We start from the raw sequence: 72,089 nt of genomic DNA, 5'->3' as shown, positions 1-72,089 counted from the left end.
AGGTACATTATAGTATGGAAGAATCACCAGTGTGAAGGTATTTCCAAATTCCATGTGGACCAGTAATGCCTTGTCAAAAGTTAACTCTTAAATTGTTATTGAAGGTTTTGGAATATACTCAAGTATTAAAGTTAAGGTACAATATTCAATCTTTGGTCTCAAAGAAATTATTTCATCTCTTTCTCCATTGTTCTTGAGTTAATGAGAACTTTTGCCAAGTTGAATTTTTTTCTGAGGTACTAATGTGGTCACGTTTCTCATTATTGCATAGTATGTTTTCAGATTAAGTTTAAAAATTCAGTTTCCTTGGTATTAATTGTACATAAATTTATACATTGTGTGATCAACTATTTTTATATAAAATAAAATCTCCTGTTTTCCAAAATCTCATCTGTTGTAATGAGAGAACAAAGTACAAGATTGTGCAGAATTCAAAACTTTGTTTTCCCTTTATCTTCTGAAAAGTTAGAAATGCTTGCAGAAATTATATTTATTGACAATAAATAGTGGATATTGCTCTATTTTAAAATGCAGCTAAGCATATTCAGCTAATAGGAACATTGTTTTGAAGATGTTCCTCAACAGTGACAGTAGCAAATATGGACTTTTATTAAAACTTTCATACTTTTTAAATTACTTCCAGGAAGAGATTAAATGAAGTTTATCAGAAAACAAATAAAAGAAAAATTGATCATAAATCTCAAAAATGTCAGCAGTTTAATGCCTTTTTTGAGAAACTTGTTCTGAATTTTTAAAACTGTGTTAATTAGACTTCAGATTTTTACATTTTGTGAAGAAAATATTTTAATTAGGATAGCATTAAGGCCTGGTAGCAACGTAATTATGCAGATAACTATCAGGCTCCAAAATAATTCAGTTTTGTAAACACAGGACAGCAAACTGAATCTAACACTGTTTTTCAAGTCTTGCATTGGAATTCAGCATGGTTATTTTTTAAACATATTGACAATAGGTAAGGGCTGTTTCTTATGACCACTTGCTCATATAACATAGCCTGGCACAAAACCATGTTTGTGATATGGTTTTGTCATATTTTGCCTGTGGACAACCAATAGACAAATTCAATGTCTTTACATCCTAGCTAATACTGTCCTCTATCCTTATTATTAATTATGGAGTTCTCAGAATAGAAAGAAGCAGCTCAAATGTTTCTCCTTACAAAGTCCAGACATGCCTATTCCTTATGGGGTGTACTCATACTGCTTGTATTGCTGACAGCAGATTGAATAGACATTTTGCATGACATCACTGTTGTGGTGGAAACATTACCTCTGTGTAATCTTATTATAAATCTATGAAATTATAAATTCTCTCCTGAAGGAGTTAAAGTTAGTACATTCCCAGTGTGTCTGAGTTCAGAGACAATGAGGAATTCTTACTAATAGCCGACTTTTTAATGTAGGTGAATGGATGATAAACACACACTCACAAATCTGTTTATCCATCAAAACACAATCATTGTATTTCCACTATCAATGGGGAACTTTTTATCCTCCTGTCTTTTTTGTTTGTTTTGTTTTCTGTTCTTTGGATTCTTACTTAATAGAGATACATCATAAGTCACTAACAGAAATTAAAAGTAATTTGATTGCGAACTGAAGAAAAAAGTATCCAGACTGAATAGAGACAATCATCACTACTTCAAACTTGTGATGACCCACCTCAAATTTTACTGCTCACACTTAATAAGAATTGACACACCCATAAGAATTTCCATTGCTGTAATTTTAAATACTTCTGATATCTCACAGAATATCTTTCAATACATCCACAACAGTTCCAGAATTAGTGATAGATGAATTTATAGTGTATTTACAATGACATAAATTAGGATTCATTAGGAAGGAAATAGGGATACAGATGCAAAGTGTTCTTTAAAAAACAATGTCATTTTAGTAATGTAATGCACACCACGTTAAAAAAAAGTCTATTTAACTGCAAAGTGAAGGGGCAGGAGTAACATTCTTGATATATCCATTAAAAAAAAATTAAAAATTCTATGTCAAAATGAACTGATTATATGCAAGGAAAAGGATTTCCCAGAAGAATTCAAATAAACTTGAATGAATCAAAATGTTTTTTTCCCCTAAAATATTTCCCATAGCAAGCTTAATTTTCTTTGGAAGTCCTTTTGCTCATGCTTAAAGAAAGTCTAAGATGTATATATTAAGCTTCTGAACTACTTGAGAGATCTTTGAGAGATTTCAAAATAAGTTATCAAAGTTTTCATGGCAGTACTTAGTAATCTTACATTTAGTGGAAACAAAAAATGAAATCACTGAGTCCTAACAAGAAATACAATTTTTAGTATGTCAAGCATGATCATTGCATTTTCCAAAACATGAAGGGTGATGGGGATGTTTTATTTCCAGCAAAGCTGGGCAGGTGAGATTAATGAAGCATCCTTTGGGACAGAAGCTGAGTGTCATAACTACAATTGGTTTTTTTTCCATTTTATGAGAGGTACCTGGCTACAGACAATTGTTTATTTCAACTCATATATAAGTATTGGTGTCCAGAAAAGACATATTAAGACATAAAAGCCTTCTTCTCCTCCCCACTTCTACCCCACACCCCGCAGTTATGTGTCTCACTTTTGATTTAACACAGCTCTAGAGAAGAAGCCCTTTCATCCTTGTCAGGACCTTTTTCAGGCCACAGGCTGGTTTGTCTTTGCAGCTCTGACAGCAAAGTTGTAAAGTCTAGGCAAAAGGGAAAAGAATTACATATAAAATATTTCTGTAAAAATTCTGAAAGTATATTTGGCTCAGAACCTCATTCTTAATCCAAGTACAAGTACATTCTTCAATGTTTAAATATATTCACTAAGTGGTAGTGAAAGCTCACTTGAATTCATTAAATATTGTGGAATGTTTATGAATTTGCTTTGCTCCAATATGAGTTTTGTGCTAAGAAATCCACCAAAGACAGTGTATGCTTCTACTTCTTTTTTCTCTATACCTCTCATTTCTTCTTGAATGCCATGATTGTGTTTATAGCCTTTTTTTTTTTTTTTCTGGAGCAAAATTTGTATTACTAGATTTTTTCCCTTGTTACTGTCATTTTGTCCTATTAAAGAAAAAAGATTCTGGTATAAAGATTTCAGACAGTTTAAAATGTATTTTCCATATATAAAGATTTCAGACATTTTAAAATGTGTTTTCCATTCCTTCTTTTGTTCCTCCAGTGTCCAGTCGAACACAGATCTCATCTTTCCTTAGACCATTTCTTCTTCGTTTTCCTTATGTTATAATACCCTAATGAAGAGGTGGTCTGTATGGGGACAAGGCAGGGACAACGATCTGAGGATAGACCTTTAATATTCGCTGCTCTCCAAGGACAGGAGCAGTTCCTTGCCAAGCTTAGGAGACAGAACCCATAATTTTCCTTCTGTATGTAATTGACTATAACAATAACTTTTATTCTAGTTGTTGATTTGTTTGTTGCATTGTTTTCCTATGAGACATTTTTCCCCCTTGTTTTCCTTTAGATATTTAGTTAGCTTCTGCCATAAAGCAATCCCAATGAATGCAACAATTTTTCCCCAGGGAAAAAATTGACCAAAAGTCTGATTTCTAAATTTGAAATCTCTCCCTTGAACCGTTTTTTCACAGACCCTGCTAGAAAGCATATTTTTATTATGAAACATAGAGAAGATTAAAAAACAAAAATTAGGACACTTAGGTGAAATGTATACATGAGAAAAAAAATCAAATTTTTCTTTTAATTTAATTTTTTTAGATTTCCACGTTCATTTCCATGCATGAAAAAGCTCTAATTTCTTTTGATTATCAAATTTAGGTGTGCTAAATTGTACAATTGAAATTTGATTAATCATAAATTGATTACCCTTGCCAAATAACACTTCTTTTATTAGAAAGAAGGAGGTGAATATTTACATTATTTTCTAAGCAATCTTTTTCCATCCATCAAGGGAATTGTATACCTACTGAAGCAATGAGGAGAAGAACAAAGAAGACAGTTGAAGTGTTCTTCACTATCCATATTTAACTCAATCCTTCATACTCATATATACACTATTTTTGCACAGGCTATCTTATGGTGAAATATTTGTTATGTTAATATTTTTCTAATACTTGAGATACTATTTATAAGAATTGAGAAACAGAACACGGAATGAACAACCCCTCCAAAATTTTTTGATGCATCAATATGAAATTCCATTTATTCACTAAGTCAAATATCTTTATAAACTATATTGTATAACTCACTAAGTAAGTTCTGTTTAATCTAAAATACTTCTCTGTCCACTTAAGACCTATCAGGTAGAAGTATGGAATTTGAGTAATATGAAAATAAAATGCTATTTGAAAGCTATTATTTTTTTCTTTGCATTTTCTGGTTCCTTCAGTTTATGTAAGCTTGAGCTAATGGCATCAGGAAAATTATGAGTTTTCTACTAGATATGTATTTGCCATCTTTAGAAATCTAAAGAAATTCCTTGAGGGGATCCATAAAGGTTCTAAAATACAGAATGTTAAAGGATGACAAAAAACAGACTCAGTGAAAGAAGAGTATTTTGAATACTAGGATACTTTCCTGGTTTTGCACAGATATGCTTGTTGCCATGGAGAAAGAGAGTGAGTGCTGAAAAAAAAAATTAAAAAGACTTGAATTTAAAGAATAAGTATACTTGCTTTCAAGAATCCAAATCTCTTTGGATTGAAGAAGACAGAGAGCTGCGGACAGTGAATTAAAACACACTGGGAGTATGTCTATAATCTTCCAAAAGCAAATTCACTCAGCACTCTAAAAATGTGGGGTTTTAAATACTTGTGTAAATGTCTTACTTTAAGAATGTGCCATCTTCTTCTCTCAGATGTCACAGAATTCAGTGAATAGCAGTTTTTGAACTAAAGACCTCCAATTTTCCCCAGTACTTGGCAATCAGAACTTAACTTGGTTTCTTAACATGCTAATGAATTTTTAGAAAAACAAGATCAGGGGTTCTGTATTACTCCCAGATTAAATGAATTCCTAAAGCAACTGCTGTTTTTCAAATAAGAACTGTCAGATCTGGCTATTTCCTTTGATAGTGTCTCAACATCTGCAGATGGGCCCCATTGCCTTCTGTTTAATAAAAATAAAATCAAATCAAACTTTAATGAATTACTTAGCTCTAATGTGAATTTGTAAACAGAAATTAGAGCATCAAAGCTGTTGGAACATAGGTTGCTCCATAGGAGACACTTGTGCTAGGCCTGATATGTGACTACAGGGCAGGAAAGCATGTTTTGGGAGTGTGTAGAAAATACTCCAAGGTTTACTGCTTTGGACTCTGAATGTAGTTGCGTTGAAATATACTTCAAATTATAAAAATTAGATCTTGGTTTAGCATTACAAAGCTCTGAGCAGCTTTGAACAACTATCAATCTATTTTTTTTCCTTTGTATTTCAGGAAACCCTCAGCTTCCAAGTACAGAATTGTTAATAACTTGAAAAAAAAAAAACAACAAACAAAAGACTTATCTATGTTTTATGGTACATTTCTAAAAATAACCAAAACCTGAGAATATAAGACATCAAAACCAGCAAACCAAAAATAATTATTTCTAAAAAAATGTACATTTTTCACCTCTAGCAGTGTAATGCTGGAAGTCAACACTTTTATATCCCAGTATCTTCTACAGGCTACAGAATTTTTGTTCTCATCTATTCCTCCCTTTTATCACTGGACAGTTTTAGAGGTGGAAGGATACAAAACAATAGCCCCTACAAGAAGTTCTGGACCTGTCTTTAGAAGTATCTGTTTTCTTTAGGGTAAGATAAAAAGATCAATTATGTTGATTAAATGTGATATTGAGGATTAGTTTAGATTTTCAAATGAGTTTAAAATACTTAGGAAACCATTTATTTTGAAATTACTTTTGAATTTTCTACCTTTTGTCAGTCTTGAGATTTTTTTTTATGCGCTCAAACCAATATTTTTATTTTTTTCTTAGGTTTGTAAATTTTGGTCTCAGAGCAATCATTGCAATCATATAGTCTGACTTCCTGCACAATATGGGCTATAAAATTTCATTCAGTTATTTCATATCTTTCCATGTATTATTTTGATGGCCGTTTAAAACTGCTCATGCTACAGGTAGACTTAATAACCTTGTCAGATGTACTCATGCCTCTTTGACGACTAAAATCAATTATGCCATTTAGATCTGTAAGCATCAGTTACAAAATGCATACAAACTGGATCCAACATGAAGTATGTAAGCTGTTTTTTACTTGTATTTCTGGTGATTTTCTAGTTGCTGTCTTTTTTGCTTATGGCACCAATGTTGTAATAAAAAGGAGCTATCTTGTTTTGAAGTTATTTACAGTTTTGTATGAGATCTGAAGATTGCATTTTCCATAAATAATGGGCCTCATTTGTTCAGGTCCATTAATACATACAGAAATATAGAAATTTCTCCTTTTTATTTTTGTTTGGTTTTTTTTTTTTTTTCTTTTTTTCTTTTTTTTTTTTTTACCTCTACAGCATGGCATGAAATGATACACAACATCTGTAAGCCATCTGATTACTGCTAAACAGTAAAATTCTCTACATCTCTGCATATGATACCCATTTTCTACCCAGAGTTAAATAATTGCTACTTTATATAACTTTTTATAGATGTTGAAATATCATAAAAATCTCTGTAGAATACATAAGAAATAAAAAAAAAAAAAAAAAAAAAAAAAAAAAATCAGAATTAGAACAGAACTATAGCAGCTGTGGAAATCTACTGTAAAAGTATGGATTGGAATCATGCCAGAAAAAAAGGAAAGCTAGACAGCCCGGACAGGATTAAAGTCATTTGTTGTGGTAGGTAAAATAAGAAGGGAATATATTACTGAGAAAACACCAGATAATTGCCACAGTATATGAAAGTTGTGTTTCTGGTTGGAAATAATAGTATCCCAGGAGGATAATTCAAAAAGGTTGAAATATAAGGAAGACTTCAAAATACAATTTAGTGAGTTTTGTGCAAAATGAAATGAAAATTCCAGAATTGTAGGGTTTTGGGTTTTTTTCCCCAGAGGAAGAAGCGAGAGACTGTAAATGTACTGAAGACTGTATTGTCTTTGATGTTTTATATGAAATGTCTCCCACTGGTAGGTAGAAAATGCTAGAGGTCCTTTCTCCCTGTTTTCCTTTCCTCTTAATAAGGAAGAGAAAACATTTTGCTTTTTGAAGAAACTGTCTCCTTTAAGTTACATCTGCAGACAGTGATCTATCTCGCCTGAAAAAACTTGCACCCAGTGTTCTGTGTGCTGACAATTTTCCTGGTAGCACTTATGGATGTGTATTTTACTGCATCTTTTCAAACAAGGAATTAGCAATTAATATTCTTAGTTTCTTGTGCTCTTTTTTCTTGTGTCAACCTGTAGTAACTTGTGATAAATGCATTTGTTTTAAAAAAATAATTTGCTTTTTACTGAATGGGAAAGTGATATCCACAGAAATCAAGGATTAAATCAACAGGAAGCTAAGAGGCTTAGGAAAGGATGAGAGGTGATTACTTGAAGAAAAAATGCATTTCTAATAAGAAAGAAGGTGCATACAATGAAGTCCAAGTGATTCACTTCAAGTTGTCAGCAAAAGGCTTAAAAGCATCACGAGCTGTTTCATGTTGTGAAAGTTTGCTAAATAAAGTTTGTTAAAGGACACAGAAAATAAAATACTATTATAAAGTGGCTATTTTTGTAACAGTTATAAGACAGGTAGTGAAAGGTAAGCACATTCACACAGCTGGAGAGGAAGCATGCCTTCACCCTCCAGCATCCTTCTGGTCTCTTCCTCACCTTCCTGTACAATCACACTTTCTCCAAAGATAGCCTTTGACCTCTTGTGTGCAGGGAGCTTAGGAGGCTGCCATGAATCTGGAAGAAAAATATGAACATGGGGAGATTGTGAATGAAAAGAGAGTAATTTAGTTGAGCTCCTGGTGATTTTACTTTCAATATTTTACTTTCTTTTTGATAGACCTTCGGCTACTGTAAAGCTCATCCAAGCTCACCCTAGTGAACATGAGATCTTTAAGCAGGAGGTTTATGGATCTCGGGAAGTCTGGAGAAGAAACTGAAGTTTGAGATAGGGCTACCTGATTAAAGGCTTTTAAAGGATCAGACATCCCCATAGAACAGACTGTGTAATTCTAGTATGGTTTCTGCTTTTGATGTTTGGTTATCTACAGATTTATTTTTTTTTTACTCAACTTCTTTGGTGATTTTTCTGTTTTAAAAGCATGATCATTTACCCTGCCATTAAAAATATGTATATTTATTACCTGGTACTTGGTTATATGGAAAAATAAATTTTTTTACACACATGGTATTGTGGATAAATCATCTAATTAAAATTTTGCAGCGAGAAAAAAAGTAGTCATTAGCAGTGAGAATTCCCAAACTAGAAGTGGTTCCCAAGGGATTTGCAGAAATATTATTATTTGGCCCATTTAAAACTCAGTTGAACATCATCTCTCAACCATTCTAAAGGGAAAGTAATTCTCATATGAAAAGGTCTTATATTATGCAGTCTTCTAATACTTTAATAAAGACCAAAGACACTAGATGTTAATGACAATATATAGTACTGAAATGCTTTTGTCTCTTTAGAGAACTGAAAAAGTATGGAAAATATTTTTACCTTCAGCAGAGTTTATTAGTATTTTTATGTCCCAAATGCCGCTGATTTTTTCTTTAATTAAAAATAGTGCTTTATGAGATGGGTAAAAATTGATTTTTAATCTAGCAGTTATATCAGTAGAGGGTTATTTAGGAAGAAATCTGTAAAATTCTGTGCCTCAGGTAAAGAGACACCCATTCCAACTGTCATTTAGTTATTCAATAAAACAAAGTAATAATAATACTACTACTACTAATAATGTGCGAGTTTTTTTCTCATTTTATTATTGCTACTCCTTTGTTTGGGGAAAGGGTTTCACAAATATCTGTTTAATCTTATCTATCATTACATTTGTCTATTTCAGCAGTAATTCTTTCAATATTTATCCTTTTTAAATTAAAAGGAGAGATTCCCATGTTCCCAACAGTAACTGTAAATTTTGCTTTGATTTGGAAGATGCATAGGTAGAATATTCTGGTTTTAATATCTTTATGTAGGATAATATTATAAAAATATTATTTTTCCTTGAAAGAAAGTGGAAACTAAAATATTAGTTGATATGTGTATTTCTACAGGTAATTCTTGAGAAGCTGTTCAGTGTTTGAACAGACTCAGTGCCACTTGGATGTTTTAAAGTTTGATGAAATGCATACTTTTTATTAATGACAGTTGATAGAGAAGAGTAGTTCACAAAGAATATTTCTGACATGATACCTTCTTGATGTTATTGGCTCTGAAATTACTCTCCTTACAAAATTAGTTTTGGAACTAGTCCAAGATTGTAATTAGTAACAAACTGATGCTGAGTAGTTGACTCCATCAAATTTAAAACAAAGTGTCTGAAACGTTGAAATTCCTCTATATCATCAAGCAAATAACCTTTGCAGTGCAGTTTATATTGTTTTTTTGGGGGGGGGGGCGGGGGGGGGGGGGGTTGGTGGTGGATTTTTTTTGTTTTTTTTTTAAACAATGGTAAATTTAAACACTTTTAATACACACTTGTGTTGCTGAAAATGCTTGGGCTCACCACAGACTAGCATGATTTTGTTCCAGAGTATCCCAAATTATTTTCCAAATCAATCAAAACATCATGTCTCCCCACATTTTCCAAGGATTCTGAAAATTTTATGAAATAGTTAATTTAAATCTTTGGGAAATACTTATTTGTTGGAGTATTTATACTTTCTTTTTTCATCTTGAGTACAGTAGCATGTAAGCTCCCACATGTGTTGCAGAAGGATAAATCTAATATTTACTCATTTTCTTTGAATGGAATTGCTACATATCCATTTGATTGAAAGTAAAGATGCCTTAGCAGAGTGCTGCAGTCATGATCTTATTTAGTTGTCAGTGATTCAGGAGCTGCTTGTGATGCTGTAGGTCAGAAAATTAAAAAAAGGGTGACCACATATGACATTAAATAAAAAATAAATTACAGAGTTTGTCAAAATCTTTATTGCATTAGAATGCAATAAAACAAACTGTACCTATGATTCTTTTTTGTATGTGTGAAAAAATTCTAATTTTGTTATAAATTCAGTCTCAAAATTTGTGAAGTTTATTCTGTGTGACAGCAGGTATCCTTGCAAGCACAGAACAAAAATATAATATAGAACTTTTTGCTAATGATAATACATTTTTTTTATCAAGGCAGAATGTCAAATTTGTATGTCACAATGGACAAAAAGATAGTATTATCTCTGTTTATCATATAGCATCTATATAATTTAGTATTGGTTGCAATTCTACGCCTGATTTTTAGACTCTCTTCACCACTTAATTCTCAGCTTTCTGAAATTTGATTCTATCTGATACCTGTACCCATAGACATGGAAAAATTTCAAGACTAGGTCCACATGCCAGCTTTGAAATGTATCATCAAAAGCCATAAACAACATATTAATGTTCATTAAATAAGAAGCAATGTGCTTATTGCTTTATTAATAATCTGAGAGGAGGAATTTTCCCTTGGAAAATGTTGCTCCTGAAGATTATCCCCATAAGAATGCTCACACCAACTTGGGTGTGGGGTTTGGTTTCTAGCCTGGCTTTCTATCTCTACCAAGTTTGTACCTAGTTCTGTTAGCTAACATTTTCCTTGACAAGTAAATAAACAAATTGACTAGTAAACCACTGCAATATAGTTTATGTTACTGGTTTAGTAGGTCAGAAACTGGGAAGAACTTCTATGGAATGAGGACTACAGATATCAGCATGTGTTTCCAAGAATGCTCTACTTTTATTCAAGTTCTCTGACTATAGCAGATTATGTAGCCAGTTAAAATGTCTTTCAGTTCCTGCAGATAAGGATAAAGAGTAGCTTACCTTACTGCCCTAGACATTTATAAAAAAGCTGTTAAAACCATGTTGAAGCTCAGAATAGGTGAGATAATCTTGTCAGCCAAAAATAGGTGTTACTTCTTTTGAGAGGTCGGTGGACAGAGATGTCGTGTTCACTCTCAATTATATTATTTGAACACTTGACAAAAGGATATATAACCTCAGCACAAATTGAGCACTGCATGCTAAGCGGTCTTCATTGTTTATTTTTCTTACTTGGACTAAACTATTTGGTTTAACCATCTGTAGTCAACAGCTCTTCATTTAAAGAAACATCTTAGGATCATCTGTGCGAAATTATTAGTCAGATATGGAGAGCTTTGAGTCAGTGGCTACTCTGGATGCAGCACGTGAGAGCTCTAAATATTACCAATTGTGGCTCAAAATGTTGACTATATCTCAGTTAATCATTGAATAATTAACTGACATCCCTATCAAGCTAAGATCATTATGATGCAATTTATAAAGTAACTAAAAAGCTGTTCTGATCATTGGAATGGGCCTTGTAATAGCAGAGCACTATTATTTCTGCACTTTTTGTGGAAAGTGATGATCACAAAAGCTACATACATAAATTTACATCTTCTTTGTCAATTTTCTTATTCCACTTATTTCCTGTAATTGTGCAGCTGTCCCATCTTCACAAATTAATATTTCAGGATCTGCTACCTACCATGAGATCTGTTAGGATAGACTGAAGATTTCTGTCTTTCTTCATCTGAGAGACAAAAAATTGTATAATGCTTCAATATTATACAGGTAGCCCATGTCTGGAAGTTCCTAATTTGATGGATATCCTATACATCTCCTTTTTCTAACAGAAGTTTGCTTCTGATTTCCAGGTAGTATTCTTGGACCATCTCATTCAGTAAGCTCTCAGTTTCACTAGTTTTACTAGGAGTATCTTAACAAGGATATAGGTTTTTTAAGAAAGACCTGTACAATGATAGGTGTCAATCCCAAAATTAGACAGCTTTAACAGTTTGCCAGGTTGTTATTCTTATTTCCAAAACATGCTAGTCTGTGGTGAGCACAAGCATTTTCTGCAACACAAGTGCCTATTAAAAATGTTTTAAATTACTAGTAAAAAAAGCTCACACATGAAACACACATTTAAAATAAAATTTCAATAACAAATTCTGGAGAAGTATAGTTGACATAGTGGCATAACCACATGTGATAATTTTCAGTGCAAATTAGAGCACAGTTTTTGGCCTGGCTTTGGCAAGTATAACTGCACTCCAAGATGCCAAACCATCAATATCCATCAGCCCTATTAATGCTATCCTGTGTGGTAGGTTGACCACCACAGCTGCTCACTAACTTGCCCTTCAGAAGGATGGTGGAGAGAATTGGAATAGCAAAACCTGAAAACTTTTGGTATAGATAAATGTCGGGACCCAGGACATCTCTGGATGCCCTGGATGTCTCAAAGCCCTGGCAGGGGCTCGGAGACCCTGGCAGGAAGCCAAAGACACCTGGAAATTTGACCTTAATTCATAGAGCAAATTGCCAACCTTATATAAAGAATTACAGGTCACAAAAGTTTAAGTAGCATAGTAGTAGCAATCACAGAGTGAAGGAAAAAATTTTAGAGCACTGTACAGGGGGGTTTTGTATGTTGTACAGGGGGGTTTGAAATTCTGTACATGGGGGTCAAGGATTCTAAGATGGAGGAATTTGGGCGTGCCCTGTCCTTCTTCTTTCTTCTCCTTGGCATCCATGTTCAGGATGATGTTGGCATGTGTGGATTGGTTCATAGAGAAAGTGCACTTGCCAACAAGGGCAGAAAGTATTGGAAATTAAAGGTAAATATCTAATACGTAGTTTTCACTATAAAAGAGACAACCGCTCCGTGGGTGGGAGAGAGTGCCCTTGGCTGTCTTGCTGATCAGACCTTGGCTGGACAGACAGAAAAACTTTGTAGATAAGAAACAATAAACGCAACTGAAGACCGAAAAGCAAGAGTCCAGACTCCTTCTTCGAGAGCGCGGCCTGCCCAGAACCACCTTTTCCCGTGCTGGGGCAGAGACAAGTAACAGCCGACCCCGACAGATAAAGACAGTGAAAAAAATAAGTGAAATAAAGCTGCACACGGAAGCAAAACAAGGAATTAATCGATTATTTTTCATTACCAGGCAATTTTATCCCCATACGCATAGACTTTAGACAAGTTTTAGCCAAGGTCCAGATGCAGTCTTAGAAATATATTATTAAGAGTCAAAATACACATGGCTGACAAATTTCTGAAGAAATTATACTTCCACAGAAGCTTGTATAAAAGTTACTTGGGAAGACAAACACCATAACCACAAATATCTCTCCTTTCTGATCTTTTTCTTGAGATCTTTTGCTGAGCCCAGCATCATATGGTATATGATGTCAAGATGTCCCTTTAGCCATTCATATAAGCTGTCCTGGTTGTGAGCTTTCCCAAAACCTTGTGTTCTCCCAGCTTCCTGTTAGAGTGGGTGGTAAAAAGAGAAAATGCTGACGCTAAGTAAGCACTGCTCAGCAGTGGCTGAAGTATTGGTGCTTTATCAACACCGGTTTAGTCACAAATCCAGAACACAGCACCATATGGGCTAATATGAGAACAATTAACTCCATCCCAAGCAGATCCAATGCATTCAGTTCTGGGTCTTTGGTTTTTTAATTTTTTTTTTTTTTTGCTTTAAACTTTTTTTTTTAGTAGGACACTCCACAGAAAGGAACAGCACAGATTACTCAGGGGTGTATGAATGTAGTTCATGTACTACCACCTTATGTATTTAGCAAAGGGTCAGAAATGGGTGCAAGAACCTATGGAATAGTAGGAATAGCAACTAGAGGTCAAATGAGGAATCAATGTTTAGCTAAAAGGGTGAAGCAGATCTTCCTTAAATACAGTTAGAGCAAAATAGGTTAGTGTTTTCATGTTTATCTGTCTTTGCTGTGTGCTATATGCTGGAAATATTGTAGATTATATATTATTTATATGTAGATAATGAAATGGATATTATATATTCATATATTTATTGAAATAAAAGTTTATTGTATTGTATTACTGTGCACTTCTAATCAGTGCAAAAGATACAGCATGGTAAAAGAATAAATATATTCTTGCATAAGAAAAGAAACGTTAGTCAGGAAAACCAAATGAAATGAACTTTTTTTTTTTTTCCCTTTTATTTTCCTTAACAAGGACTTATGGCAATACAGAGAAATTAAAACTTCTCTAAACTTATTTAACATTGAAGTCCTTCTGAAATTGTTAATGTGATTTCCAAGTATTCAGGAACATTAGGCATTAAAAATTGGGTTTTATGTCCTTGGGGAAGGAAATTAATAGACATAAAAGATTCTCTATCTTAATCTATATATTTATAATATGTACATAGTTCTTGTCATTGCTTTAAGCATTAATGAATATTAAACAGCAGTGGAATTACAATTTGCAGAACCAACCTTCTGGGACTTAAGTAGTCATGAATAAAGCCTAGACCTTCCTTCTCAGAAGCTCTAAGCTGCATCTTTGACTGCTGATGTACAGCTATAGGTCATGTGCTGCTGCAGCTGAGCACTGGCTTAGTGCCTTAATTTCCTCTTCTCAGTCACCCATCCTTGGTCTCTGATTCCAAACCCCCTGACAGCAGCACCAGCAACCTCAGCATTCTGTCCATTTTCTCCCTTCCATATCCCTGCTACACTTTCACCCTTTCTTAAAGGTTAAGTTTCAGAAGCAAAGAAAAAAAGAAAAAGGAAAAAGAAAAGGAAAAAGGAAGAGGCAAAAGGAAGAGAAAGAGAAAGAGAAAGAGAAAGAGAAAGAGAAAGAGAAAGAGAAAGAGAAAGAGAAAGAGAGAAAGAGAAAGAGAAAAAGAGAAAGAGAGAAAGAGAAAGAGAAAAAAAGAAAAAGAAAAAGAGAAAGAAAAAGAAGAAAAAGAAAAAGAAAAAGAAAAAGAAAAAGAAAAAGAAAAAGAAAAAGAAAAAGAAAAAGAAAAAGAAAAAGAAAAAGAAAAAGAAAAAGAAAAAGAAAAAGAAAAAGAAAAAGAAAAAAGGCAAGTAGCTCTTTGGATAAGCTTTTTACTTTATTGTTTTGGGGTTTTTATGTCTCATTTGGATTCTGCTATTTCCCTTATCTCAGTACAGATAATTTGAAAGCCAAGTACTAGAAAACATGGCATTTTCATAACAGACAGAAAACTATAGCAAGCTGCCTTCCCCCTGTCTTGGACAAATGACTGCCAGTCACTGTAGTAGATTCAGTGTATACAGTGAGTGCTGACCTGCGTAACATCACACAAGTATCATCAACCTTATGTGACCCTGACTACTTCTGGTAATTGAAGCTGAAAAATGAATTTGCTCCCTTCTCTGGTCTAGTGGCAGATGTCCCTGCCCAGAATAGGGTGGGGTTGAGACTAGATGATGCTTAAGGTCCATTCCATTCCCTCAAGATTCCAAGCCCTTAACACTCCATGATTTTATGATTAATTTTACTTCCTGTTTTTTATCACTTTGGGAAGTGCAGTTCACCAATACTGCCAATATATTATTCCCTTTGTAAAGGTATATCTATTTTCTTATCGGTTATATTGATAACTATGCTAGAGAAACCATTTGATCTTTAATTAGTCCACCTATTTGTGAATCTGTCAAAAAGCCAGGACTTTACAAATTCAAAGACCTCACTAGCTCTAGACTTTGAAAAAAAATCAGTGTTTTAATCACCTCCTCCACTACTCTACCAATTTTATTTCAGAATAAGGAATATTCTTGTTCAGTTTTATGACATTTAAATTATTTTTTTTTTTACCTTGATTCTACTCAAAATTTGGTTTGATTTATTTATGAGTCCAGAGTGAATCACATTATCAATTTTCCTGTTGTAGCAGGTTAACTCCTGGAGAACATCAGATCAAAAGGAAACATATATCTTTGTCTATAAAAAGTTTGGCTTCTTTGTAGAGACACTTCTTGCTGTAAGAAAAGATTAATAAACATTTGTGAAATCAAGTGGTTTATTTAATGTGAAATTTTGCTCAGAAATGTTTACAGAAGTTGATGTATCTAAGTGGGAGAAAGATTTGGACTATCTCATTAATTAACATTTCACTTTAGAAGAACAATTTATCTACTACATATAACTCAATTACCTTAGAAAATCAAGGTCACAAAACTGATGGTATCAATGTGTTATGGTCAGTATTCTCTGCCTTCTCTTAAATGTTAAATTACATCCAAATCTTAGACTGTGAAAGGACCCAGACTTCTGTAATTTTAAATAATTTAATGGAGAGATTTATAAATAAACTTTCAGTTCTTTATCCATTTAGTTATTTTATCTAGATCTATATCTGATCTAGACCTGTTTGAATATTTCTAGACCTATTTCACCAATTGTTATCCTACATAGCATATCTATAGACAAAATGACATAGATAAATGAATAGAAATAAATACCTACATCTATATCTATATCTATATTTATCTATATATCTCTACATATGAAGTCTGCCTTGTAAGAAGAAGAATGCGACCTTCTAGTTATCAGATTCAAAGGTAAGGATAAAGGTCAGGTCTGTTCCTTAAAGAAGGTATTCCATTGATATTTATTGGCTTGTAATTTCAGAAACACTGTTTTAAAAGAAAATTAGAACTTTTGAACAGATCATGAGTCAACATATTTTGAAAACTGTACTCTGTTGTTATATGTTATGACCTAGTTTTGTGGTGAGGTGTGTTCTAAGATTTACTGCAAATATCTGAAGTAAATATACTATTGAAATGTAGCTAATAAATGCATTTGAAGGTAACGTATACCACCATCTGTCATTATTCATGCATTTCCTCAATTTTGTAAAAGAATCATAGTTTTCTACTGCTGCTAATATCTTCCATTTAGTGACTGACAAGTCAAAGCTGCTACTGGAGGTAGAAAAAAACACAGTAAGTGATGTTGTCAGTGCCCCAGAGGTAAATAAATACTGCCTTTTTCCATGATCTGACCTTTAGGCTGATTATGGGTATGGTTATCTTTGCCAGAAGCACACAAGATAGATTAAACCAAGCAGACTTTTAAATACTGATTAATCCTGATGGAAGTAGGTTTGTTTAGTCCTAGGGAATGCAGCAAAAATATTGGTCTTATCATCTGAGCAATTTTTAAAGTTATCTTTGATGTGAGCTAGGAAGTGCTTGTGGTTTAACTGGTCACAGTGTGAGAAATGCCACTTTTGTTGATACTTTAAATTGGCTCTTGCTTTCATGTTTGCACATAATCCTTGTGATGGAGGTTTGAATGATATACCCAGAGTACTAAAAAAAGTGTTGGAAGACACAGATTTTGGGGTTTTATTTTTTCTTTTTTTTCAAGAACTGGCTGCCAGACTTGCTTGTCTTTAATCAAAACTCTTCCTTTAATTAAAAATGGGTTGCAAGATGCCTGGCAGTTTCACAAAATACCATAAAACTGATTCTGTGCCAAGCAGACCTGAACAAAAACCCTCCAGCCCTCATCTCCCCATGTGTGTGACTGAATGAGGGAATTGCTGAGGTTAGGAAATGACTGAACTGGGGAATATGCATTCTCTCAAGCAAATGTAAATAAGCAATTTGGGAGACAGCCTAAAGAAGACTGGATCATTTTTGTATGAATCCTGTTCTCCCCAAAGAGATACAAACAGCATGAATGGAATAAAGGGAATAAAGCACAGGGGGACAGAAAGAGACAGCTAGAGCTGCTGGTGAAGAAGCAGAAAGTCTAAGGAAGGCCAGAAGAAACGAGTCATCTCCAGGAAGAGCAGCAGCATAAGCAACACGTGTACTGTGTCAGTACACAGCTGGGAAGTCAGGCTGGGGACAAGGTGGATTTGAATGACAGGGGATTAGTGTTGTCAGATGGATGGACAAGAGGATGCAATGACAAGTTGTCTTCCACCCAGGCTGATCGAAGGCAGCATTGTGATGGAATGCAAGCCATATGGCCAAATTGCATTCTTATTTTGTCAGTACTTGCACACGTACAACTCTACTGACAGGTGCCATATGAACGTAATGAAGCAGGGCACTGCTGGCCCCACACACATCCCATCAATGTGACTAGCAGTGCTCCTTGGGATTACACACCATACACAGTTAGGTGATCTGTAGCAAAAGCAATCTTGTTGCCTTGGTTCTTTCTCAATTCCCTCTCTTCTTGTTGAAATTCTGTGGCAATGTTTTACTGCCACATAGCTGAATCTTGAATGCCTCTCTGCTCTTCTTTACCCCTCTACCCTTTCTCTCTCTGCCCTATACTGCCTTGATTTTTTCAGATCTTCATTGGACAATTCTATCTCCTGCTCTACTTTTATCTCCAATGTCTTCTTAAGACATATTTGTAGTCTTTTCAAACACACACTTGCTGACTTGTGAAAGGGATCAAATACAGCAGTAATTTTTTCTGAAAACTGGCCTGCTCAACCATCTTCATCTGGCCCCCTATACCTGTAGTATTTAAAATCCTTGGGTTTTTTATGTAGGAATTGACACATGCATGTATCTAAGAAAGTAATAATTTCAGACATAGAAGAGATACTCACTGGGACTGCCTCAAACACTCAAAGGGATGAGTAAATGGAGATCTCTCTGCAGAGCTAAATGTGATTACAGTACATGAGTGAGTCAGTCTGAGGAAGCTAGATCTGGACTAAATGAAAGAGAGGAGGCATTTTTAAGTTCCAGAGAAGGCAAGAACCCAGTGCTGCCTGTTTATTTTTCCCTGTGTTAGTTAGAAGTGGTGGACCCTGAAGAGAAGGAAAGTCACTGTAATTGAACATTGACAAGCCAGGAAAGAGCTGGTAGTGCAAGCCAGATCTATACTGTGAATAAAAAAATCTGACAGAAATGGTACACAATTCTAAAGGAAAATAATTTTTAATTTGAATTCAAATTAATTTATAGTGAAAACCTGATTATATGAGTCGGACACATTCATTCAGAACACATAAACGTGTCATGTATGACAGCTCAAAACATCTGGAATTTGAAGGAATACATATTTGCACAAATTTTAACGATGGAAAAAACATGGCCAAGAATTATTGTCCAAGTAAATTGCTGAATAACAAACAAATATATAGAAGCTGCAGTCTGTTATATAAATCATTAATTAGAGAAAAATGTAGCAATATTTTTCTATTGTGAATTGTTTCCTAGAAACCAATTAGAGTGGCTTGTGATACTTGATGATTATTTAAAAGGCCAGTAAACAGTGCTCTAGAGGGTAGGCTTTTCATAAGCACAGCAACTCATATCCCAAAAGCTCTAAAATACTCCCTTGTCTATAACTTTCAGAATTTTCTGTTCAAAATGTGATCCTGTACACAGCTGGTCTGCTTTCAACACACCTAGAGATTTAAGCAAAACAAATTATAGTGATAGAGTACTTTCCTGATACTGCTGTACGTGTCAGCTGCTGTGTGCAGTCTATGCAACACAGGTTTCACGCTTGATATTATGAAAACTGGGGGGGGGGGGGGGGGTGTGTGGAGAGGTTGTGAATTTGTTTTATCTTCTCTGGTTTTTGGGGGGTTTTTTGGGTTTTTTTGGGTTTGTTTTTTTTTGGTTCGTTGGTTTAGGTTTTGTTGTGTTTTGGGTTTGGGGGTTTTTTTTGGTTATTTTTGTTTAGTTGGTTTTTGGTAGTTTTGGGTTTTTGTTTGGTTTTTTTAAAAATTTTATTTCTGGTTTGGTTTTTTTCCTGCACTGCTCACAGCTGACCCATCCTTGGGCATTCGTCTGAGCATCTTGGCTACAGAGATGACTTTTTTCCCCCTTTGTTGCATTCCTGTCATTCTCAGCCCTGAAGAAAACAAAACAAAACAAAAAATCAGGAAAAACACCAACAGAACTTCAACTTCAGCAAATAAGCCAAAGAATGACAAATGCCTTATGACAACTCAGATGTTCCTCTTTTTAAGAACACAGTAGCTATACTTCAGGCATGAAGACTTGGGAGAAAATTCAACATTTGGAAACTCACTGAAGACAGGATAGTTTTTAGTTTCAAAAAATAATTTCAGAAAAAAAGCAATAATTTTTATTTGCAAAAATGTTCTAAAGGATTGCTTCATTCTTTATGTCATCTGTACCATACAAAAGAAAAAAAAGTATTGTTTTGTAAATAAGTTCTAGGTTATGTAACTTTTAAACACAAGTGAAAAGCTTCTCACTGATACCTATTAAATTGTTTTTTTGAATGAAAAACTTCTCACTGATACCTATTAAATTGTTTTTTTGAATCACATTAACACAATGTGGACTATGATGAATGTAGAGAGTAGCAGTATGTATGGTGTATGCTACATCAGATTGTAGCAATCAGAGGTGACATGAGACAGCCAGAAAGCAAAATATCTTTAAAAGTAAAGCTTTCAAAATTACAACAGCTTTTCTAGTAGTTGAATTCTGGAAGTAGAGAAATATTTGTTCAAGTGTGTGTATAGTTGGAAATATGTATGTGTGTATTTACAAGCAGGTTGATTTTGAAGAGTCGTGTGAAGAGCAATATTGTGTGAAGAGTTAACATTTTGATGTGTGTGTAATTGTACAACTGACTGTATGCTTCATTTTATGATAGTGATAATACATGTGAGACTCATTACAGAACCAAAAGCATTACCTGAATAAAAGTGTAATGTAAGAAAAAGTAGGATAAGTCCATTTTAAAGAGTTGTACATTCAAAATTACTCAGCTTTTTTGTTATTTGTGTTATTTATCTAAAAATTATGCAATATAAATGTATATAAATGTGCAATGTATATAAACATATGCAATAATACAACATTGACATTGATATTTAAAGAATGTAGTTCATATATATGGTTATAGCTTCAAAACAATCTGTATGTTTTAATCACTGTTTGCTCCAGGTGCATTTTATCTTTACAGAATTCTGTAAAGTCTTAAAAGACTGTTTTGCCTATTTTTCTTTTTTAGAAAAAAAAAAAGAAAAGCTGATAGTTAATTATGGGAAGGTTGTTATACTTTTAGTAAATTAAGCTAATTTGTCTGAAATGTTTCTTAGAACAATGAGTATTCCCAATGAAGCTTAGTGAAAAATATTTCAGTATTAAAGGAGATTTAGAAACTAGACAGGGGAAAAAAAGAAACAATACATAGAAAACTTTTAAAGAAAAAAAGCCCCAGGAAATAAATATATAAAGCGAAGGACAGTTATCAACCGTACACACTAATTGTGGTGTATTAACCATCAATAGTGGTTTGTCAAGCCTTAATACAAAGTGACTGAGAAACCTAAATAAAAGATATGTTTGTGACTGCCTGAGTTCTTATGGATAGTACAAAAAGGACAGTGTGATATTTAACAGGAAATTGGAAACTGCAGGGAGTAAATAAAGATTATTTAAGTTTCTTGGACTCAAAAGAAAAGTGGCACCTTTGTATGGCCATGATGGGCTTCAACTAGATCAGTGGCAGCCTCAGCTGAAGCTTCTCTATGGCTAGAATGCTTTCAGAAACAGAAAGGAATGGCTGTCAGCATCATCAGCAATCACCAGCCATGGGATACCGGCAGAGCTGGAGTGAATCTTAGTCAAAAGTTAGAAGATTTTTATTGAGACTAGAAGAAAGACATTTCTGACTGAGCATCTACCCCACTTATTTGTTCAACAGGAAAACCAGACAAACAATATTCCTTCTTCAGGCAGACTAAATAGAAACAAGTATAAAAAATATAAATTAAAGCAGGTTATAATCCTCATCCTATTATTATTATCAATATAGACATAATTATTACAATTGCCACCATTAATTATTATAATAAAATACTATATTTGGGGATTTATTTAATTTTCATTTCTGGGGTCTGGAATAGTTCAATGAAGCAGGAAGATTGCCAGGTAACCAAAGCAAAGCAATTAAGAGACAGTAGACAGAAGTAAAATGTAAGTATTCCTGAATCAATGGCAAAACTAAGTATTAAATTGGTTAGAGATGTGAATAGCTGTTTTTATGTTTAAAGGACTTCAATCCCTAGATTGTGAAACCACAGAACTGAATCTAATTTGAATTTACAAAACTGATGGCAGCAATAGTCTTTGTCGTTTACATTTCAATTACACTAAAGTATGTGTGTTGATCTTTCAGGGTACAAGTTGGTAAATCTTTTTCACTGCTATTTCACTATTCATTTTTTCCAAGAGGTACTTGGCTTCTGTCTCTAGTTCCTCATTAGATTTTCTTTATGTGTCATTTTCTTTTAAGGGCCGATGTCTGTTTTAATACTTAATTTTTTACGACATTCTCCTTGAAAGAAAGAGCATAAAAATATCTGTCATTGCTCTTGAGGTCATGAGACCACACAGCTTTTATACAAGGCAAAGGTCATGCAGTTTCCAGAAAAGGGAAGAGAAATAATGTTCATGAAATATGTGTTTCAGAGTTTTTGAAACTTATCATTCACCTCAGGGAGAGTATTTTTCATTTGTTGTCTCCTTGCAGCCAAATTCTCTGAACAAGTCCATCAGCACTATATACATAATAAAAAGCAAGCAAACGAACACGCTGAAAGAATTTTTGGGAGGACTGTAGAGAAAAAAATTGATCTTTACATTTGCATTATTCCAAAATAATGCAAAACATTGTAAGAATTTGTACATTTTTATCAACTTTATTCTCTACCAGATTCTTTTGCAAATTTTGACATCTTAAAACCCAAGATGATCTAATTACTTCATTCATAGTGGACCGTTTCTTTTCCCTTGCTTATTTTATTCATACAGTCAGCGACATTGTCCCAGTAAAAAAATCTCGGTGGAAGTAAGATGGATTTATGTGACATAGGTGTCTCAATACCTTGAAAAGAGAAAATAGAGATTGAGAATCATATTTGTAGGAATACATTGGCTTTTGCTGCTGCAGAGCTGGTAGATATTTCCCCTTTATTTCTGACACTTGGCTAGACCTTGAAATAAAAATATAATGAGCACCTTTCAGTTAAATGTTTGAACGAAAATTTAAAGAGGAAGTGAGAAATGCTAATGTGAGACTGCTTAGAACAGCCAAACTGAAAAGAAAGAAGCTCCTCAAACCTTAAAGAGAGAGAAAAGCAGAATATAGGAGGGATGATAATATATCTATATAGACATAATGCATACATTTTCCCTGCTAACCATTATAGAGAAAAAAAAAGTCTTGTGACAGAACAAAGAAGAGGTATCGACAGCAGAAAAATAAGAAAGAAAACCATGTTGAGAGGCATGTACAATCCTTCCCAGAATAGCACACAGCAGTGATAATGTGCTTGGGCTCAACAAACATCAGTGAAGTCAGAAAAGCACTTGTGGTGGAGTTTCAGACAAAGCACAGCTCCATTAGCCATACTGAACCACTACCTAGCTAAACTTTATGGCTGCCCTCTTCCAAAATGTGTAAATGCATGGATCATTCATGTATTGATAACACTGTACATTTTAGCACCATCATACACTAGATACTGCCAAATGGGCTTATTTGGGGTTTGAAATACTCTTGTTCATGGATCAATGTTTGTTTCTGCGTAAAGCTTATTGCTTTGCAAATACACTCTGAGCATAGGCAGAAAGAGCATTCAGGAGTTACTAATGGTCAGCATCATCCATCTGAGTACTCTTGCATGAATTTTATCAAAATCACTAACTGTCAAGGAATCATTAAACCATGCTTTGTGTCTGTGCACAGATACTGCCGCCACTGATGTTTCCTGTATGTCAAGGGCTTCTGGTTCACAGTCCCTCTAATTTCCAAGCTACTTCCAAGATTTCTGTCTTATGAAAATAAATGTTGATTTTTCTGTTATTGCTTTTATTGTTATCAGTCCAAATGTGAGGTAGTGTGATGTTGTGGCATTCTGTACAACACACCTGCTAAATGAGATTTGTAAAAGGAGATAGTTTGTGAACAGGCCAGAACTTGCTGTCCTTATTAATGTATATGAACTTACTAAATGATCCCATATGATTTCTTGCTTTCTAAATATCAGAAAAGGGAACATTTCTGTTCTGAAATACTTTTTTTGATCTGATTTTTGTTTAGTAATGTTAATTATTCCACTATCCACACTGCTTGTCGTCAGGCTGCCAACAAGTCATGCCTGATGCCCACTATTCATCTGATGTTTCTCTTAATTTTTAAAAACTAAATAATTATGATTTGTTTCTGGTGTGAACTTGTTTTTAATAAGCTTAAGGACTGTAAGAAATGTAATTTTCTTTGTAAATATCTGTCTCTTAATTTTTGTTCGGTTTTCTCAGTGTTCCCTTTGGTCTTTGGCAAAAGCTGGTAACTATTCCCAGAGCTGTGCTGACATTGCCAATGATGGTAGCATAAAACTCCAACATGGAAATAAAAATAACATGATTCTCCCTGTGTTTTATTTCAGTTGGAAATCAGGGAGATAGTAGCAGGGTAGGAAATCAATGAATGCCAAATGGTGGAAAACAATGGGACTCAGGGGGAAAATATTTTGCAGTTTAATTGTAGACATTAGGACTGAAGAGATTAAAACCATTAGGTACTGAAGAACTGAAGTCTGTGGGAATAAAGGGCAATCAGTGACTCCCTGAGCTATTCACCATTTCTTGTAATAAGACCACAAAACAGTGCTGATGCTTTAGGCTGACCTCTTGTGCTCTGGGATAAGGCAGCTCTACCGGTACTGCAGAATAAATTGAAGTAGCTGTAGTTGCAGTCTCAAGATTTCCTAAAACAATCCCTTTTTTTGCAGAGAAATGCACTCCTAATAATTTAGGATTAGGAGTAATAGATGCTGAATTTTTCTCTCATTGGTTTTTTTGATATTTTTATTTCAGAAGCACATCATGTTTCTCCTTTAAACCCTCTGATGGTCAGAAAATTGAGTTTAGTTACAATCTGCTTGTAACAGAGAGAAAACTAAAGATGGAAGACAGCCATCATTTTTCTAGTAAAAGCATATGCAATATAACCATGAAAAAATTTTATTTTTAAATTTCTTCAAAATTGAATTGAGTTTTTAAATTACAACAAATATAAGACAAATTCAGACAACCCTGAAATAAAGATATAGACCAAATAACATAAGGATTTAATAAATAAATAAATAAGTAACAAACACACGTTCTACTAAAGGTTTTCCTAAAAAAAAAAAAAAGTGTAAATTATGCATCTGTGCTGGCTTGAAAATGTTCACCAGAGATGACTGTAGCTACCCCTCATAATTTTCTCCCAGGAATGACTGAGACAGAACTCCTGCCTGCTTTCCTAGATCCTGACAGAAAAATCAGGTATTATTTTTCTCTGTTTGTTGTAAAATGTCCAAGAATAATAGAACAGTAGAATATAGTCTGACAAAACTGAGCTTTTCAGGCCATTTAAATTATTTTCCTTGATGGACAAAGTGAGATACTGTACTGGTAACTTCAAAAGGAAAACAAAAAGACTAAACCAGAGGAAAATCTTTTATAGTTAGCTGTAGTTGAAAGACTTTGCAGCAGAAAGAACAATTGTTTTTATTTATATTGCTTTCTTAAATAAAATAGATTCTTTTCAGATGTAAAAACAAAATTACGGACATAGAATCTGTTATTGCAGTGCAATGGTTCCAGAGGGAATAACAGACCTCTAGTGCATATAGTACTAAATATTTCCTAATAATCCCTTTAATTTTTACAAAATAAAAGGAAATTGCTGCATGGGATTGAACTGAGGTTATTTCTATCTGCTATGATACAGTCTTCATGAGAGAATTTTGGCTAATTTTTAGAATGCAGAAATATCATCCAGGATCTGCATCTACATTGATTTATTATTTGACATTTTTCTCTTCCTGAATGTTGGCTATTTGAAGAAATTAAAATGAAATTATTAACACTTTTGATATTTAGACCCATTATGTTTGGCTATTGAAACATCTTGAAGAATTTTCCTTTTGTTTAATAATAAAATATATGGTTTCAAATATTTTCCAAGGTATAGATATTACGCTAATTGGTAAATTTTTAAAGCATGACTGCATTAACAGGAGCAGTGTTGCTTTGCAATTAAAAACAAATATGTATGATACAGTAAGAATTTTTCTAATATATAATATTTTTGTCATAAGTGCTGTCTGACATGTGTTTTGATTGTTTTTTCTTTAGTTACAGTACAAGATGCCTGCAGGCTGTACAGCAGTGCACCTAATGGTGGTATCAACCTGCAGAATGAATATGTACTGACCATGTGAGCTCTCTGAAAGCACTGAGACCGAGAGATAGAGTAATCAAGCAAAAGGAACCTTAGAAGAATCAAGTGCATTTTTATTCCTGAATTTGACACTGACTTTTGTGCTTCCTCATCCATACTTCAGCTTCCTTGTGTAAAAGACAGAAAAAATAATAATGAATACTGTATTATTGCAGTACTGCACATAATGCTGAAGTATTGTGAACTTAATTGGATAATGCATGTCCAACATTAGAAAAGAATTTGTAAATGCAGAGACAGTTTCAGTGAACAGGGTGACATCAGACTGGGGACTGGTTGTTAGAGAGGTTCCACAGGGCTCCATGCTCAGCCCTACCCTCTTCAACATCTTCATAAATGACTTGGAGGCAAGACTGGAAGGGACACTAAGTAAGTTTGCTGGTAACACTAAATCTAAAGGATCGAGAGACCTTGAAGAGAGACCTTGGCAAATCAGAGGGCTGGGCAATCACCAACGATATGAAGTTTAACAATTCTCCACCTGGGACTGGACAATCTTGGTTGTGTGTATAGACTGGGGAATGAGAGGCTGGAGAGTGGAAAGGGACCTGGGGGTCCTGGTCGATGGCAAATTGAAAATGAGTCAGCAGTGTCCTGGTAGCCAGGAGGGCCAAGTGTGTCCTGGGGGCATCAGGTAGAGAATCGCCAGCCAGGCAAGGGAGGGGATTGTCCTGCTCTGCTCTGCATTGGGGCAGCCTCACCTTGAGTGCTGGAGGCAGTTTTGGTGCTACAATATAAAAAAAACATTGAACTATTAAAGAGCACCCAAAGGAGAGCAATGAATGTAGTCAGGGGTGTAGAGAAGAAGCTATTCAAGGAGCAGCTGAGGTCACTTGTCCTGCTCATCCAGGAGAAGAGGAGACTGAGGGGACACCTTGTGACACTCTTCAACATCCTCGTGAGGGGAAGAGATGGGGTAGGTACAGATCTCTTCACTCTCATTACTAGTGAAAGGACTTGAGGAAATTACATTAACTGAATTGTGGGAGGATTATATTAGATGTCAGAAGAAAGTTTTTCTCCCAGGAGTTGATCAGGTACTAGGAGAGTTTTTTTCAGGGAAGTGGTCACAGCACCAAGCATGACAAAATTAAAAAAGCATTTGGATGATGATCTCAGGCACATGGTGTGACTCTTGGGTTGTCCGGAGCAGGGCCAGGAATTTGCCTTGATGATCCTTCTGGGTTCCTTCCAACTCAGTATGTTTTATGATTCTAAACAGAAACAAAAACTATAACACACTTCAGGAAGACAGCATAATCCTAAGAATGAACTATGCGCATAATCCTAAGAATCAACTATGCGCATAATCCGACAGGGAAATGTTAAATCTGTTACTTCAGTGGAGAGAGACTGGTTTCATTTGATTTGTAATCTTGAATTTCAGTATGCAAGAAATTCACACAGTTAAACAGACAAAAGATTATCCATGAACCCATGATAATTCTTACAGTAATTACTCAAAGTTATATCTCTTCAGTTAGTCTTCAGTGTGTAACAGTAATTGTCTTATAAACAAATATATATAAATACTGAAAACAGGATCATTTATATCTATGTCACTCTTGAAATTAGCATTTATGAAGCTATCCATGTTCTAAAATATTTCAATTCCAGTGGTCTATTGAACCTTTCTTTCTGTTAGATGTCAATTTTTTTTTCCCTGAGAAACAATCCTTCTCTCCCTTGTTATTTAATGTCATTATTCCTTCCCCTTCACAATACTTTTTACATAGTCAAAGGCCATCATCATGTTTCTAAACCTAATAAATCTATTTTCTTGAACTTTACATATAGCTGTTCTTCCGGGACCTATTTCCACACCTGTTACTATTTCATGGGCTATCATGAATTGAATCAAGTTAAGATGCTTAAAGCTGGAGTTAATATTCCAGCTGAGATATTACTATCACTTAAAGAGGAAATTGTGACTTCAGGGGTTTTTTTGCAGGTAATAGCGCAGTTCTTATCTCATTAAGTTAAATGAGTTTTCATCATTAGTGTGATATTTTTGATTAATATATACTGTGACTGTAATTCCATTCACCACCCTTTTAGCAATTTCTGCAGTGCTACTTCCCAGACAGGTTTTCTACACCCTGTGGTTGTGCAGCCACCTGCATCTAATTGTTTTTAAAACTTTGTGGGTTTTGTTACTAGATTACATCCTTTCCATACAGTTTCTCATATTTGCCAAGTTTATTTAGATATGTACTTTTTTCTTCCAGTATTTTTGGACTTTGTAAAAATTTAACTTTGTTTATGATTTTAATTATTAGAATACTGGACTTACAGAACCCTATACGATATATTATAGTTTGAGAGTGCTGCTCTCTGGAAAACTCTCTTGCCAGTTAGGTGTTGATATCATAACAGTTTAATTTTTCTAGATTTCTTATGAGAATCCCAGAAAGGTGGAAAAAAGCTTGCTGAAATGAAAATATGTGATATCTAACACTTCCTTTCTATTCACAAAGTCTATTACTCTGTCATAGATGGAAATCAATTTGATTTAATATGACCTAGGCTGTTATTCTTCCTTTTATCTACCAGGTAGATAAATTTATTTTAGTCTGTGTATTCTACTATTTCTCCAGGATCTGGTGAAACTCTGGACATGAACCAACAGTTGCATTTGTGTCATGATCTTCTTACTGAAGTTCTTAGAAATGCCTCTGCGTGAATTAAGGTGCAAATGAGATCATGTGCCAGTGACAACAGTATGGGTTTTATTTGATAGTATGGAAGGAAGGAAGGAAGGAAGGAAGGAAGGAAGGAAGGAAGGAAGGAAGGAAGGAAGGAAGGAAGGAAGGAAGGAAGGAAGGAAGGAAGGAAGGAAGGAAGGAAGGAAGGAAGGAAGGAAGGAAGGAAGGAAGGAAGGAAGGAAGGAAGGAAGGAAGGAAGGAAGGAAGGAAGGAAGGAAGGAAGGAAGGAAGGAAGGAAGGAAGGAAGGAAGGAAGGAAGGAAGGAAGGAAGGAAGGAAGGAAGGAAGGAAGGAAGGAAGGAAGGAAGGAAGGAATAGGTGTATGGGGGTAGAGGGTGGACAGAAAGAGAGTGACAGAAACAGAATGAAGAGAATATCACCACTCCATTGATCCCAGCTATGTTCTGTTGACCCTCTCCAGTTGGTCTTCCTGGTGGTGAAGGTCCCCCCAGAAAGCACAGAATCTGATGGGTTAATATATGCTTAAGCTAGGTAGGAAAATCCAGGCACTTCCCTGGGCAGGGGGGGTTTGCCCTTGTCTCTAAAAACAGACTCTAGGTTTGCTGCATCACATGCGGTCCTGTGGTGCAAGGCTTCAGGAATGACTCGGGGTGGGGGAAGGCACTTCAGGGAATCTTTGATGGATCATGACACCCCTCTTCGGCCTCTCATGTGAATGTCCTGTGGATGTGGCCTTCCCGGGGTCCCAGGGTTGGGGATTTCACAGCTGGGCCAGTTTGTGTAAGGGAGGATGGGTCACTGCCTCCAACCAGAGGTTACACCTGAAAGCTCCTGCCCACACCTCTGTTTCAGGGAGACTCTGTGGAAACCTGCATTCTGTGGGATGTGGTCTCCCCCACCCCATATTGAGCCACGGAAAAATCTCTGCTGACTTTGGCTTTCTTGTGGATGAATTCCTCTTCTTCGTCTTTGTTTGTTTTTTCCTGGTTTTGAGATGATTAAAGAATGGGTTTTCCTTTATCTAATCTTAGTGGTTTAGCTTGAAGTCCAAAGTCCCAGTCTGGCATCTTCAGGGAGGCATCTTTGGTTGTAGCTTCTCTATACGGTTTTTGTTATAATGAGCAAAACTTTGTATCAATGTTTGAGGCATGAACTTTTTCAGTCTCTGACAACTTGCAGCCCAGAAAACCAACTGTATCATGGCTGCGCTGAAAGCAATGTGGCCAGCAGGTCGAGGGAGGTGATTCTGCCCTTCTGCTTTGCTACCATGAGATCCCACCAGGAGTAATGAACCCACCTCTGAGACTCGCAGCATTAAAATAATGGTCCTGCTGGAGCAGGTTCAGAGGACAGTAGGAAAGGTGATTAGAGGGATGGGAAATCTCTCCTAAGAGAGATTTCCTATGGTAGAGGAATTGGAACTAGATGATCTTTATGGTCTGAAACCATTCAATGATTCTGTGTTTCTATGACTGATGTTAACTTGACTGGTCTATACTTTTCTAAGTCCTTGAATTGTCTTATCTCTAAAGGAAATTTGTCTTTGTGTTTTTCCAGTCCTCCATAATTTCTGCAGAACCTACTTCTGGCAGTTTAAGGATTTCATTAACAACATATCTCAGAACAAGTACTTCATCAGCTCTCACTAATTTTAAGGGGAGGTAACATATGTAAATATGTCTAATGTTTTCATGCTTTGTTGTAAATGGAGGTCTTATTCTTCTGCAAAAGATGCCAGAGACCTTTTTTTTTCTTGAAGACTGAACTAAAAAGGAATCAAATTGATTCCCTTTCCAAAGTCATTGCTTGATACTTTATAGTTCCCTTACTCTTCTGCCCAGCAGTAAGACATTTCATTTCCTGGTCTTCCTCTTATAATGAGGTTTGGAATTATTACTTTGTTTACATATTTGAAAATGTTAAAGGTGTCATCGATTAGCAACAACCAATATAATGTTGGATTTACAAAGCCGCAGTACAAGTCATGTTTCTCATATAAAAGAACATTAGAAGAGAAAGAAACGTAGAGTGCCATTTGAACATCAAGATGACTTGACAAGTAATTCCTTCATCTAATGGTTCCAGTAGTATCAGAATACCTGTATGACTGTCCAGGGAATAATTATAACAGTAGCAGAGGGAAATATCATATTCCTTAACAACCTGTGCATGTAAAGGCCACTTGGAAAACCTGCAAGTGGTCCATACCCAGATGTCTGCTGATGTCCCAGTATGTTTATTGTTACAGCAATGGTGCACTTCCACTGCCTGGCACCTGCGGGCAAACATGACTTTGAAAGCCATCCCCCTCTCCACCTTGCACTATGTTTCTGTTTTCACTGTCTATACTGACAGGAAATCCAGTTCAGGAGGCAGCTCTGAAACATCCTCATGCAGAATGTAATGGTGTTCTTGTGAGCATATAAAAACAAATACAATGGGCAATAAATTAGTAGATTTATTTTACTTTAAAAGTAATTGCAAACAGAGGAGAGCAGCATGAGAGATAGTATGAAGCATGGAATGAAATGAAAATAAAATGTTTTTGCTGCAGGAATTATTAATCTAGTGTGTGAGGTGACCACTAATAACTGGTATTGCTGTTGCTAGGAGCTATCAAAAGAAATGTCACTCCTCACAGCAAGTGAAGAAATTTGACATATAGCATCAAAGGATCATTAAAACTACACCTGCTGCAGAGGAGGTTGTGTCTTTTGAGAGACTTTCAAGCAGAAAAGGTTATTCCAAGAATATGAAAGGGTATGCCTTTTTCTCCTTATTTCTTAATAAGTAATTAAGAAGCAGTAAAAATAGCAAAACCAGTCAGAAAAGGCATACAAAGGAAAATCCAGTTTTCTTTATTTTCAATGTTTTATGGAGTAAAAGTAAGAAACTACTAAGATAATTTCTTCCTAAAATCTAGAACAACACAGTTGAAGCTAAATCATTAATACACATAGCTGGAAAAGTTCACTATCTTTTCTCAAAGTTCAGTTCTACATTCTACAGCTATTACCTTAATGAAGATTCTCTATTAGTTTTGATAGCATTTTAAAGTGTAAACATTGAAAATTTTGGTCAGAAGCCTGAAACTGTTTGATATTTAGTTCGTCATGCACACATTGAACTATGTATAAGAAAATTGCTGCTGACTTCAGTGGATGTCAGCACAATTTCTGAGTCACCACTGAATTTATACTATAGAAGAACTCTATTTCATAGTAATGAAGGTTTCTGTTGTAATTATATTTGTGATTTTATTCCTGAATTAGAATGGAATTTTCATATCTTTTTCTATATTTCAGCTCATACAGTTCTTACTCTTGTTTCAGACAAATAAATAAACACATAAAGACTTGTTTATTGCCTGTGAAGATTTCTTGGAAGTTATTGCTAGAAATTAATACACATAGAGAAAGTATTCAAGTAAAACTTTGCTGTAAAGCTGGTAGTTATAGAGTTGCAATGTGCCTTTACTGGGAAAACTGAAAAAGCAAAACAGCTTAAAGATATTAAAAAGAAAAGCAATTAATGTATATGTGTATTTAGTGGTTACACAGAGCAAAACCTATGAACTATTACTAATCATGTTTCTTCACTGAAATGGGTATAGTGACAAAATCATTCACATTTTTACATTTGCTCTCTGTATTCTCCATGGACTAATTGTCTGGGATTTTCCAAACTATATTTTATAGCTAGCTCTGCCACAATCTCCTAGACAGCTGTGGCCAAATCATTGCCTGTGCATTTCACTATACCAGTCAGCAAAATAATGGTAGTGTTGCTAAAAAGGTCCTAGATATTCATATTGGTGTTTTAATTTTATTCCTTTAAGCTGATGTATTTTGAATTTTTCCAGGAGTAATTTTATATATGTTGACATGTTGACCACACTTTATATATATATATATATTTTATTTTTTTTTTAAATATTTTTTTTTCTCTAGTCACCGAGGGAAAATGGATAGATTCATAGATCCCAGAGTATCTCAAGCTGGAAAGGACTACAAAAGTCATCAAGTCCAACTCCCTGCTACTCACACAAGCCTAACTATAGATAACTGTAAAATATTTCAGTTCACCTTTAAATAACCTTAATTTTCAATTCTGACAACATAAAGGAACAATCAATGCAGTATAAAGAAATTGTGCAGAGGAAGTAGGTATGAAAGCTGTTGTACAATGTATCTGCTGAATCTCCTATAATCCAAGGCTTTAGTTTCCAGTTTTCCACACTGATTCCATCAATTCCTTTGCTTTGTTTATTTTTGTTGTTAAGTAATGTGGTCTACCTTTATCAAGATGATTCAAAATCATGATTCCTTATATAATATTTCTATCCATAGCTGTAAAAGTTGATATTGTTGAAGTCTGCATGAAAAGAATTGATTTGCACCATTCTGCTTTTTAACAATGAAAATAAATTTTGATCTTTTTCCATTAACTTATTTTAAGTGCTGGAAATCAGATAGTGACATTAAGAAGGAGAAAAGGGAGGATTGGATCTTAGAACTGCTTTGGAGCCAGTTTTCAGCCAATCTTTGGCTAAAACAGACAAGGATTTCTATTACAGTCTTTCTACTATGTTTTTGTTTGCTCTTTAGGAGACCAGAGAATTAGAAAAAAATTTTCTCAAACCTGAACAAGCTTATCAGAAATCAAAGGGGGATACAGATTATTTGTTTACAGTGATGATAAAGGAAGTTTTAGGTCGATCTTTCTCTTTTGTAGCAGGCAAATATGGAGCTACAGAAAGTGATTTGTTAATCATACTGTTGGAGCTAATTTACAATGAAGATGTGAACTTAAGATGCATTTCTATGATGTGACTGGAATAGGAGTGATAGTGCTGGCAAAAAGCCACAAAAGCTCTTTCAAATGGCTTAAGAGAATGTGCTGTCTGGGTTTGAATCTAGACATCAGGGGAATAGTGTGTTAAAAGAATACATAAAACTGTAAGTGCTGCATCTATTTTACAGTATTTACTTCAAACAGCATTATTTTAAGATCAGAATCAGCTACAGGCCAATAGAATAAACAATACTGAGCAATTATGTTATGACTGATAAAGGCTTAGGAGCACTTATTGTTTTCCAGTTGAATTAAATCTAGGACAGACCAGGACATAAGTGAGTAAATTAGAAAAGCTCTGCTAGAGATACCATGCATCTGAGGTAAAGAAAAGATTTTTAACTCCTGCAGCCTAGAAGTTCAAAAGGATCCCATAGCAGCAAGGCCTGGTTTTGTAGTCATTGCTACTTAAAAGAGAGTCACCCAGAGAGAGTGGGTAGCAAACATGGTTTGTGGTGTTGCTTTTTGTATCAAAATGTAGTGTGACAAAAAAATGAAAAAGTGGGCAGAATCAGTCTAGAACTTGTCAGCACTCTGCATTGATTTTACATCACATCTCTGGAGCTTGTAAGGATTTACTAATGCACATTCATTCAGTGCTTTGAATAATAACTGTATGTTTGATATTAACATTCTTATAGATGAAAATCTCATAAACATGCTTTTAGATAGAGAAATTCTTCCTCCTACCTTCAAATGAACCCTGGTTTGAGTTAAAATTCTGAAAATTACCATATCCTCCCATTTTGAATGAATCTGCTGGTAATGAAAAGTTCTAGACTGATAGCTCAAGAAAATTGGCTTCTACAAAAATCTCCCATTTAGGTTTCTTTCACTTTGCTTTTCCAATATTCCCGACTGTGATTCAAGAACAACTACTTTACTGATTGACAGCAAAACCTAGATGTATGGATTTATAAATCTATTTATTAAACCTTATAGGAATTATGCTAATTCTGAAGACTATTTTTTCTTACTCTAAGTTCACTAAGTATACTAGAAATTAACATCAATTTATCCTTTTTGAGGGTCATGAAATTTTAATAACTTTCTAATTAATAGTAATTGGGTTATTGTTTAAAATTACACTAGCTAAAAACAAAAAATTAAAATCTTTTAGTTGTCTCATGATCCACCCAGTCTTACCAGATGCTTTTTATTCCTTTTTTTCTTCTTCTTGCTTTGGACAGTTGGTTCAACTTACCCATACCTTTTTTGCTGGTAGTCTGCCTCTCACTCAACCACATGATTGTGTATGTTTATGCATGTTATATTTGTTCATACAAGTTATGTACACTTATGCAGATTCTTTCATTCAGCTGAATCTTGGGATTTGCAAAGGTAGTGTTTCAGTATTTTATATTCCAAAGGACACAACATAAAAAAAAAACCAAAAAACAAAAACAACTTGGTATTTAAACGGATTTCCCAAACAGAGAAGATTTTATGCAAGTTTGTTATTCAGGGTATTTGTGATGTATAGAAATTATATGTGTGGAACACTAACTTTTATCTTCTCTGATTAATCAGGGAAATTTACAAATAAACACCATTTTAAAATTGCCATGAAAGGGAAGAAAAAAAATACTTTGGAGAATTAAATTCAAATTTTACTGTAAGTAACTACAAAGAGGGCTTGATTTTAAACCTAAAATACTGGTCTAATTTTCTTACCAGTATGTGCCTAGATATTCACCTGTGTTTTTTTGGTTGTGAGGTTATTTTAAATGTAGTTTAGATTGGTGCTATCATTTTCAAACTGCTGGTTTCAATTGCATCTGGAAGTCGCTGGAAGCCTGGAAACGCAGGAAGCATAAATGCAGGAAATGGTGTCTAAAATTCTAAAATGGGCAGTAGCCTTTTATTCCACACACACAGGTATTAATGTCTGTAATGGAAATTCTTCAATAACTTGTGTCCAGCAGTAAATTATGTATAGTTCTCTGAGATACACTAAATTCCATTTCTTGCATTATGGCTATAATCAGGGCACTGGACTTCAGTTCTTTTCATCACAAGTTTTGTGTCTCAGTGGTTGATAGACTGATGGGTCTCATTAAGTTTAGATTACACCTCTCTGTATTAAAGTGCCTTTACCTCTTTCCAGAAATATCTGCAATGAAGTCACAGGGAAAAAAATTATTCGGTAACACACATTTTTGCTGGTTTGGTAGACTGTTACTTCCATCAAACTATCAATTTTGAATGTTATGTTTGTTTATCACGTAGAGCTCACAGTCTTTCATGATTAATCAGCACTAAAAGAAGGAAAGGCAAACAGTCAGCAAAGTAGAAAGCTCTGTTGACAGAAGTGTTCAGTGTTTCATGACCTGACCCAAGTTCTGAAATGGAATCATGAAAAAAAAAAAGATTCTTCATTGTGCTGAAGAGAAAGTCCATTTTTTTCTTGATGAAAAGAAAAAAAAAAAAACACGTCAGGATCTAAAGTTCAGAGTTAATATTTATTTTGGCAAATCTCATTTTCCACTGGATAGTAAACCTACATTTTGTTTTGTGTTTTTCTTCTAGTATCTTAATAGTTTCTATTCTTTTTCTTTATAGTATCTCTGTTTTGCTTGTTATTTGCAGACTAGTTACAGTTGTGTTTTCTGAATGATCATTTGCAAACTCCTTAGCAGATAAATGGATAAGAATGATATGAGAACTTTCCATCCCATAAGAATGCCATATACAACAGGAGAAAATGTTTGCTTCTTTTGTTTTGTACCCAAACACAGTGAATTAAGAATATGGAAACATATTTCCCTTGAGGCTTTCAGTTACAGGTTCATAATAAAGATTATGTCTACTCTGACTACAGTGTTACTATGGAGATTTCATGGCATTTCTTAAATCTTCATTATTATATCCCATTACTTCCTCATGACACTAGGAAATACATGCCAATATATTTTTTAAAAATATGTAATGAAAATTCAGGTGCCTAACCATACACATATTAGTGATACATGAGAAAATTAAAAGCATCAAAGCTCTAAACATAAAATGTATCATGTGAACTGCCAGTAATAGTGTATTCTTGGATTATTCATGCACAATGGTTTATTTCTATTAAGTTTTGGTGTGTTTTTTTTTCCAAGTTTCAGGAAATCTTTCAACCGTTGCATAATTTCACCTTCTGGAATGGTCTGCATGTTTTTCATCTGGCACTCTTCAGATTTTTTTTTTTCCCTAGGATTATTTGAGATGATTACTACACTGTACTCAACACATGCAACCAAATTAATTTTATGCAGTTTTTACAATATCCCAAACCACAATGTTTGATTAGCACATTAGTGCAGGCTGCAAACTTAAAACTTATTATTTACTGCTATTTGTATGAGATGGGCCAGAAGTGCTGTTTCAAAATATTATGCCAGGCAAATTGATTGATAAGTGCCACAGAGAACATCAGCTTCTATCTTTCAGAATATTTAACATGGTTGTTTCAAAAGCATAAATAGGCAAATTTATCTACTTTTAAAGCAGCTTCTCCATCTGGCTAGAACTTGATTGCATGTTTCAAAATGGCAGTACATTTTAATATGTTAGTAGGAAATATAAGTGATGTCACAGCTGGTAATGACAACTTCATGGAGTTTGGCCATTTAACTTACATTGTGTTAAATAGACAGCCCACATTAGAAACAAAGAAGAATAGTATTTCAACTCTAATGTGAAACTTTTGTGGTTTAAATTCACCATTCAAAGCTGCATTTGGCGTGAGTGCGACTTTAAGTCATGCTTGAATTTTTTCTAATCTTTTGAAATGTATTCCATTTGAAAATTTCTCAAGGTAGCAAATAACCTGATATTTGAAGAAATGGAAACAAGCTCTTTTCAAATTATAGCAATTAGTGAGTTCCCAGCAGTTGATAGTTCTCTGCATTATCAACAACCTTTCAATTTTCGTCCCTTTCCACACTTCAAATTACGGATAAATCTTTGATTTTCACCTCAACCCATTTTAAAAGACTTTGAAATGTAATATGTGCTAAGTTGCAACTGTACTTCTATTCTCAAATGGTGAGCAAGACATACTTTCCATGTCATAGTCTGTGAAATATTATACCCTCCAGCAGAATTATTCCCTGTTTTCTTTATTAATACATCATATCAGCTGTATATAGCATTGCACTCTTTAATTTTTCCCAGCTTCATTATTGAAACTGTAAGCCACAACACTGTCTACAGCAGTATAAAATCTAATGCTTCCCTTGCATATTTTCTGGTGATTTTGAAACTCTGTTTTCCTTAGTTTCATATCTAAAACTCAGAGTTAATTTTCAAAGAGCAGTGAATACAAAACAGCAGTGAGTAGTCCTGATAAGGTAGAAGTACCACTGTAAACTATTGATGACACCATTTTTGGTATTTTTTCATTGTCACAAAAAATGTTAATAAGACTGAATAATACCAGTGTTCCTGGAACTAATGACCACTGAATTTTGGGATGTATCTCATTTGATTTGTTTTGTTGAAAGTTCCAAAATCTTCACATATTCCTGGAAACACTCTTAGACAAAGTGCTCGCTTGGTCATCTTTCACAGCTAGTCAAGATATGAAGTATTAGTTAAATGTCTATTTGTGTCTGAGTGTGATTCTGATTTAACATTTTATCCCATGACATTTAAAACACTAGTTATCTTAATATTTTAATTACCTAAATAATGTGATTTTTTTAATATTTGAAACATCACTATGTAAAACCTTGGTCTGTGTACGGTTTAATGCCTTAGCACAGGAAATCTTGGTGATATGGTTGTTGTCAAGCAAAGCTAAGGAAAGAAAAACTATTCCTTGAGGTACTTATTTTGATTTATAATAACAAGAGGAGACTACTTTATTCATTGTCAGAAGAACCAAGACTTCTGCAGTTAGGAAAAAAATAAAGAATATTTCTCATATTTTTTTTAAAGATACTTTGGCTAAGACTCTTTGTTGTAGGCTGTCATCACAGTGTATTTTCATTTATATGCAAAGAGAAGACACAACAAATTTCAATTTAATCCTATATACTATGGATAAAAAGGAAATTCTTATGGACTAGAGACTTTTCTTTATCTACTGAAAAGATAAAATGTGGATAGACAATTACCTGAATAGTTGTTCTTCAGAAATAGTTATACTTCAGAAAGGTTGATAATTCTAAAATAAGCAATGTTTTAGTTGTGCTAGTCTCTGTAGAATTATAAAGAATTTTCTAGCTGTTAGATAAGACATTATTGCGCAACACTTAGAAATAATTTCATGCGCTTTATAATGCATTCTATTTTTCTGAATGTTAGTTCTTATTAAAGAACTTGTCGTGGTTTGTCTGCAGTACTGTACAGAAATTAGAATGAAGATCAATTTTACTAAAAAAAAGGTTCCAATAAAATGCCATATCCATCAGTATCAAAGCAATAGCATCCCACTGTTAATACTGTATTCCTAGAAAGCTGCAAGATTCTTCTCTAAGTCTATGAATCACTATGAATATACATACCACATTTTTGATGGTTATGCTTTTTTCTGAGGCACCTACTTTCAAGTGGCTTTCTGCCTAAATTTTTTATCCACCAAGCACTACCATTCCTGAATGAATGTCATCTTTGTCTAAGTAGTATTATGGTTACTTTGTTATTTTGATTTTATCTGAGAGGTGAGCATCCAGTTTTTCCTTCATATTTCTTTTTCTTTCTGAAAACTGAACTTCATTAAGGCAGAAGTACTACAGAGTAAACACCACTGGTTTGACAATATGTAAACTGCAGAAAATAATACATGTGGTTTTAAATTAATAAAAACTTTGACTTTCATATATTAATAAATATTTTTAATGAGGAAAAGAAACTCAAAACTTCTTACTCAAGTAAGAAGGAGATTTCTTAATTATTTTTTTAGATGTAAGCTCTTTCTGACTGGATTGGAAAAGAATAAGGTATGGATTTGCATTGAAAGTCTCAATGGAGAGGTAAATGTGATGGTTGGTGTCATCTCAGATACCTGGGAAAAGCTTAAAAATATATCTAGATTTAAGTTGAAATTTCATGTGTCTTTGAACATGCTTTGGTTTTCCTTCATTCAAAACTTCCATTAAAATAAATGGAAATAATGTGTTTCTAGAAGTGAACAGGATATAGTTGACAACACAGCAACTGAAGGCAGGGTTATTTAATTATTAAATTGCAGCAACTGAGAGCACTTTAAAACTGAATTTAATGAGTTTTGAAAAGAATTCTAATTCAAAATCAATATAATAAATTTCTGAGATTAAAAAAAATATATAGGGCTATAAGTAAGTGTCATTAGGTGCTCTTGAAAAAATCAGTTAGTCTTTGTTAATGTAGAGACACAAATATAACATGCATGCAGCAGGTGAAGAAGTAGTTTCAGTAGCTACTGTCTTAATTGTCTTTGAAACTTTAGTTTCAAGGTAGGTTGACTTCTCTAATTTTGTGTGCTTTTCACAAAACCAAAGTTAGCACTTTCCAAATAATGGAAATTGCCTCCCAGTAAAAACTGGGAGTGCAAATATTGTAAAATCTTCCAAGGGAAAACCTGTTTCCAACTGGAAAACATTAGTTGCACAAAAGACGTAGCATCTACCAGGAATAATTTCACCTGAAATTTCTTATACAGCTAGAGCCACCACTTTTCTCAGGCTTGGTATATCTGTCCACAAGAGAAAGTAAAATATATTTATTTTTAAAATTAAATTATCAAGAAATAAGTCAACTATATGTTTCTCTGGCAGTCCAGCTTCTCCATATTTCATGAAGTATTTTGCTTCTGGAAGTGAAAGTTAAGAAAATTGTCTTACTTCAATACATAAAAGGCACCATGCAAAGTGAAAATAACATTAAAAAGTCTGTGAGGTCAGAACTCCATTAAGTTAAAAAATACTGAAATGAGATCATTCAGGGAGACTGAATCAGAAGCAACTGCTTTGCCAAGCTGCAGCTGATTTCTATTCATTTTTATCTGGTAAATTCCATATGCATAAACAAATTATGGCTGAACTCAGGGCTGGAGGTGATTCATTTTTCCCTCTTTACAAATAGAATATCAGGTAGTTTGAGGGGGGAAAAAAGAAAACTAAGATGGATAATACAGTGTTTATTTCTAGAAACAGAAACTCATATCATATTGTTGATTAAAACACAGGACCACTTATAAATAAGACTGTTTCAAAGTGAAGGTCAAAGATAGCCTAAGCAAAAAATTAATATCCCAGATTAAAATGTTAATCTTCTATCTGAAATGCAAAGAAAGAAATGTGCTCTTATTTAGTGACATTTCCCAAATTCCAGCAAAGATTACTACATTAACCTGTTATGTATTTTTCATTAATCTGAAACAGAGACAAAACTTTAGGGACAGGGTTTGAGCATTCTGACCCCTTGAACTTCTGAAGACTAGAGCAAGTTAGATCCAGCTTTTTAAAGAATATTTGTGAATATTTTCTTTCAGTTAAACAGACCAAGACATAAAAAAAGATAAAATATTAATTATAGTTTCCTAACATCACTGAAAACTAAGACTAATTATTGAGGCTGAAATTGTGGAAATTGCACCTGTGAATTCAAAAACCATATTATGACAAAATAAAACAATACCCCATATGCCATATATTCATAATAACTCTAAGGTCATCTCAGATTTTGTGCTTGTGATCAAATTCAGACAACTTCTATTTTCTAAACACAAGGTGACAATAGTTACTGGGTAACGTAGTTTTGTCTGTAAATGCTAACACCTCCATCAACAACTGTGTCTGGACATTTTCTTTACACTGTCAATCCATTTGCAATACTACAGGCATGGAAATATGAAGATGTTTTTGTGCTTGTAATATCCTTGTGTGTGCATTTGGTAGATTGTGTGTTTTATTTGTGTACAATAGGTATAAATAATACTGATAATTTGGCAAAGTGTGATGTACATCTGCTTTCCAGCTGCCTCAGGTCTTTTCCACCCATTTTTGAAACATCCTTCTTTCTCTGGGACTGTAATGTAGTCTGTATGAATTGCTATGTTAGTTGTACGATTCACTGGATGTCCTCTATAGAAATTGGATGGTAAAAAGGATCTTTTGTGGTTGGCCTGGTTTGGGAAAGGGGCTCCTAAGAAACCAGGAGATAAGACTTAAAGATACTTAAAGATACTCAGAAAATCTATCCAATGTCAGTTTCTACAAATGTTCACCAGGAGACTTGTAAGTTTTATCGAGGATTTTTAAAATTTTCGTTTACCTTTGTTTTCCTTCCAGTTCAAATCTGAAAACAAAATCTGGGGAGCAAGACTCCAGAAAATGAAACATCATGGATGTATGAGGGAGACTGCTGTAGGCAAAACAAAAGGGATGTCAAGTGTCTTCAACCAAAAAGTCTGATGAAGGTTCATCTCAAATGCCTGTCAAATTGCATCATTGCGTCTATCCTGTTCTCTAGCACTACTTTTTTTTGGTGGTGTTTCAGTATTGCTATGGGTTTGTTTCTCATTATTTTACCATATAACATAAAATATATGTGTTCCCCCCATCACGGCCCTGAGGCACCACCAGCCTTGCTATTCTCTGCCCACACCCCAACCCTCCTCCCACCCTGACTGCAACCCTATGCAGTATTGCAGCTCCCTGGGGTGTCAGCTCCTGCCACAGTAACACAGTGACATCCCAGCTGGGCTGGTCTCCAGCTCCCCACAGTCCTGCCCTGCCTGGCCGTGAGGCCATACACACACAGCTTTCCCAACCTGGCCTTGGCCCATTCCAGCTCCCAGGGAGATTCCTGGGGCTGAGTCTGTCCCTGGTGCCCCTTGTTGCCAGATCCTGGCTGGCACTGTGGGACCCTGCCCTGACAGAGCCATGGGGAGCTCTTGCTGATCCTGGTGCCCTGGCCCCTTGGAGCCACCTGCTCTTGCTGCTTCCTGACACCCATCTATTTTATACCTGAATAAAAGTTTGTGAAGCCATCCTTATCAAGAAAAAACAACCACTAATAAAGCTCCCCTGCAGTGGACTGTTATTGTTGTGCTGAGATACATATGAGAAGACTTTCAGAGTTAAAAATGGAAGTATGAATCTCACATAGGCCTAAGCTGCACCACTTCATGCCTGTCTTAAACCAAAAGAGGCTCCTAAGAGTCCAGTCACTTTTGTGTCAAAGGGCATTTCCATGAATTACCTTTATATTCACCTCTCAGAGAGTCTTAAAAATCTTTGCCAGGCAACCTGTGCCAGTTGGGGAGGGGTATGTCCACAGCTATGCTATCTTTAAGGAGAGCTGTTGCAATGTGTTTCCATATTCATCAGCATCAATCAATGTGTCATCTACTACTTACTTTATTTACTGTATTCAGGAGGCCCAAGATATCATTATTTTCAAAGAAAACAAACAACTATGTCTTAAGTGAACCAGCAAAGGCCAAAGTATTATATTATTCAAAGCAAATACACTGAATACTTTGAAAACAAGACATGATACAACAAAAATACAGGAAATAAAAGATAGGGATTTCTAAACAAAGTAGCCTGACTGAACAAACCAACCTGACTAATCAGATGGATAATGCATAAGCTAAAACTTAAGTAATAAGTAAGAGAAGGGCAGAAAAAGTCAGCCTGAGCTTGGCTGCTCTCATTATCTACTTTTATGCCAGTCTAAAGATTTCTGAACAAAAAAGAAAAATGTGAAAACTTTGTAGTTCCAGACAAAATAATGGTACCTATTTTTCATTAAGATGCATTCTTTCTTGATAAGGTCACACTCCCCTCTTCCTCCTAGCATTTCAAGACTTCTTCTTTCTTCTCCCTGCTTAATTTATGATAACAATTAAGAGGAATTATGAAATCTTGTCTTTTTTCCCCACATTTCTTAGAATCTCTTTTTTGCTCCAGTCATTGAAACTGGTATCATCATTGCTGGTTGCATTTAAGGGAGCTAAGTCACAAAGTATTTATGACTTAATAAACATAAAACAGAGTTTTTCATTCCACAATGAGTTATATTGCACATGTAAGGCCTTTTTTTCAAAGCAAATTACTTTCTAGAGGAATTACTTCCTCTCTAATTAAGTCTTTCATAATACAACAACAACAAAAAGCCTAAAGGATGGCTTATCCTGCTTTACATCCTGTGTTCTAGACCTCCATTTGGAACCCTTTTGAAAACTCAAGAATGGGTTTTGGCTCTTACACAAATCCTACTACATATTGCACACATTTTTTGTGTCCCAAACAGTCTACAGTAAACAACAAGAAAATGTGTTGTTACTGTATCCTATCTGATTTTTTTTTTTGAGTTGATATCTTTGCATTCTTTGGGAGCCTGGCTTGCTTGAAAATTTATGGGTGGCAGTAACACTAACCTATGAGCAGAGAAAAGAGGAAATTCTGATTTCTTTGTGTTTTAATTTCTCTCAGTCTTCTCATCTATTCAGCACAAAGGAAGCAGAGCTTACTTTTCAAGTCCATTATAATTTAGATTGCATAAAGTTAAAAAGCAAAATCATCTTTTCTTATTCTTTCCTCAGCATGCTGCTACAAGGACATGGTTTAGTCCCAAATACTGTTGCTGCTGAGTTTTGTGCTGAATGAGACTCTTAGGAATAATTTGTATTCCAACAGGTGCACTATTTTATTACTGTTACATTTAACATAAGGTTACTGCTACTGTATGTGGAATTCTATAGCTTCAGGAACCAATTCAGTGAGACCTCCACTTGAACTGAGACATTACTAATTGCAAATTAATTAAGTTATTTAAGGCCCTGCTGTGTAATGCTGATGCGAGACTGAGCTGGTTGTTCTGTCACTCCTGTGAAAAAAATTAAGCGTCTTGTAAAAATGCAGAATTTTATAACAGATTAAATGAGGGATTCTAAAAAGAGAATGCTAAGATTTTAAGCTGATATTGTTTTGGTTATAATTTAGCTGCAATGCAATTTTATATTAGCTTCACTTTAAAATCTAATTCTATACTGACAGTGTATGCTGTTATAAGTCAGTACTGTCAGTCTATATCTCAAACAAATTCTTGGCATGTTTGTTGAGAATTATTCATCTGTTTGGTTCACATGCAGTCATTCTTCAGCCTTATACAGGGTCATCTAGGTCCCCCAGTGTGTGCAGGGAATCCAGTAAAAATTTGAATTTACACAAATTTTATGGCATTTTTAGAGAACTTTGATGAAATAATTTTTTAGATGTTTTTAGTGTTCTGAGTATTATGTTGAGTAAACAGAGTTTTTGTTTGAGAAATCCAACCAAAATATTGGGTAGGCGCCAACAGTCAGGGAACAATTGCCTCAGAGAAATTAATGAAAGAATTATCAGTAATTTTATCTGGCCCAAGATTTCACTTTTAGAACGTTTTTTGGCTATTAATCCTGTAAGTAAAAAAATAAAAACTTTAATTTTTTGGCAGCAAAAAATAACTTCTAGTATATTTCTGGGAGTATATTTTAATTTTGGGAAATTATAAATCATAATTATATGACTTGTGATAATATATATCCAACTGTAGATTTTTCTAAACATGCTAAAAGGCATTTTAGGTATTAAACACAGGTAAGCAATTGTCTCATGGATTGGGTGCAAAGAGTTGTCTTAAATGGTGTTACATCAGTCTGGTGTCTGATCACCAGTGTGGCTCTTCTGGGGTCTCATGGATTGGGTGCAAAGAGTTGTCTTAAATGGTGTTACATCAGTCTGGTGTCTGATCACCAGTGTGGCTCTTCTGGGGTCTATCTTAGAGCTAGTGCACTTCAATATCTTCATAAATGATTTGGATGCAGAACTTGATGATGCTAAATTGTGAGGGTAATTTTTAAACAGAAAAAAAGAAAGAAGGAAAATAAAACAATAAAAGTATTAAAGTGGACCAGGCAAATAAATAAAACTTTCAAGCTTCTTTTTTTTTATGCCACTGAGATGCAATTCTACCCTTTGTCTGTTTCTGAGTCACATTTAAGATCACTTTTTCTGCAAGTACAGCTCTGAAAAACATCTTTTAAATTAAAAAAATCTACCTGTAGTCACACTTCATACTGATTGTATTTCATTTTCACTATTCTATATTGCAAAAGGCATTTGTATGAAGACCTTTCTTTGTTTCTGAAAAATTAATATGCTTTAGCTTCTTTCTCTCACCTGAAATAATAATCCTTCCTTTGTGACCTCACTTTTCATTGTTGTGCTATGATTGATATCACAATCTGAGATTCTGGCTTCAGGTGGGAATAAACACTAGAAAGAGAAGGAATAATACAGAAAAAAAAGACATAGAGTTTTCATCATCTTAGAATATTGTCAAGAACAATATATAGAAATGAGATTTTAAGCTGAACCAGAATAACCTTGAGAAATTACAGGATGACTTTTCTTGCATGTTTAATTTACATCTATAATGTAAATCTGTATTTCAGATTCAGACTCGGCAATTCAGATACTGCTCAAGATGCCATTTGGTATTATCAATTTCAATAAATAATGCCCCAATTCTAATATTCTTTATAGTACTTCACCTATTTAACATCTGTTACTTTAGGCAGCCTGTAGAAAATTCAGTGCAAAGGAACAATTCTGTAGTGATTTGTAATCTCCAGTATAATACTCTTTAATGGACAGATAATATTCACTGTCTCATCACATTTAATCACTAAAAGCATCATCTTTTACAATTGTCAGTTTGAGATCTTACTTGTACACTGCTGTTAGATCAATAAAAAACAATGACTCATTCAGGCACGTATAGTAAGGTAATGTGAAGGAAAGGCTGAGAAGAATTCATTCAGTTGTAGAAAATTATCCAGTAAAATATAATGTACTGAAATTAGACTTTCTCTAACTTTGAATATTATTTTATGTAGTTCGCTTTATGCGCTTCAGCTTCATGTGATTATTTAAAGGAGGTACTAACTATGAAATCTCTATGCTTCAAATATTAACAGATGTAAAGCTGTGTATTTATTTATAATAATAAAATAAATAATATAGTTATTATAGTCAAGTTATCAATTCTTCATAATTAATGCATGTTTATATTTTGAAATCCATAAATTATATAAAATATACATAATGTACATTAACTGCATTTATCTAATTGTCTACATCTGTATATATCAACATCTTCATGTGCTGAGTTCTCCTTGGATGTTCATATAATTTTCTTTACATATGAACTTTCTTCATGATATGCTAATATAATTTAATTATGCTTAGTCCCTTAAGAATGGGAATCTTCCCACTGAATAGATTTTAGTTCTTCAAGAATCAGTATGATTGGGAAAATATATCTAACTATGTAAGTGCTCCAGAATTGTTTTGTAAGGGAAACTTGAATAGGCAAAATAATATGAATTGTGAGAACAAAATTTGGAAACTTAGAAAAAAGCTTATGTGAGTTTATAATTTACTTTGTAAATGACTGCTTAAACTCTACAGAAGAATTGATTCAGTTTATAAAAGAATAAAAAAGAGCAACAAATAAAAAAAAGCCAATCAAAAAAATCACAAAAAACTTGCTAAAACTCAAAAAAACCCTCCCTCCCAGAAAATAAAATATATGTGAGTATAACACATCTATGAAAGGTAGAATTTTTTTTTTTTTGCCATGAGTAGGAGTATATCATAAAATGTCCCCAAACCATTAATGGTCAGCAAAAAAATTTGATATTAACAGAGAAAGGCAATTTATTTAGGTCACACACACATGTTTCTGTAGATGCTTTTATCAAGAACCAGAAGTTGGAGCAATGAAGATCAAAGATAATAAAGGATCAGAGATGACAAAGCGTCAATGATAATAATGCAAAGCAGATATTCCTGAAGCCACATGGTCATTGAACCAATCTGTTTTCACATTCAAGTCTGCACAGTTACAGTGAATAAACACAGACTCCTTATAAACAAACAAAAAAACCCTCATGCCTCATTTGTTTCTTATCTTCTTTGTTGACTGTCCCCCACAAGGGCAAAAAAAATTCCCAGTTCTTAGGAAATAAACAGTAAATCAACACAAGCATTGCAGATACTTGCATCTTGTTGAGACTGAATTACTTTGCGAGAACCAAATTCTGCATCTTCTCCAACTAGGATGGAAGGAGGTTGTGCTAAAGGGGAAAAAAAAAATCAAGTGATTATTTAACATAGATAGTACAAACCAGAGCACAGTAGGTTTTCTCAAACTGTTTTGTTTCCCTAGAGATAAAAAGAAAAAGAAGGAAAAAAAAAAAAGGAAAATAGTCTTACTTTCAAATTCCACAGTTTTTACTGCTCCATATGGTTTGCTTTTAAACAAGGAAAATGTCGGAACTAAAACTAAAGTGTATCCAAAATTCGGTTCAAGTCTTTCTGCAAAAGGAGATATCTTGATTTTGCTACTTAGTTTCAGAACACAGAACACAGTCATACAACAAATTCAGGTGTTCTCTGTTTTGTTGGTCGTGTATGGATGCTATTTGAGAAGACATCACCAATGGTAGTGAAAATTTACTCTGTAGCCTTCTATAAAAGACTACAATAATAACCATATCTGTCAAATATCTTTCTATAAGGCTAGGGAAAAGAAAAAATTGAATTTATCAGAATTTATTGAATTTATTTTCTTTTCTGCACGTCATATCTGAATAAAATAAGCACCGTCTCACTGATAGCATTTTAACAAGGAGAATATTAGTTGCATTACACATAGACAAATCTTGATGTTTTAATTCTGTTACTGAAACAATAATAATTAAAATACTTAATGAGCTCTAAACTAAGTTTAGGAGTAAATCATATTTATTCATGGAAAAATAAAATTCTTTGGACTTTTTTGCATCCCAAGACTGCTTTGGGCTGTTCATTACATTTCTGAATGACTGGGAGAGCTCACTATGTCTATATTGCTACAGAGTAGTAATAAAGGTGGAAAGTGGTGGCACTACCACTGATTGAAAATGAAGCAAATAGTGCCAGCTCAAAGGCCAAAACAGTTTTGTCTGGAGAAATGGGCTTGTTTTAAATAGGTTCACTACTATATTGTAAGCTAGTTAACTGTGACATGAGATATTGTGTTCATGCTTGCCATGGGAACTCTGTCTAAAGTGTCAGGGAGTTCTCTATGTACTGATTTATAGCCAAAGTAAGATAATGACTACTGTGTTGCTTTCTCCCTTGCCCAGAAAGTAAACCCACTCTATTCCCAGAATTCATATGAAACTCCAAAGAAAAAGCAAACAGATACCAGTCCCTGGTTCGTAGAATTTGTAGTTAAATTTTGATTGAATTCATTAGGAAGGCATATTATTTTTATGTCATAACTCAGATTTCTGTCCTGAAGTGGAAGAGATAAGTCAATTTTCTAGAGGATAGCACAGAATGCAGCTGTTATTCCCACTCTGCACTTGAAGAGGGACTTCAGAGTGAGAAAGACACCGCTAAAATAGTGGATCAGCACAGCTTTTTCTCTCTTGTTCTTTTGGGGGCCATACAGTTGGAATTCCAGTCCTTTGAACCTATCTCTGCTTTGCAGCAAAGGAAATTTAACCCTCTGTTCTTATGTCAGAAAAACATGGATGTGGAGAGCCCAGAAAAATATTCTTTCACTCAAAGCAAGTATTGAGAAGGAATTTTTACTCTCTTTCTGTAAGGAATTTGACCAGTCTTTTCATGAAATAAAATATTATCCATTAATTGTTTATTTCCTACACTGTTCAAGAAACTGTTCAAGAAACTATATCATGTTATTTAAACAACCACTTCCTCCAACTATAATCTCAACTGAAAAATAATTTTAAATGGAAACACACTGATTTCAAATTTTATTTGAAGCGCTGATTCCATCCTAGGAGGGGATTTATTTCTCTATAATTTTTTTCTTTTGAAGTTGAACTGATATAGCACAAGAAATGCAAACTTCAAGAGATATTCAACATTCACATTCCAGGATTTGTCCTTAATTGCCTCCTATGTCACACCATCTTCTGATAACTTATTAAAATTAATGGACTATGTAAGATCATCATAAACCACAAATTACTACTCTCTGTGTAAACAGTTATGGACAAAGAACTTCAGGTCAGCAATCTAGTACCACTGTTTCCTATATGTTTACTGAGAAAAATGTATTTTTCTGTGGTCTAACTAACTGGTGTCCACATTGCAGGAAGGTGTGCGCTGCAATAGTGTATGAGGTAAGCCTGAGCAATGGCTCAAACAAGAATCTGTCCAGTTAACTCCTGGAAAAAATCTAATTCCTTGGCATCTTGGACAGTGTCATGTTTAATGAAGTCAAATGAAGTCTGAATAGCAGGATGGTTAAAATATAGGTCAATTACTAGATACAACTGGAATTATATAGCTTACTGATTTCTTGGATAAACTGATGTTAGTTATTTTTTGAAATGTGTATAAATAGAAAACCCAGAAGACTGTTATGGACTTCAGTCTTTTTTATAACAAGGTAATAAGCTTCTTTAAAAAAAATACCCACAACTATTGGGTAACTAGGAAATTAAAACTTCTCTGAATGTCATAAAAATATATATACTTAAAATGATCAAGTTTTTACTGAAAATTCTAATGATTCACCCATTAGGACAACAAGAATTTTTTTACCCAATAAATTCTCCTTCATACTGTCCCATTTCCTCTATTAGTGTTTTCTTCCATTTCCCAGATGTTCAATTCAGTTTTATGATGAGTTTACTCTGAATTTTAGAAGGTGGAAACAGAAGAAGTTCCTTCCATGCCTACCAGAAAAAACCCTCTTATTTTTGGAATCCAAAACCTGTATTTTTTAATTGTCCTTCAAAAAATAATTGTTGCTTACTCCAAATTTTGTCATATATATATGCCCATTCAAGAAGAAAACTTATGTAATACCATTTTATAATCAATTATTTTTTATAATATTAATAACAATAACAACTATTTCCTCTTGGGCTTATGTGAGAATGGAGGATCAGATACCTTGACAATTTATAGTACTTACTGTCAAATCACAGTCAATGTGATAATTACGTGTGTGTCTAAGCTTTTGGGACTTACAAATTGCTTCTTAAACACTGAAGAATTAAGTACCCTCTTTATGGGTGCAAATGGGCATGATTACTTCTCTTATATCCTGACTGGAAATCACTTCTGATCTTATTGCAATTTTTCTGAAATCATTATTTTCAGTTATACTTATGACACTAAGCTTGCTTTTCATCATACAGAAGTTTTCCTAAGAAAGAGGAAACAAGACTGTATTCTGTTTTCCAACAGAATGATAATAAAGTCCTTGAGCATTAAGCACTTATCCAAGGGTCTTTTTATTAGGGAATGGGTAAATAATAACAATTTTTCTTCAAGATCATTAGTTTGCATAGAAGGAAAAAAAGATGAAGAGACAATTAAGTTAGCTAATTTAATGATTACACAATAAGAGACTAAAAGAAATTACTTTAAGTTAAAAATCAAATTTTTTTTTGATTGTTTCTGTTTTACACAGTCCAGGTCATTTTAGGCATGTCATAATTTTCATTTTTGCAAGTACAATTTTAGACAAATTGAAAAGGAAAAACCTGACTAAACAGGAAATGTAACACTAGAGCCCAGCTAAGTGCTCTGGTATTTGCAGATCTTGAGGACTTTTAACAATACAGTTAGGTAATATTGTAGTATCAACCAGGGATGCAAACCATACCACATATGGGGATCTTTAGAACCTTTTAATTTTGTGTCATGTATTGATTTTGGCACAATGCCAGTGCTCTCATGAAAATACACTTTCTCTACTGGCTTCTGTGAGATGTGTTCAGGAACAGAGCAAAGCAGGGTTTAGCTTGGGAATGGAAGGAAAATACAACACTATTAATCTATAACATAAAGACAAGAGGGGAAAAAAGAGGAAAAAAACCCTCCACACACAATACTCCACAATGGAAGACCTCCAAAACACTCCTCCTCCCTCCACCCTGCTAACACTCAATTCTCAGTTTAATACTATCCTCCACAAAACCTCCCCCCAGTTCATCAGGAGAGAGGAGTCTTCCTCTTACACCATGAGCCTCCCCAGGAAACACAGCTGGAACTTCCTGTGCTTCCATGTCACACGTGGCAACTGCCCAGAGAAAATCTACTGTGGTAACTACCTTCTTTCTATGTCTAGTATTCTCACCACTGTCTATAGATTCAAACTGCTTCTTAGGTCCTTTTAAGAATACCTTGTCCAGTTCCAAAAAGTGGCAGCCTTTCACTATTTGAGACACCTGTCCCTTCCTATATTTCACTTCCTAGGACCGAGAAGCTTCATGAACAGAAATCCTTCTCTGCTGAAGGCAGAAAGCTCTACCACACCCTCTTCATCAGTTTCTGTTCCTTTTACTTCTTCTCATAACAGCTTTGTCACTCCTGGCTTCTAGCTAACCACCTTCCCCAAGGTGCAGTCTTTACATTACAGAAAGAAATTAGTTCTGTCCTATGGCCATGTGAGAGAGAAGTCCAGCCAAAAAACCAGTGCAATCATCTCCTCCATCTAGGGCACTCCTCATCTGCTGGCATTTCTTCACCCACTCAAACCTTCTTCCCATTTGCCCATCCTCCATCTCTTCTCAATTTTTAGCTAGAAAAGATCAGTATTTTTTACAGCTTCCATTGTCTTAGCACTAAAGGAGTTAAAACCTCAGCCGTGGTCTGCCGTCTGCTGGGCACCTTACCCCTCCCTTTCTTTTCTTGACCATGGTGTCAACACACATCAAATGTCAAGCCAGCACAGACTCTCTATCACTCTCTCCTGGAGGGGGGCTGTCCGAAACATCCCCAGTCTCCTACACCCCTGCACCTTACAGAAGCTCCAGCCTCCCTTCCCACAGGCCTCATGGCCTCTCCCTCCTCCACGCAGACACAGCTGAGCAGGAGAGGTCAGATCAACTCACTGACAGGACGAAAAAGAGAAAGCTCCTCTAGAAATCTTCTGCTTTTAACCCCTGTGTGTGTTCTCAGAGATGTATCTAGATCCCCAGTGACCACACTAAGTGACAATTTTCATATTTGGCCACTGATTAGTTTGACCACAACTTTCTCAGAAACTCACTTCCTAGTCAAACCACGACATTTTGCCAAGGTTTTTCCAGGCCTTTTTGAAAATAATTTTTTGCATTTCTTTGAAATTAATTGGGCTGTATTCCTGTCTACAGCCCTTAAAGAGTCTTCCATTTTGATTGCACTTGGTATAACCCGTTTTTATGACAGAATATTTTTCTTTTTTTCTTCTCTAACATGAAATCCATTTAAATTGCAGATAATACCCTGATATACTCAGGTTGTTTACTTGTTGGCTGTGACTTCATATACCTGGTATATTGTGGTATAAAACCAGGAAAACCATCATTCTGATAATTTTTCACTATCAACATCACTGGTTTAGACGATTGAGTTGGACTGAGTTATTTAGTAATGTCATCAGAAAATATGAACCACATGGAAGCAAAAGATTCATACATTTACTGCATTTAATGATGAATATTAACTACTTTATTAAAGATTAGCCAAAAAGTGGGTACTATCAAATTTCTCTACTTTCTAAATGTCTGTGAATTAATTTTTTTTACCCATATTTCTTTCTTTTCCTTTTATCCTCTCTCCTCACTTCCTTTGCATCCTGTTTCAATGTCTTTTTCCTCTTCTTTTGTTCTTTCCATTTAGATATTTCTGCCTGCGTATCTCTTCATCTTGCATTCCCCAAAACAATTATTTCTAAAAAAAGTCTGCATTTTTTAACCTAAGATAAGCATAATTCATACCAACTATGTCTTCTCTTTCTTTTCTAGAAAAGTAATAGTTTTGTGTCTCTGTTTGCCTTTTCAGATCCTAAACTTTTTGGAATAGAGTCCATCTTTTAAAGAGTAGGAGATTATTCAATGGTATATTGATCTCAGCAGGACCTTTTAGATACTAATTAAATATAAACAATTACAAAAGATTGCCACATGCCTGATCTCCAGCAGCTGTGAGCTTCATAACAAGAGTGTGATGCTCCTGCTCTCCCACTAGTCACCTCTCCAATCCCACGGTCCAGTCTGCAGTAGGGCACAAAATTTCTGGGTTTGGCTCTTCCTCCTATTCCAGCAGTAGTTGTCAGGCAGTTTCTGCAAGGTTTGAAGCACATCTGGGCAAAGACTGAAGACCTACATGTCCAGTGGCCCTGCAGGTTTCCCATGAACAGTTCATCTGTGCATGATTGTCAGATATGAGTAGGAAAGTGATTTTTGTTAGTATTATCAGTATATGAGACATTGAGAGTTTAATTTTGAAATTAAATGTAGCACAGACTAGCTTCAATATTTGTCTCTTTAGATGTAATTTTTGAGTCTTTAAGTACTGGCAAAGTATAGAGTACACATGAACCTTGACTCCTGTCTTCAAAATGCTAAAGATATGCTTAACTTTTAATTCCTAGGTTTCATGATTTTTGACCTGAAAATAATTTTAAGTTGTCATCAAATGTTTATTATTTAAGGGCTTTCACTTTAACCCCTTCACATGAATGACCTGAAAATAAATGCCTACTCATGAACTAAGACAATGTTTTTATCCAAGAGCTAAATAATAAGTCTTTTGTAATAGTAGAAGCAGAAATTGTGATATTAGAGCATTCATGAACTACAGCATTTATCTTCAGATGTGAAAGTAGTAGAATGAAACTCTGCACTATACCTAAAACCAAATTTACTTTCCAAATTCATTATTTTTCTCTGATATAAAGTGTTTAACATAAACACTTAATATAGCTAATAGGTATCAGACATATCTCAATACAGGTACAAACATAAATGCATGACAAAAATTGGTGGTACAAAAGTCTATGTATTTCTGTGGAGATATGAGGTACAGTGCTGCTAATAAAACTATTTAAGTTATATTTCTAATATTTATCTATGGTAGCAATAAAACCAGATAATTATTTATAAATAGAAGTGTAACCCATGATAATAAACAAATAAATTGCATATTCATGAAGTATAATTTAACCTGATTAATATTACTTGACAGGCACAGCTTTTGAAAAATACCTTAAATCTAAGCTCCAACTACACAGTCCTAAGGCTCAGCTTAGATTTTTCCCTTTCATTTATTTTGTTTCCAGTAATTTATAAATCCAGCTTATACACTAACTGCTGCTATTTATTACAAAAAAAAAAAAAAAAAAAAAAAAAAAAGGAAAAAAATAGAAATAAGGTCCTAAAATGAATTTACAGATCTGTAAGTTGTTGGAAACTGGATGCCAGCAGGTAGGCTGTTCTTTCCCCAGACATGCTTCAGATTTCACCAGGGAGCTATTCTTAGCAATGGAGCCCTTGAGGTTTGAACTCAGATATTAAAAATCAGTGGTCTTTTATAGAAGTGTTACCCAAGAATCTTCAAAACCCCAGCAGCTTAAAAACAAATAAATTTTGTTCTCTTTCCTAACAGTTTTAAACTTCATCCACAAAATCATGGCTCTTTTTTTCCAGTTATCAATGTCTTATTATTTATCCTTTAAAAACAAGACTGAAACTTCTCCTCTTCTATGGGAGCTTAAGACATGCAATATAGTATGACATTGTATATTAAAATAAAATGTAAATTACAAAAAAAAAATTTAAGGCTAATTCAAGACAGGTCACTAGAACCCTTAGTAACCAAGGTCTTACAAAATGTTTATTATGCAAATTCATTTTCTTTGTTGGGAAGTCTGAAAGATTGTTTTATTTTTAACTCTATGTTATATGGACACACAGTAATTTTCAGTTTATCTAGGTTTATGACTGGGAAGCTGAAAAATATCTATCCAATAAAATTACATCAACAATAATATTAAAATAGTCACATAATATAAAATCATATAAACATTTAGGTTGGAAATTACATCTAAGATCCACAAGTCTATGTTAAATATTTTAAGCTTTTTTCATTTGTATTTCCTTGAAGAGTCTTGTTTTCTTCAGTTGTGAAAAATTTACATTAAAGGAATGAATAAAGAAGAGATTATGATTTATATAAATACAGTTTTGGGGTTTTTTTTTGCAAATTTGTCTAGGGGAAATATCAGCTTTTCATTAGATGAAACACCTGAATGCATTGACAGAAAATGATGCTCTGTTGCAAATAAATTTTCCTCTGCTTTAATATTTAGTAACAAACAATTGCAGAGTTCTGCATTGATATGTTGTTTTATATTTTGGGGACCCTGCTAATATATTTATTTTTTAGGTTTCTCTCAGACTATGAGAGATGGTAGCATTTATGAGATAAAAATTAAAATTAAAAAATTTATAAAAATATTCAAAAATTTGAAAATTTGTCAATACTTAGCTGCTTATGAGTACATGACAGAAGTAGAAATATATGGAAAAGTATCAGAAAGATCTCTTTTTGCTACCACAAAATTAATATCAACTAAAGATGAAATTGAAAATGGAAGATCTGTAAAAGAGATCAAAGTGAAAGGTAACCCATAGAGTGCAGAAAAACCCATCCAAAATTAAAGGTTTCCACAAAAATGACAGTCAGTCCTGTTCCATGACAGAGTGCAAATGAGAAAGGAGCTTCATTGTCACAGCTACAATCCCTGTGAACATATTAATATGGCTGGGAATGTTCTCTAGTATCTCTGGCATGGTGTAACTAGGAAAGAAATGAAGGGATATTTTTCCTCCTCTTGCAGATATGAAGAGGCCCTCCTTTTCAAGGACTTACCAGCAGCCCTGGCTAACTGGGGAGGTTCCGGTGGTCTGGAGGTTGGCCAATATAGCACCCATCTACAAGAAAGGCCAGAAGAAGGATTCAGGGAACTATGGGCCTATCAGCCTGACCTCAGTCCTGGGAAAGGTCATGGAGAAAATCTTCCTGAGTGCCATCACATGGCATGTGCAGGACAGCCAGGGGATCAGGTCTAGACAGCATGGATTTAGGAAAAGCACGTCCTGCTTAACCAGCTTGATCTCCCGCTTTGATTAAGTGACTCATTATTCAGTGGGGGAAAGGCTGCAGATGCTCCCTGAGTGAACTTTAGTAAAGCCTTTGACACTGCTTCCCACAGCATTCTCCTGAAGAAACTGGCTGTGTCTTGTGTGAATGAGTTCTCTCTTCTTTGGGTAGAAAACTGGCTGGATGGCCAGGCCCAGAGTGACCATGAATGGAGTTAGATTCATCTGGAGCCCACTCATTAGCAGTGTTCTCCAGGGCTCAGTGTTAGAAGCATTCTTGTTTAACGTCTTTACTGATGATATGCATGAACGTACCTCAGAAAGTTCACCCCAGTAAGATAACACCAAGTTGGATGAAGTGTTGATCTGCTGAAGGGCAGGAAGGCTCTGCAGAGGTGTTAGCGTTCTGGAACACATAATCATGGAATGATTATGTACAGGTGCTTTTATTGAAGAGCTCTGGGTCTCAGGGGTACAGACCCAAATCTAACTCTGCCACGGGTTCGGGATGAACATGTTTTTATATTCTATTGTTATATAACTTACATATTAATTATTAAACTTACATTGTTCTATTGTATACATTGATTTCATCCAAGCATAGGTTTCTCGTGATATCCCCAAACCCTTGAACATAGTTTGTCATGATTCTTCTTACGATTAAACAATAATCATGCCTAAACAATCATCATATCTAACAATTATATGATTTATCATATACTGATATACTGGTTACGCAGGTGCAATTTCATATGATCTGGCAAACACAAGGCCTAATGTTTCCCAGGGCCTACTTTTAACATTTTCCCAGGGCCTACTAAGCATAGCTTTCTTTCTAACTCACCAAATTTTCTATGATTTAAAAAAAAAATCAGAGATATCTGGACAGGCTGCATCAGTAGGCTGAGGCCGCTTGTAGGAAGTTCAACAATGTAAAGTGCCAGATCCCAGATCCTGCACTTGGGCTGCAGCAACCTCAGGCAATGCTATGAGAAGGGGAAACAGTAGGTGAAAAGCTGCCTGGTGGAAAAGGACCTGGGGTAGCTGGTCCACCTATGGCTGGATGTGGTCTAGCAGTGTGCCCAGGTGACCAAGACAGTCCGTGACTTCCTGACTTGGATCACCAATAGTGTGGCCAGCAAAACTATGGTAGTATTTGTCTCTCTGTCCTGGGCATGGGTAAGGCCACATCTCAAATCCTATGTCTTGTTTTAGGCCCCTCTCTACAAGAAAGACATTGAGGAGCTGGTGCATGTCCAGAGAAGTGTAACAGAGCCTGTGAAGGGTCTGGAGAAAAGACTGGTGAGGAGCAGATGAGGGAGCTGGGGTTGTCTAGCCTGGAGAAAAGGAGGCTCAGGGGAGACCTTATCATTCTCTACAAGTACCTGAAAGCAGGTTGTGGCCAGATGTGTGGTTGGTCTCCTCTATCAGGCAACTAGTGACAGGACTAGAAGAAATGGCCTCAGGTTGCAGAAGAAGAGGTTTAGATTGGATATTAGGAAAAATTTCTTCACTAAAAGCATTATCAAGCATTGGAGAAGACTGCCCAAAGTGATTGAATCACCATCTTTGGAGGTTTTTAAAGAATGTGTATATGCTGCACTTGGGACATGGTTTTAGTGATGGATTTGGCAATGATACATTTGGACACAATGATCTTAGACTTCTTTTCCAACTTGAATTATTCCATTTTTCTATAATATGTAATTTGGAGCTTTTTATTAATTTTTTAATACATTATGCATGTGGAGTCACTGTGAAGGTCAAGACAAAAGTAAAAAGGAGTAACTAGTATACCCTTTGCAAATATCTGAGGTGCTTCTGGATATTTCTGTGAAAAAAAAAAAAAAAAAAACAACAAAAAAAACCTTTTTGTGAGCTCATTTTTACCTGCATCTATAGAACTTTGTAGTGAAACCTTTCCCCAAAACCAAAAAGCTCTTTTACCCAAACAACCAGCAAAGGCCACTGTAGGAAGATATCAAGATTGACTCCCAGATATGTAAGAGCACCATGGCTGTGTCTAGAAAGAAGCCCTACATCCTGCACTCATTGTCACCTAGACTTTCTCCAGCAGATCCTCACTGCAAAACTTGGTCTCCAGAGCAACCAAGATCAGCCTGGATATTTATCTCATTTCTAGGCCATTATTTTGTATTTGCCTTCCCCCGTACTCTTTTAGGTATGATTCTTGCTTTGATTCACTTAAAATCAGCCTAGATGTGTTGTCTGGGATGTGCCACTTGTTCTGTTATGGCCATTTGTCTTTCACTATACTCTCCTTTGCAGGTTTGAACTTCATCTAGGTCTCTTTCTTGCTCAAGTATTATGTATGCATTCTAAAAATTTAAAACTCCTAAGATCTTCTCTGTCCTACATATTGTACATCATATTACATCCATGTTTCCCCCAACCTCTTTTCAGAGAAGTATCAGCCTTGTTATGAAGCCCAGCAGTGAAATACTTGGATAAACTGATAACAAAGCACAGCTATTGGATCCACTCTGTGGACCTTTTTGCAACCAGCTTTCTTAACTCCCTGTCTTCATCACTGCTATAATCAGTTTTAGAGGTATATAGGTAATTCTGAAAATGAAACTGTGTATGTTTGATATATGTATAGTCCAAATGTACAGAAGGGCAAAAGAGCTTAATGAGAAGATAGTTTTATATTCCCTCTTAGGGAATAGAAAATAACCCTAAACACATAGTCAAAAAAGATTGAGAAAAGATTTTTTCAAAACATAGAGCTTGTTACGCAGATGTTTCATAACCTCTCAGAAATATTTATCTATATGTCTGTCAACATGCATGCATAAAATATAGCTATAACTTCCAAAATTAAAATTCATGTTTATTTTATTTATAAAAATAATTTTATTTACATAATCTTTCAAACTAACAGAATAACAACTGCAAAATTTCCCTTGCCACAACGTATCTTGTCATTAATGTGTGTACATCATCAAACCAACGTCTCTTAAGATGCACTAACAAAATATACCATCAAAATTGTATTGCTTAGAAGATATATATCTCAAATATAAGTCCAATTGGCAATAAAGAATATATTCAGATATTTAACTTTTTTTCTGTGTGTTTCAGATAACTTAGGTTATTTGAATATGTAGTTGAAGTTTAGAATGCTACTAGATCTCAAAAAATGCTCAATTGTACTTCAATATGTGAAAATTGATTTTCCAAAATATTGTTATTTATTTTTACTAGTTATTCAATGTATTAGTAGTCTTTTTATTTGTTTTTATTCTTCATTTTAAGAGTGTTCAGACACATGTTGATTAAATTGTATAATTTTCTTTCTCATATATGATAAACGTGATTTGAAGCTAACACTGTCAAATTGCATTCCCAGTTTAAACCTTTGTTCAAAAAAACTGTTCATGAAGTTTCACATTGTATTACATTATTACAAGACATTACTTTTAGTATCAGTGGTATCTGTCCAAGTGAATCTACCACAAAATGCATTATTGATTAGGGTTTAATAAATAATTTGTTACAATGGATTTATTTTTAAAAAATAGCCTATTTTCTACATGTGGAAGATCTTCCAGCAAAGAAATAAACAAGCAAACAATAATATCCTTGAATAAATTTAGAAACATTCAAATTATCTATTTTCAGGATTTGCTTTTTATTTTGTGTAATTTGTATCATTCTCTGCAGCTTGCATGTTCATGAGCCATTTGCTATGAAATCTAAAATACTAACTTACTGGTTATTTATTTCTGAAGTGTCAGTTTTATCACTTTATTTTATTTTTTTTTTTTTTGTCCTTACACGAAGGCAGAAAGAATTTTCTAGGACCAGTAAAGCTTTTGCAACTATTTGTCTAAAACCCTGGCTTTGCAAACATTCGCTTGCATCTTTGAAATTTACTTTCCTTTAATGCTCTTGCCAGTAAAACTCAATACTTCAAACATTCCTCCAGAAAGATCACCAAAGGGTTGCACGTATTGTGAAAGCAAATTCACTCAAAGGTTGGTTGAAATTCTTGCACTGTATTTGCTCAGCTGTGTTAAAAGAACAGCTCATTCAAGTTCTTCTCAAGGCATCCCCTATGAAAATCTAAGATTGGAAAAGTGTGTGCATATTTGAGGATTCATTATTTGTATATTCTTGATTTAACACAAAGTTTTATGAATATGCACTTCAAATTTACCTTTTTTTAGAAAAACCATTTATTAAAACTTTGATGTTGTTTTTCAAAATATCATTTGCTTAATAGCCATAAGAACTATTGAATGGCAGACAAAGCAATATCTGGAATCTTCTGAAGCGTTTTTTTCTCTGGTGGAAATTAAAGAAAATCTAATCTTTCAACATTTATTCCCTATTCTCCCAATTGCCAGTCCATCCTTCTTAGGGATTATTGTATGTTTCTACACTGCACTTCTTAATATTTCATTATTTATGTATAGAAACTTGTCCCCATATCCATTTCTCGAGGACGGGATTGAAGGCAGTTGAGACAGTTCATATTTGGACTTAGGTGTTTATTATTTCTTATCAGTGAAACAGTCTCACAACCATGAGTTTGTCAGCCTTTCATTAGCAAGGCACAAAATGGCTAACTATCTCTTGTTACAAGGTCTTTTAAGACTAAACAATCCAATTAAGAAAAGCACCTAGATTATTTTCCCTTTATAACCCAATAACTGATCCCTCGAAGCCCGCAATGCGGACTTTTCTAATTATGAAATACCACCCAAACCCATGAAGAAGGAAGACGGTAAAGAAGAACAACCTGTCTCCACCCTAAACCCTCCATCTTCCTTCATATTTATTTCTATATTCTAAAACCTCAAACTTAAGTTTTCCACTCTGTGATATTACATACTTCTAACCAACTACACATCCATAATCCCAGTGCTATTAATCAATTTTGGAAGCCTGTTCCATGGCCTCAGGTCAAATGCAGTATTCTCTTGTGGGTCTGTGCCTTTAAGAAAAGAAAGTTTAAAATTCTCAGCATCCACGATTCCAACATCCCCACTAAAATAATTATAAGATCACACTGGGGCTATAATAACATATGGGGAATAATCCCCTCATGCTGCATATTGATTAAATTAATTTAAGATGAGCATGGATGTGATGATATTAGGGAGAAAACAGTAGCCTAGCAAATTCCACTGCTTTTTAACAAAGTGAAAACTTTAACTTATTTCCACCATAATTTTAATTCATAAGTATACCATATCCCATTTGACATCTAATTCCATCTAGGAAAGGAAGAAACCCTACCATATAGTTAAGCTTGCATTAAAACTTCCAGTTCATATGCTGTGATAATTTTATTCTAAAATTGTAGAAAAACTAAAACTTTTCCCTTGGCACAAAACAATCTTTCTTTTATTGTTCCATTTTTAAAAAATGTGAAATATTCTACATTAGATACAGAAAACACATAAAACTAAGTGTAGAAAAGTAAATATGGACTGCTTTCATGCTCCCAGAGTTGAAAATCTATTTTGTCAAGAAAAGATATTTAGTGTAATTGAGACAAGAGTGCATATGGAAGACTTGCACATCTCCAAAATAGCATCGCTTAGTATAGATGACTTTGAAAAGTACTTATTCCTTTGATTTCCTCATTCATTTTTTTTTAACAAGGCTAAACATATTATCAAGACAGAATAACATTAATTTATTTTATGAACTTTTGCTTTAAAAACAGTAAAAAACTCAAAAGTAGCATTTCCTTTAACTTTTTAGGATAACTTAACAAGACACAAATATTCTCCTGTGAAAATGTGTATCTCCAGTTGATGCTATAAAATTGTTAGAAAATCCTACTTTAGCTTCTTCTGCCACATCCTTTATATTATTCAACTGTTGATTTTCTTGAATGTTAATAAGAAGGAGAGATATGTGACAATATTGCTATTTTTTTCTTCTTTAGTATGTGAAAGCAGTTACTATTGAAGCAATAAATTCACATTTTTTATCTGAAGTCTGAAAGATTCAGAGGACATGCTAACAAAGACTGAATAGTGAAATATAATGACAGGAAAATTCTGAAGAATTTCATAAACTGTAGGGACTTTAAGAGTTGGATAAATATTTATAAAGTACAAAGTTGAAAACTGCAGTCACTGGAATTCAACAGAAATTTTCTGTCACTGTTTCTCATGATAAGCCTTTATATATTCAGAGTGCTTCTCACACCTGAGATCTAAACAAAAGATCTTTTCTTCCCTCTGAAAAGCTTTTTTCCTCACCCCATGAAAGGCAAAAATAGCAGTTAAAGTATTGCAGAATATCAATTTAACCTTCAATATCCATCAATTTCTATAGATATAATCCTCTGTAATATGTTTCTATTATTACATGGCAAAAATGTTTTCGTTTACAATATGACATATGGAAAACATTAGAAGGGACTCAGGTTATTCAAGTGAAAACCGTGTTTGAAAATAATTCTGAGAAGAAATTAAGTGATTCTGAAGGTAATGTTGTAGATCTGCATGCATGACTCTCAGTGTTTTCTAGGCCAACACTTAACCTAGAGGAAAATAGGCCATTATATTCCCAGAAATTCTGTCTGGAAATGTAATTGAGGCTGAGACCGTTACTTCTCATACTTACCACTATAAGGATTTTTGTATGTTTCAATGATGACTAGGTTTTGATTTCTCACTAAATATTCTGTATAAGATACAAAAATCCATAAGAAACCAGGAATTTTTATTTTTGCTACATTTATTCTGTAAAGGGAGTAAAGATAAAAGAGTAAAAAATGTTCCATCTCCAATTAAATTGATACCAAGAACAGGTACATTTAACCAATGGTTAATATTAAAATATTACTTTCTTGAACCTCAAAACTGGAACATGCCAAAGTGCGGAAGTCCACCAAAAGTGCCAGGATATCTGCATGGATGAATGGTCAGTCTCAAAGACAAAAGAACGCTGTCAGAAGGTGGAAGAGTTAAAAGAGGGAACAGGTAACCTGGCAGGAATACAGAGACACTCTCAGAGTGTTGACAAAGTTAGGAAAAGCTAAATCTTAACTTGAATTCAGTAAGGGACATCAAAGGAAAACATATATAGAAAGACTTCTAGAAATACAAAGTTGACAAGAGGAAGACTAGGGAAAATGTGACCTGATGAGACAAGACATGGGCAAAGCTGAAATGCTTCTTTGCCGCAGATTTCTCTTGAAACCTCTGCCTTCAGAAATGTCAGGCCATGGAGGCTAAGGAAAATGTGGAGACAGAAAATTCTAGCCTGTGGTGTAAGAGGATCAGGTTAGAGGATGTTTTAAAAACTGGACATATATAAATCCACAGGTCCCAAGAGCACACCCCCACAAGTGCTGAGGGGTTTGTCAGTCCATAGGCCTGTTGTTATTGTGAGGCCAATCCATTATCTCTGAGTAGTCATGATGGCTGGGAGAAGTTCCTGGTCATTGGAAGAGAGGAAACAACACTTCTACCTTCAAGAAGGCAAGAGAAGATCTCATAGAACTTCAGAGCAATTAACCTGACTTCATTCATGGGAAAGCAATGGCGAAGGTAATACCAGAAATCATTTGTAGGCACAAAGACAAGAAAGTCATCAGAAAGAGTCAGCATGCCTTCACCAAGAGGAAGCCATTCTTGATGAGCCAGACAGCATTCTACAATGAAACAATTGGCCTGATAGATGAGAGAAGTTCAGTGATTGCTATCTACTTGGACTTCCCTAATATTTTTGATATTGTCTCCCATAAAATCCTCTTAGAGAATTTCATGAGGACTAGAGATAGGTCAGTTAGAAAGTTTAGGGATTGGAGCATCCTTCATATGAGGAAAGCCTGTGAGATCTGGGAGTCGAGAAAAAAGCTCAGGGAATCTCAACAATATGTACAAATATCTGACATCTGGAGCATATAATGAACATGAAGCCAGGCTCTTTTTAGTGTTGCCCAGTGATGGGACAAAAGACACTGTTCACACACTGTTCACAAACTGGAACACAGGAGGGTCCCTGTAAGTGTCAGGAAACACTTTTTCACTGTGGGGCTGACAGAGTTTGGTAAAGACTACCCACAGATTTCATGAAATCTCCCTCCTTGGAGATATTCAAAAGCTGTCAGAACCTGACTTTATGTAAGTGGCCTCTTGGTGACCCTATTTGAGGTACAGGGTGGAACCAGGTGACCTCCAGAAGTCCCTTCCAACCTCAGCCATTCTATGATTCCCTGACACCTCAGAGTATCCAGACACTTTGCAATGCACCTCTGTAGTTCATGTCTGTTCATAACTTTTCAGAAAATATTGCCACTAAAGCATATTGATGGTCTGTAACAAACTGAGAAAAAGTTTGGTGCTGTTGAAGAGAGCCCATGACTTGGTAAGTTTACATCTACAAGAAAATAAATAATTAGAGAGGCAAGACTCCTGAAAGAGATCCAATGGTTCTGACAGAGTTATTAAACTATTTACTGCTTAAGTATTTCTATTCATTCTGGCTTAGTGTTTTGAATTTTACAGGAAAAGAATCTGTATTATCCAATTTCAACATGATATATAATACTATGTGTAACAACAATCTACATAGTATAGCAAAGAAGTGGTGAAGACAAAGATGTCTTTTAGAAATCTTGGTGAACTCTTGATAATATTGGGGCCATTACAGCCTCTGGCGAAATTTAGCACAGCCTCAAGGAGGCTCTAAAATCTGCTGGTTTGTAAATGCCTTCTGGGGCCATTATGCTAAGAACAGTCAAGCCATGCCCTTGGCACTTGACATGCAGGAAGGACAGAGAATGATAAGGGTAAGATAAAGCCAATGATCAAACAGACAATGCAAGCATCAAACAAGAAATTCTTAATCTGTATCAGAGGAAGGAGTACTGAAAGAAAGTTAGCAAATCTGTCAGAGAATTAGTGGAAGGAAAAAAGCTATTAAGGAAGAACATAATATCAATGAGAAGCTAATTTTTGTTTTTGTCTTTACCATATGCAGTGATTAAGGAGTTGATTATCTGAACTTCCTTTCTAATAATAAAGAATATCAAAGAATTAAAAGGCTTTGATACAAATTGATAAATGTATTATCAAACCTTGCTAACATTTTTTTTTCATTTAGCTTCTGCACAAGCTGAGGGAAGAGGCTGTTCAGCTGCTAAAAATTTTCAATTTCATGTTAAAATCAATTAATATAGCAAAAGAGTAAAGCAAGTGCTGTACATGTATTTTAAAAAGTTGTTAAGCATGATCCAGGCCACCGGAGATATAAAGCACTACTTATACACCTGTTTAAATTATTTGAAATTATCTTTGATAAAAATTAAATTGTTGGGAAATGTGGAAATTAATTGTATTGATTTATGTGTTCTTTTCTGCACAAGGGGAAAGTCGTGCTTCAATAATCTGTTGCCATTCTTTGAATGTAAACTGCATGTTTTTGGATTAACTTTAATAATGTTACTTTGTTGCTTAGAATTTGCAAAGTCTCACAATGATCTTTTCATAAAGAGGAAAATAAAACAAAACAAAATTAAGAGCTCTGCAAGAAACTGGAAGACAAGTAGGGCAAGTACTGTCTTCTCAAGTACCTCTGCAGTTAGACCTTTCACACATAGTATAGTAAACTAAGACTGCAGGAAGAATTAACAGCCACAATTTGCATGTTCTGTGAAAATCTTTTAACTACTAAAACATGAAAACATTTTCCATTCATCTATGTTTAGTGAGCAGTCTTGTGTTTTCCACAAAGCTGAGCTTTCACAGGAAGGTTCTAAGGTGGTTTAATTCAGAAAACATTATTCTGCTTGGAAGATCCTTTGTCCTAAACATCAGAAAGAGATATGAAACTGGATTGTTTGGAAAACAATAAACTTTAAATATATGGACAGCTGATGCAAACGTAATGCAGGTATCCCACAACACATTGGATAAAACTGGCTACTGTAACTGATATTTCTCCTTAGGAAAATTCAATATTCTTCTCATACATTTAGGCCTCAGATACCTGTTGAAAATTATATACTGAAGTTTGATAATTTTTTCAGACAGATAAAAATGTTACATTTGTCTAAACATATCTTTTCTGGACTTGCTTGTGAGACTGCAATACAGCCCCACGTGTTTCTTGACAGAAAAATGTGTATTTATTCTCTCATACAATAAATTGAATGGAAGGTTAGATATTATTTTTTAATTCCTACTGCTGGTCCAGTCACAATTTTTATCTTATTTTGACATCATTATTATATTTTTAAATAAAAAATTATTAGATTATTTTTAATGATAATTTTATTCTTTTTTTGCCAGTTAGCCATCTGTTCACTGTAGACTGAAGCCACAGATTTGAAGTTGCTTTGTAGTTTGTCTCTGGCCCCAGCTGCTATTTTCAGAAAAGAAAATGGTACCTGTCTTTTTCCTCCAGATTAAACTAACCACATTTAACATGTGTCACTTAACAATTATTGCTTTGGTGTTTTTTAAATTTTTGCAGCATTAAGCTGAAGTTATTGCAGAAAAAAAAAGTTTAAGCAGAAAGCAGGGAGCACAAGTAGCTTAATTAGCATTTACTATTGCTAATATTACATGAATTGCTCATACTACCTGTGAATTGTGCATATTACTATACTACCTAGAACAAATATGTTCAAGGGAAAGAGTCATCATCAGTGTGCTTTTTTGTGCATTTTTCTAATCTGTATTTACATAATATCTCTTAGAGATATTTTATTTTACAATAGAGATTAATTTTCATGGACCAGACAAATCACTTTTGACAAATTTGTGGTATTTATCATATTATCATTCTTTCATTATTATTGTCATGTAACTCAAAATGGTACTGCTAAGCAATATCAGTTCTATCAAAGAGCTCAAATATTTTACTTAATAAAAATATAATGTCTTTGACTTTCTTTTTAATCAGCATGCTGATTTTAGCACTCATCTTGAAAGTTTTTCAATTAACACCAAATGCCACTTTTTTCTACCCATTTCTACACTTTAACTAAGTCTTTTGGGACCTAAAGCTTACCTTTTTTCAAGGGTTAGTAATTGTCGCATTGATCTTCTCATTTTGGCAACCAGTTCACCTTATCTAATGCAAATATTGATCTAACACAATCACTCCATAGCAAATTTAAAGTTTTGGGGCAAAATCTTCTTTACTTCTGACTGGGTCATTTATTTTTTGAAAAAGTATCTACAAAAGATACAGCACACACAGGAGCTGAAAGGAAAGGAGAGAACTGAAAACTTTTAATGGGAATCCAAACCTTCTACTGAGAGGTTGGACAGGTCATCTCCCTTAACAAGACAGATAGGAAGTATTCATTTCTTTTAAACTGACATTGGCAAGGACAAAATGTGAAATATCTTTATTAAAAGAAAGAACTTGAACTCCCACAAAGGGAGTCATTAAAAATAAGTCTGTGATACAATGATCATAGTTAAATACAGTGCAATTGGCATTATAATTCCTAGCAAAAGTCTACTGACTAAAGTTAAATATATGACATCATTTCCTAAAATTAAGTTACAAGACACTTCTGTTAATTATTAAGCTTATAGGACCTTGCCCCACTGTGCTGGAGTGCTCTAATGGCATTTACAAGAAACATTTCTAAAAATATGAAAGAGGCTTTAGATCTTAAACATTAAATAACAGACATTTTTAATCTATGTAAAGGTTAAAAAAAATGGTCAGTATTTCTCTAATTATTCACAGCCTCACAGATTGTCTTATCTATGTCACAGATTTTTAATGGAACCCCTTTAAAAGAAAGTCAGAGAAGATCTACGAATACTGTCCATTTGTTCCAAAAATCTCAACTATTTCACAAAATTGCAGCTTTTCCACCATTCCTATATAAACATGTAAAGGTTCTAATGCAAATAGGGAGATAATTTTATTCTAACTTTAGAAGATAATGAAGTTTTACATCCTAGCTTCATCAGGTCCAAGTGTATTCTAGTTTTACAGGTATATTAGCAAAGACAGCAATCAGATTGAGGACAGCCTATTAAAATTCCTTCCAGGTAATAGTCAGGTGAATTTATATTTCATATTATATAAAATTTCCTTGAAACAATTCCTTGTTGTGCTTCTTTCAAGTGTCAGTCTTGAATCTTGTGTAGCATTGTTATCCAATACAACTGTCTTTAGGAAAGAATTTTTCCTCTGGGCACTTCAATATGTTCTATCTATGTGGTGTCACTCAGATGTCACTCAGAGATTACAAAAGCTGACAAACATATGTGAACCCACAGACCACAAAGATCCGCAATTTTTATCTCATCATTTATCTTTATGCCATGCCATTTACATGGGTTTCCCTCCAGCTTTCAGGAAAATTATTTTTTCAGCCATCATGAAGAGACAAGGGAACAAATATCTTAAAGCAGAGAGCACAGACTGGAATGCATAGCAGGAGTTCAGATAAATAGTAAACTCTCCAAGGAGAGAAGTCCAAATATTTTTTTCTAAAACTCATACAAATACTGGTGGACTGCTTTGAAGACCAAATTTAAGCTAAAAAGACATTGACTGTCATTGCAACTGAAAATTCTAAAATCATCATCTTCCATAAAACTGACCCATTATTTTAGTTTTTTTCTGGGGTTTTTCCTATCCATGAAGACAAGATTTTACCAGTGAATTTCCTGGGAAACTATCCTAAAATAATGCTGATATCAGGGGAAAATACTTTTATCTATATCTTACAGTTTTCTTTCCTTTTTTCATAGCTGGTCATACTGTGGTAATTGTTTAGAGCAAGGAATCAGATGGACAGTAGATTTCCAGCTTGAAAAGCCTTATATTCATGTTGAAGTGAGTTTCAAAGGATCTGAAAAGAAAACTTGCAGAATATGTCTAAAGCCACAGCAAAACATTTTAATGCATTCCTATTGTAAATGTACAAGTTATATGTTTAATTCATTTTTGGTGGTCAGAGTACTGAAAGGTGACCATGTACCTACTATTACTCACAACTCTTGTGTCTCTATCTACTAAAGAGCATAGTAAAACTAAAATGAGACAGAGAGGCAGGGAATGATCAAAGATAGAAGTACTTCTATAGAAGGGGATATTAGATTAGGCATCTTTAGCTTAGAGAAAAAAGACCCAAAGGGATATGTTCCTGATGTATAAAATAATAAAAGCCATGAATAAGGAGGCAAGGGAGCAATTAGAGACTATTTTTGTAAAACAAGAACAAGGGGCATTAAATGAAATTATCATCTAGAAAATTTTTAGCAAACAAAGGGAAGTGCTTTTTCACACACTGCATAATTAAATTGTAGAACTTGTTGCCACAGGATGCTGTGGAGGCCAAATATATAAATGGATTCCAAAAGGGATTACAAATATGAAAGAAGATCCATCATAACCAACAAAAAAACCCCAACCAACAATAAAAAGAGATGGTACTCAGAAAATACCTCTAAATTGCAGTGCCAGAAACTGTAACTCTGTATTTGCCCTGTTCATATACTCTGCTTCTGACGTGGGTCAAGAAAAAGCAGGACATGTAATCTGTTCATACTGAGTGGACAACCTTTTCTGGACATGCCTGCCTGGAAGTGCTTGAATGGAAGAAGCAGCAGGATATATCTGATTTAAAACATATTTTCTTCCACCACCAGAGGTCCCCAGCAGAAAATCTGATTCTGGCATATAGTATGGCTGTTTTGCTACAGCTACAATACAACAAACCAAGCAAACGCGATCTGACCTGACTTTTGGGCCAGACATTCTTATCAAAACTCATTTTACTTAAGGCTGTTATAGCCAAGATGTTACTATGACTGAACTATAAAAATATTATTTATTATGTCTAGATGATCAGGAGCCTCTGAGGAAAATCAAAAGTTTCTCTAAACACACAGAAATTTTCTGAATGAGTTTTCAACAAGAAAGAACTGTAGAACTTAAACAAATGTTTAATCACTAAGTCAGTTCTTTGAAGTTCTCCTATTCGAACAAAAACTTATCATAGTGCTTTGGAGTCTTTCAGCCTCCTTTGACAGATTTTGAATCAAACCAACAGAAATGATAAGCATTGCTACAACTTAAACAGCCACTTCAGGATCAGTTAGAGAATCTAACAGGATCAGTTTTGTCATCTGATAAAAACAGATTTCTCTACAGGTTAATTTTCGGTAACTCCTCTCTGAACTCATTTATGTTTTAAGATTCCCCCAGAAAAACTAGAAAAAAAGGCTTTTTTCTTAAGGTAAGATAAAAATAGGACTACGTTTTTTTCCTAAAAAAACCTTAAAACAAGTCTTCTGTACTTTATATTATCCAAGATCTTGACTTAACTAAACTGATAATATTAACAAAACATAAAATTGTGCAGTCTTTCAGTAATTTCTTAAAATGGATTTAGGATTTTGTTATCCTGCCCTATAATCCTTGCAGTCTTGAGTGGACACATATGGAGGTGTTCACATGAGTGGTTTTTTTGTATCTAGTCCTTACTCCAAATGTTATTTATAACTCCTGACTTTATATAGAAGTAATTATGTAACTCGCCTGAGAAGGCATGGCAGGGGGGCAAGACCATTAAATAAATTAATCACAGGACTAGCAGTTGAAGACAAAGCTACCAATTTAGCACTTGTCCATTCACTGACACAAAATTATTCTGGTTTCAAGGCAGATGACATTTATACCAATGAGTTTGGTATATGAGCAATCTCTGCTTCAAAATCATCTATTAGTCAGCCTCTATAACTGGACTCTCAAACAAACACAGTAGATTTTATAAGTAACTACAGAAGACAATCACAGTTTTTGTTTGATGAACATCAGCTAAAAATCATAGATGAGAGGCTAGATACTGTTTAATCTACCTAATAGAATAGGAGTATTGTATAGCTATAACAGATAGGAAGTATCTGAAATGTTCCATTTTACCTTGTATGGTTATTAAAGGTACCAGTAAAAGAAAAAGATCTGAAATAATTTAGAATTATGATAATACCTGCTGGTTGTTTTTAAGTGAACCCACTTTACTGATTAAATACTATTACATACATTTAGCAATTGAAAACAAGACCATACAGACTACCCCTAAAGAATGTTACAGTGTCTATCTCTCCTCAGCTAATAACCTTGTGTAGATTCATTACACATTTGCTCTCTTCCTCATAAGACATTTTTATCACTGATAAGTAAGAGTCTTTTGGAAATACAGTGAGTAGATTCATGAGTTAGAGCTGGACTTTGACAAAGACTGTGCCTTTTGTAATCTGTGCCTTAGAATTACTGTGCCTTAGAATTACACTGTTACTGAGGAAGCCTCAGTACAAGTATGTATATAATACAAACTTGCAGAAGATTGTACAACACAAGACAGCTGGGAAAATGCAAATGTATGTCTGCTTCATCTAAATATTATGCGCTCCAAACTAAGGCTAAAAATCAGGAAATTTCT

General features: G+C 34.5%; 1 protein-coding gene and 1 long non-coding RNA gene across 11 annotated transcripts; one reads left to right on the top strand and one right to left on the bottom strand.

Annotated features, from left to right (window-relative positions):
• Positions 1-36,795: 36,795 nt before the first annotated feature.
• On the bottom strand, positions 36,796-58,219 carry LOC135307813 (uncharacterized). Of its 10 annotated transcripts, none has more exons than XM_064432319.1 (9): positions 58,057-58,219; positions 56,987-57,077; positions 56,442-56,503; positions 53,697-53,933; positions 47,775-47,848; positions 45,888-45,983; positions 43,463-43,551; positions 41,992-42,081; positions 36,796-40,528 (listed from the first exon to the last, which is right to left on the bottom strand). In XM_064432319.1, the coding sequence occupies exons 4-9, from the start codon at positions 53,920-53,922 to the stop codon at positions 40,471-40,473; spliced, it is 633 nt and encodes a 210-aa protein (XP_064288389.1). In that variant the 5' UTR covers positions 53,923-53,933; positions 56,442-56,503; positions 56,987-57,077; positions 58,057-58,219; the 3' UTR covers positions 36,796-40,470. The 10 variants fall into 10 exon arrangements, 8 of the variants coding, with proteins under 8 accessions (XP_064288389.1, XP_064288370.1, XP_064288416.1 ...); XM_064432300.1 differs by lacking the exon at positions 58,057-58,219 and adding an exon at positions 57,516-58,030; XM_064432346.1 differs by lacking the exon at positions 58,057-58,219 and adding an exon at positions 57,516-58,030 and having other exon boundaries at positions 41,992-42,078.
• On the top strand, positions 51,792-60,261 carry LOC135307851 (uncharacterized). The gene is made up of 3 exons (XR_010368468.1): positions 51,792-51,848; positions 56,410-57,111; positions 57,887-60,261. It is a non-coding gene; the product is annotated as an uncharacterized LOC135307851 (long non-coding RNA).
• Positions 60,262-72,089: the final 11,828 nt, after the last annotated feature.

Source organism: Passer domesticus, chromosome 1 (genome assembly GCF_036417665.1).
Source record: "Passer domesticus isolate bPasDom1 chromosome 1, bPasDom1.hap1, whole genome shotgun sequence".
Classification (NCBI taxonomy): domain Eukaryota; kingdom Metazoa; phylum Chordata; class Aves; order Passeriformes; family Passeridae; genus Passer; species Passer domesticus.
The sequence above is the reverse complement of the archived record's forward strand: the minus strand, read 5'-3'. Positions and strand labels throughout refer to the sequence as shown.

Bases quoted from the DNA above. Each gene is read 5' to 3' on its own strand.
- LOC135307813 (XM_064432319.1), bottom strand. From the start codon at position 53,922: ATGGGAAACCTGCAGGGCCACTGGACATGTAGGTCTTCAGTCTTTGCC. The intron at 42,082-43,462 runs GTACCATTATTT...TTTTGCCTACAG, and splicing joins TGCATCTTAATGAAAAATAG to CAGTCTCCCTCATACATCCA. The intron at 40,529-41,991 runs GTAAACGAAAAT...TTTCACTTCCAG, and splicing joins GAACTGGAAGGAAAACAAAG to AAGCAAAATACTTCATGAAA.